The sequence below is a fragment of the Micromys minutus genome (assembly GCF_963924665.1).
Source record: "Micromys minutus genome assembly, chromosome: 29".
NCBI lineage: Eukaryota > Metazoa > Chordata > Mammalia > Rodentia > Muridae > Micromys > Micromys minutus.
This window is the reverse complement of record NC_137964.1, coordinates 31452846-31524665: the sequence shown is the minus strand read 5'-3', so window position 1 is coordinate 31524665 and position 71820 is coordinate 31452846. Positions and strand designations below refer to the sequence as shown.

The 71820-nt window shown below is 47.6% G+C and overlaps 2 protein-coding genes across 2 annotated transcripts in view; both read right to left on the bottom strand.

The window, feature by feature from the left end:
- Positions 1–33879: 33879 nt before the first annotated feature.
- HSPB8 (heat shock protein family B (small) member 8) lies at positions 33880–46928 on the bottom strand. The gene is made up of 3 exons (XM_080940421.1): positions 46165–46928; positions 39648–39711; positions 33880–34855 (listed from the first exon to the last, which is right to left on the bottom strand). The coding sequence occupies exons 1-3, from the start codon at positions 46529–46531 to the stop codon at positions 34696–34698; spliced, it is 591 nt and encodes a 196-aa protein (XP_080796547.1). The 5' UTR covers positions 46532–46928; the 3' UTR covers positions 33880–34695.
- A 21384-nt stretch (positions 46929–68312) lies between these two features.
- Positions 68313–71820, bottom strand: part of SRRM4 (serine/arginine repetitive matrix 4) — a gene marked incomplete at both ends in the record, with an annotated part of 150324 nt that continues 146816 nt past the window's right edge. Inside the window, 3 exons of the mRNA XM_080941386.1 lie at positions 68313–68601; positions 70252–70386; positions 70861–70971. Coding sequence (XP_080797512.1) covers positions 68313–68601; positions 70252–70386; positions 70861–70971 — 535 coding nt within the window. The remainder of the gene's footprint in view (positions 68602–70251; positions 70387–70860; positions 70972–71820) is intronic.

The following is a 71820-nucleotide window of genomic DNA, read 5'->3' as shown; positions in this document are numbered from 1 at the left end:
CTAGGGATGGCTCCATCTACATGGAGCTGGGCCCTCCCACACCGAGCTGGGCCCTTCCACACCAAGCTGGGCCCACAGAGCTGGGTCCTCCCACACCGAGATGGGCCCTCCCACACAGAGCTGGGCCCTCCCACACCGAGCTGGGCCCTTCCACACTAAGCTGGGCCCTCCCACACCAAGCTGGGCCCTCCCACACCAAGCTGGGCCCTCCCACACCGAGCTGGGCCCTCCCACACAGAGCTGGGCCCGCCCACATCCATGATCAATCAAGAAAATGTTCTAGTGGCTTGACTACATACTAGTTCTGACAGGACAGTTCTCTAGTTGAGGTTCTTTCTTCTCAAATGACCCTAGCTTGTATCAAGTTGATACAAAACTGTGTGTGTGGGGTGTGGTGTGTGTGGGGGGGGGTGTGGTGTTTGTGTGTGTGTGTGTGTGTGTGTGTGTGTGTGTGTGTGTATGTCTGCATTGAGTACATGTGCATATGACCTTGGAGGTCAGAGGAAAGACGTCCTGTCTTGGATCCTGACATGTGGGCATTTTTGAGCTGCCCGACCCACACGCTAGGAACTGAATGTGGTTGTCATCTAACAGCAAGTGCTATTAGTCACCCAGCCATCTCTCCAGCCCCGTTCAGTGTGCACAACCACCTCCTCCCATCTTGGGACTCACATGCACAAAGTCAGCCCAGTGGTAGATTTAAGACATTTGCAAAATTAAAATCCAGAAATCTTCCCCCCAAACGCATAACAACAACAGCACAAAAGCACCAGGGGTATAACATGAACAATGCTTCAGGCAAACAATGCTGAAATGGGTGCTGGAGTCAGTGTGTGAAATGGCAGGGGGCTCCAGTGAGGCTTGGGTGAGTAACGCCATTTGGATTCAGTTTGGTGCTGGACACGCAGTGCATCCAAGCTATGGTTTTTTGGAAGATATCTAGATGCTGTGGCAATACGGTTGGTGAGTTATGGAAGAGGGAGAGAAGAGGGACATGGGAGCTTTCTCAGTGGGCACTGACAGTGCCTGGGAATTCAATGAGTAAGGGACTCTAGTGCTGGGTGTAATGGGGAGGGGTCAGCCAGGAGCCTATTGTGCGAGACAAGAAAAGAAAAAGAGACAGGGCATGAAGGGGAGGGGAAGAGAGAAGAAAAATGGACAGAAACGAGAGAGGGACAGATATACAACAATAGAGATAGAAAGACACAGAAAGTCAGAATTAAAGGCTTCAAGAGGAGAATAGAGTAGTCCCTGCTTGTCTAAGAATGCATTTCTTGATCCCCATGGGTATATGAAGCTGCAGACAGTGCCGGACTCTGTATATGGTGTCCTTTCTCTTACTGAGTTCTATGATTAGTTTGATTCATAAATCAGCCATGCTAAAATAGAAACAATAATTTAAAAAAATTATGGAATGACTAGAATAGAATGCAATTGGGGTCTGAGAGATGGCTCAGTGGTTAAGAGCACTGGCTGCTTTTCTAGAGGACCTGGGTTCAGTTCCCAGGACCCACATGGCAACTCACAACCACCTGCAACTCCAATTCTGGAGAACCCGACACCCTCATATGGATTTACATGCAAGCAAAACACATAAAAAGTACACATAAAAATAAATCTGTTTTAAAAAAGAGAGAGTAGAATGTAGTAAAATGTATCGAAAGCTCATGAATTCTTTATTCATGGAGTTTTTATTTTATTGCACTACAGTGGACAATGGGCCACAAGAAACAAAGAGAAGAAACACTGGATTAGAAGGGGGTAGCTGGATGTTTAGAATGTACATTGGAAGAAGAATAGTGTGAGGTGGGCTGGAGAAATGAACAGAAACTGATAAAACATGATCAGGTGATGCAGAGACCCACGTGATGACATCACCAAGTGTACATGGCCTATGATCATGTACTAACTCATCTAGTGTCCACTGTCTATGCACACACCTCTATCTGGAGAGCCTGCCCCCAAATAAAACCACATGGATGATTCACCCATTTCATTCCATTCCCCATTCCCCGGAAGAGTTAATCCCAGACAGATACAAAGCAAAGCTTGGGGGACTCTCTCCCAGACCCCATGTCATGGTAGCATGAACATTAGCAAACCATGGACATTCTCTAGGCTAGTGTCCCTATAAGAAGACATCGTGTCTCTAGAAAAAAAAATATGACCTGTCTTGATTGATAGTCAGGCCTGGCTGTGCCTTGCTACAGCTTGGCTTCTGGGTTGCCTTCTTCCTAACTCGGTTTACACAGCCATCCCAAATGTCATTAGTGAGCACAACAGACCATAAAAGTGGACAGGAAATGAGTCAGTGTGACATCAAGGGAGAAACACAAAGAACCAGTAAGTGGAAAAGGCTCCCAGCCAGAGAAAGGGAAACCGAGCTGCTGTTGCAGGCTGGGCTTAGGAGTCAGCAGAGACCAAACTGCCCAGCATCTTCCAGCACAACTGACTGTGCGTGCCTGAGCTCAGTAAAGAAAAAACCCTGTGGACAAAGGCATAGGAGTGGCCATAAATGGGAGAAAACTCTGAACTCCTGGGGTAAACAATAAAGCTTGCCGAAAGTCCAGATCAATATATTCTCTGCTATGCTACCTCCCTGCTTCTGCACAGGAAGAATATTTCTAGGGAAGGGAGATGTGTCAACAAAAGACATTGGCTGCAAGACAAGTGTAGGCAGTGTCTTAGTCAGTGTTCTGTTGCTAGGAAGAGACAGCATGACCACAGCCACTCATTTTTTTAAAAAGCAGTTTAATTAGGTACTGGCTTACAGTTTCAGAGGTTTAGTGCATTATCATTATGGCGGGGAAGCATAGGCAGATGTAGTGCTGGAGAGGTAGCTAAGAGTTTACATCTAGAGTTGCAGGCAGCAGGGTGGGGAGAGAGAGAAGAGAGAGAGAGAGAGAGAGAGAGAGAGAGAGAGAGAGAGAGAGAGAGAGAGAGAGAGAGAGAGAGAGAAGACTGGACCTGGTTTTGATTTTTGAAACCTCAAAGCCCATCCCTAGTGACACACTTCCTCCAACAAGGCCACACCCCCCTAATCCTTCTCAAGTAGTGCCATGCCCTAATGCTAAGCATAAATATATGCGCCAATGGGAGCCATTCTTGTTGTGTGAAGTGTTGTGGAGGATTTCAGAGATTCTGTAATCCAGTGTGGGAAGACCCTGATCTAGTCTGGGCACATCTTTCTTGAGAATATGTTACTAGGCCTTTGGATTTGCACTGAACAACTTCAGGGATCTTGCCTGAGATGGAGATTGGAAAACAAAAACAAAACAAAAACAAACACTTGGATACAATTTTGCAGATGTCCCCAGGCACTGGGAAGTTGTAGAAGTATCTCTAGGAGGAGAAAGGGAACATATCAAAGAAAGTATATCAGGCAGGAACCTAATGAGAAAGACAGCCTGGAAAGTTCCTGCCATGTTTGGTTAAAGAGCTTCAAGGATGGTAATGGCGACTGTTAGATTTATGTTATCACTAGTTTCCATGTGTGCTGCAATGCACACTAGACTCAGCCTTTCTGAAGCATCTGCATATTAGTTGAGATAAAGTTTAAACTGCTGTAACAAAGAACCCCTAACTACAGTGCATTAAGAGATAATTCATTTATTATGCTTGGCTTCCCTCCATGCCTTTCTTGGGGTTCAATGTCTTTCTTGTTCTTGTTGTCCTCACTCAAGTCACTCCTGCTGCAGGAGAGCGCATCCTTGTGCCTTTGTACGCATTTTTTTTTCCAAGCCAGTAAAGCATCACTAGCCAGATCACTTTTGCTCCCATTCCATTGGCTTGACCTTAGTCATAAGAGTTCATCTTGCTCAAGTCAGGCTGGGAAATGTAGTTTCCAGCTGGGCAGCCATAAATTCACCTACCAAGAAAGAGAGAATAAGATTTTGCTAGAAAACCAAGCTGCCTATCTGCTACATATATGCAGGGGGCCCAGGTCCAGCCCATACATGTTCTTTGGTTGTTGGTTCAGTCTCTGGGTCCGGGTTTGTTGCCTCTGCTGGTCTTTTTGTAGAATTGCTATCCTCTCTGGGTCCCTCTATCCTTCCCCCAACTCTTCCACAAGATTTCCTTAGCTCTCTCTCTATTGTCTGGATATGGGTCTCTGCATCTGTTTCCATGGTCTGCTGGGTGGCGCCTCTCAGAGGACAGCTATGCTAGGCTCCTGTCTGAAGGCATAACAGAGTATCATTAATAGTGTCAGAGGTTGGCTCTCTCCTGTGGCTTGGGTCTCAAGTAGGACCAGTCACTGGTTGACCATCCCCTCAGTCTCTGCTCCATTTTTGTCTCTGTACTTCTTGTAGGCGGGACAAATTTGGAGTCAAAGGTTTTGTGAGTGGTTTGGTGTCCTTATCCTTCTACTGGGAGTCCTGCCTGGCTACAGAAAGTGGCCAGCCACTTTAGGGTCCATATTCCTCACTGTTGGGAGTCTCAGCTAGAGTCACTCCATAAACTCCCTGGAGCTTCCCCCATCCTAGGTCTCTAGCCTGTCCTAGAGATGCTGCTCCAATGCCAACACCTGTCCCTAAACCTGATCCCCCTCTTGGTCCCCTTCCTATTCCCTCTCCCACCCAGTTCCCTCCCTCCTTCCACCTCTGATGGACTATTTCCCCTGCTGAGTGAGATTCAAGCATCCTCCCTTGGGCCCTCTTGTTATGAGATTGTATGGGTCTGTGGATTGTAATGTGATTATTCTGTACTTTATAGTTGATGTCCACTTATAAGTGTGTCCATACAATTCATGTCTTTCTGGGTCTGGGTTATTGCACTCAGGATGATATTTTCTAGTTCCATCCATTTGCCTGCAAATTTCATGGTGTCCTTGATTTTAAGAGGTGAGTAGGATCCCATTGTGTAAGTAAACCACATTCTCTTTATCTATTCTTGGGTTTAGGGACTATTTCTGTTTGTTTAAGATCATAGAATAAACCCAACAAACAAAAGCATTCTTGGTAACCATGTGTGTCCCAGCCAGTCCCCGGTTTCTTACAAGACTTGTCACAATATTGATCTAGTGACTACATGTGTCATGCTGATTTCTGTCTCGGCCGGAGAGCTACAGTTTGACATGCTGACTGCACACACATGCCTGCAGTGATGGTCCCCATCAATCTGACAGGAACTAGACACCCAGCAGACAGCTCTGGGCCTGTCTGTGAGGAAGTTTCTAGACTGTGCTGATTGAGATGAAAAATACACCCTAAGACTGGGCAGCAACAGTGCACCGGCCTCAGGTGGAGCAAAAGAGAGGGTAGACGGCATTCAGCTCTCTGCTTCCTGACTTCTGAGCCCGTGTGGGCAGCTGCCTGCAGATCCTGCTACCACACCCTTGCTAACATAACAGGCTGTGTCCCCCGGATGCAAATAAATAAAAAATTTTAATCAGGTCATTTTGCCACAGCATTGAGTAAAGTAACACATTTGTATTTTTCTAGGGCTCTGCAGAGGAGAGAGATGGGGGGAGGGAGGGAGGGAGGGAGGGATGGATGGATGGAAGGGGGAGGGAGAGAGAGACAGAGAGACAGAGAGAGAGAAAGGGAGGGAGGGAGAGAGGGAGAGAGAGAGAGAGAGAGAGAGAGGGCGCAGCTGGCATGACGCTTCTTCTGAGCACTTCATGTGTTGAAAGGGCACAGGAGACTTCATGATCATGATCAGTGTCTAACTCTGGGTAAGGCATTTCCTTCTCTGAGCCTTGGTGACCTCAAAGGAACGCAGTCGTGGAGGTTTGGACTCAGCGGTCTCTAATGATCCTTGGATATTCAGAATGCTTTTAAAGGAAGGGGTTAAAACGTCCTAGGGACTATAGGCGTCTGCTCACTTTCGCAAGAGTCCTGGAGGTGAGCATTACCAAAGGAGACCCTGAGATGGAGAGCAGCTTCAGCCAGGTGACATCTACTAAGTACTGGGTGCATCGAAATGGCAGCCGTGGAGCCTATGGTCTCTAGCACTCGGCAGCTGAGTCATCTTACGTCTTGAGGAGAGATTGTTCAACCCAGGGTCTCAGATGCTTGGTCTGCGAATCCCAAAGTCTCCGTCTTACGTCCAGCTTGTCTGGCTCCCATCTGATTGCTGTCTGACAGCCTTGACCTCGGGCTGTCCAGGCACCAGCCTCCTCCACAGTGACACTAGCACAACCACTTTATTGACGAATCTGAACTGTCCCAAAGGCAGATTCCATCCTGTGCTGCTGAGGTCTGCAGACAGCACATTTGGGGTATCAGATACCATAGCCAAGGTGAACCCCACATTTCTTCTCTCTGACTAGCCAGGCACAGTGTGCAACTGGCAGGGCCTGTTTGGCACTCTCTCACTCACTCGGGAACCCCCGCACACACCAGAAGCCATGCAATTGCCTGTGAATCCAGCTGGGGCTTAGGCAGGAGTGCAGGGGTAAAGAATGTGTGTGTGTTTCCCTGGATGGTGAAAATCCATGCCTTCCTGTGGGGAGGTCTGACCCGTTGAAACCCTCAAACACAAAAATTCACTGGGAGATTCTCAAGTCAAGTACATAAATCTATTTGATGGAGACTGGATGTTCAGCGGTTGTTCAGAAGTATGTAACTGTTTATAAAGTATTAACTGTTATATTCTGTGTGTGTGTGTGTGTGTGTGTGTGTGTGTGCAGGGTCTCGCCATGTAACTTTTAGGCTGGTCTAAACTAAGATTCTCCTGCCTTAGCTTCCTCAGTGCCAGGATTGTAGAAGTGGGTCATCACATTTTGCTGCCTTGCGTATTGAAGAGACAATTTCCAAGTAGCTTCATGTTTATAGAAATACTGAGTGCAAAGCACAGAGGCTGATCTCATCCCTCCTACATGGTCCCCAGTTGTCGACATCACGTTAATGCCATACATCTCCACAACTGAATATTATTAAGCATTAGAAAGAGGTGAGTCAGTACAGACACATCATTACGAACTGTATTGCTTACAACTGGGCTCATTCTGTTTGCTGCACCGTCTAGGTGCTTTGACACATGTGTGATGATGTACCTTTACCATAATGGTCTTGCATGGCGGAGTTCCGTTGCCCTGAAGACCTGGACCATGAGCATGTGCACATGTACATGTGTACACGTGTGCGTGGAAGGCCAACATTGATGTCACTAGTCTTCCTTGATGGCTTTCCACCTTATTCACGAAGGCAAGGTTTCTCCGTTGAACCTGAAGCTTGCACATATGGATAATGTCTTAGGGTTTCTATTCCTGCACAATGCATCATGACCAAGAAACAAGTTGGAAAGGAAAGGGTTTATTCAGCTTACACTTCCCATTGCTGTTCATCACCAAAGAAAGTCAGGTTGTCACAAGAATACCCCACTATGCTGGTACCAATTTCTGTCTTGGTTAGGGTTTTACTGCTGTGAAAAGACACCATGACCAAGGCAACTCTTATAAGGACATTTAATTGGAGCTGGCTTACAGGTTCAGAGGTTCAGTCCATTATCATCAAGGTAGGAGCATGGCAGCATCCAGGCAGGCATGGTGAAGGAGGAGCTGAGAGTTCTACATCTTCATCTGAAGGCTGCTTGGAGAAGACTGGCTTCCAGGCAGCTAGGACACGGATATTAAAGCCCCACGCCCACAAGACCACACCTCCTCCAGCAAGGCCACACCTTCTAATAATGCCACTCCCTGGGCGGAGCATAAACAATACTATCTAGTCTAGCCAGTTTGTTCTGGACAGCCCCATTTCTGCCTCCTGAGGACCCTATTTACAGGGCAGGCCACCAATAGCTCATAGTAATAATCTGAGTTCTGTTTCTCAAGCTGGCGTGGCATGTGTTTTATCCAGGAAGCCATCTCCCCAGTCTCTACTTTCAGCACTAAATAACATTTTATTGTGTGGTCGTATGACAATCTATTTGTCTATTTCCTACTAAAGGACATCCCAGTTGCTTCTAATTTGGGGCAATTATGAATATAGATGCTTTAAGTACTCGTGAGCAGATCTCATGCCCTCCCCAACTTGTTTGGGTAAATACTATGGAATGACAAGGAGCGGTGGCCAGATCCTGTGGTAATCGTAAGTTTAGTTAATATTTTTATTCTTAAACTTAGATTTATTTATTTTATTTTACATATGAATATTTTGCCTGCACGTCTGCACACCACATGATCACTCAGTTTCTGGAGAGCTCAGAAGAGGGAGTTGGATCCCCTGGAACTGGACTTAGGGATGTCTATGAACTACCACATGTGTGCTGGTAATTGAACCCAGGGCTTCTGCAAAAGCAATAGAGGCTCTTAAGCAGTGGGCCATCTTTTCAGCAGAGAAGCCAATCAAAGTTGCTTCCAAGGGTGGGGTGCTACCTTGCATCCCCTTGGCAATAACGAGATGGCTCCCTTGCCTGCATCTTCACTAGCCTTTGATGCTGTTGGGGTGTTAGCCACCCTAGAGGTACAAGTGGTACGTCGGCCCTGTTTGATTTGCCACACTCTGATAACCTTCTGCCTCCATGAATATCGACCATCTGTGTGTCTTCCTCAACTAGGTGTCTCCGGAGTCCTTTTCACAATTTTAAAATCTGAATTGTGTTTTTTTCCTTGTTCTTCAGGAATCATGAGGTTTCTAGGATTTCTTTGTTAAGTTTTGTAGAGTTGGTGTTTCATTTGTGGTTTGTCTTTCAAAGAAATGGAAAAATTAAATTTGAACGAGTTCCAACTTATCAATTTTGAATCTAGGATGTCAATGTCAAATCCAAGATCATTTAAATATTTCTCCCTTGACCAAAACCCCTCCTGATAGTCTCTCCCTTCCAAGGCTGAACAATCATAAACTTCAACAATGGGTTTCAATGAGGAGAAACAACTTTTACGCTATAGCAGACATTAGCCCTTCTTAATGAGGTAATCGCCTTTGAAAGAGCCCACCTCCCAACACTGCCACAGCTGTGGTCAGTGTGGACTGTGGTGAAACCGACCATATTCAAATGGCTACAGGAGCCAGTCTTATGACAGCAGCTACAACATGGGAAAAGATATACAGTATCTAGAGACAGCTGTCAGCTTCAGTTGCCAGTAAGTCCGGTGATTGAGACAGTAGGGGATTTTACCACTGAATGCCCCCCTCTCTGTCTTTCTGTCTTTCCCTCCCTCCATCCCTCCCTCCCTAACACCTCAGCTCTATCCTAGATCTTAATATAAAGTAACGCCCTCAAAATTGCTCCTGGAATTCTCTACCGTGTTGGAGGAACTAATCCTGTCTCTATCTAATACATCCTTCAAGAACAGAGAACCATTCTCTGGATTTGTAGTTGTAGACCATATTGAGATTATATATATATATTTATCATATGTACTTGATGTTTATCAATGTCTATATCATTTATTCTTGACATCCATTTATCTTTACTTAACAACCATCTACTGTCTATCTGTCTATCTATCTATCTATCTATCTATCTATCTATCTATCTATCTATCTATCTATCATTCATCTATCCATCCATCTATCTATCCAATCCACCCATCATCTACATCAATTTCTATCTATCATCTATCACTTATCTATCGTCTATTTAAATTGAAATATTGCTAACTTCTATGTATCTTCAGACTCTAGACCACCCCCTATCATGGCATCCATATCTTCTATCTGAGTCAGGGGTGGAAAATGGTACCAAGGGGAAATTCAAAATGGCAAGTGTTCTTCCTGTCTTGTTCTTACGCTGGGGCATAATTTACAAGTATATATGTGGTCCTGCTTTTAATCTTAGTTTTTGGAAGATTCCATTAATCACATTTCATTAAGATGCATAGTTTTCTACGATAAGCTTTTCATAATTGAGACGTGTTTTATAATTCTCCATCAGCCATTCAACAGACACACTGGATTCTTAGTCTCTGTTTCTAAGCACACTCGGTCACGGGTTTCACACTGAGTTGTTCACGTGACTGGCACTTGACACATTGGTTTTAATTGCCACTTAGAATGTCCTCAAAAATTATGATTTGATTTCCCATTGAAATGGAAAGTCTCCGTGTATCTGAAGAGCCTCCCAAATGGAGGAAAGACAAAAACCTAATACCACTGAAACAAGCTATTTGGGGGGAAATGACTCTGATTACCCCTTTTTGTCTACAAAGCAACAGACAAATCTTTGCTGATGCCCTCCCAGAATGGGAACACCCACAAGGAGACAAAGCTATGTTACATTTTGTCACTGAGATACATATGAAAGCATATGTGTGTGTGTGTGTGTGTGTGTGATTGTGATTGTGTACACAACAGCGTGCTGCACATATAGAGATCAGATGTCAACTTTAGGCTCTTTAAATGCAGTAAACATCTCTCATTTGAAGACAGTCTCTGTCTTAGGGTTTCTGTTCCTGCACAAAACATCATGACCAAAAAACAAGTTGGGTAGGAAAGGGTTTATTCAGCTTACACTTCCACATTGCTGTTCATCACCAAAGGAAGTCAGGACTGGAACTCAAGCAGGTCAGGAAGCAGGAGCTGATGCAGAGGCCATGGAGGGATGTCACTTACTGGCTTGCTTCCCCTGGCTTGCTCAGCCTGCTTTCTTATAGAACCCAGGACCACCAGCCCAAGGATGGCTCCACCTACAATGGGCACTCCCCCTCCCCCCTTGATCACTAGTTGAGAAAATGTCTTACAGCTGGATCTCATGGAGGCATTTCCTCAACAGAGGCTCCTTTCTCTGTGATAACTCCAGCTGTGTCAAGTCGACACAAAATCAGCCAGTACAGTGGGTAAGTACTGTCCCAAGGGAGTCAGTCACCTCCTCAGTCTCTAAACAGTTTCTTGTTGTACTACACACCAAGCCTGAGGCAGTGGAGATGAGAGAAACTGCCAAATTCTTTAGGCCAGAAGGAAAGACTCTCAAAGGAAGGATGTTGAGCCTAAGGTACTGCACAGGGCTGCTAAGGGAGTGCGCTGCCACTTAATTAGAAGAGGATTTTACTTTTTCCCCTTCTTAATTTCTCCTCTAATAATGGTGTATCTTAAAATCAATTGTTTCACAAGTGATGAAATACCATTGAATTCAAGCTAATTAAACAGGCTCTACAATTCCAACTTAATGATCAGTTAACTCTCCTGGCAATAATGGTAATGAGTTGTACTTATTTGGATCTCTGTGTTGTACCTGTCTCCATAAAGATGTCTCCCGAAAGGAGAAAACAAAAGGGAAAGAAAAAACCTTGCTTCTGAGACCAAAGTGTGTGTGTGTACATATGACTGTATGAATATATATGAATAATCAGTAATGCTATCAAAACTGTGTGCATGCATTAGCTCAAGAATGTTAAGCCTCGGAAGGGAAGTATGTAAAGTGTAAACATTGAGCTCCCAGGACATTCATTTCTGTCCGCTTCATTTATAAAGAAGGCAAAGTGAGAAGCAGCCTAACCATACAGCAGCAGGGCTGCTCCTAAATCACCGAGGAAGTGTCCATTTGGCGGAATCCAATGGTAGGCAGACCTTTAAAGGGGAACTCTGAATCTGGGGAGTGGACAGATGCTTGTGGTACACTATGCACTAGAGGAAGGATGCAGTCTGGCTTACTGTCATTTTGGCAAGCCAATAATCAAAATGATGATGAGGACAATACCAGCAGGGCAGCCACATACAGAATCATAGTTTGCTTTGTTCTCTGAATGGTGTGTGTGTGTGTGTGTGTGTGTGTGTGTGTGTGTGTGTGTGTTAGTGTTTATTTTCCTCTAAATTTTCTCATTTTGCTGCACTAAAATGCTTTATGGAGTTAAAAACTAATACGATTAAGGACAGGAAAGTAAATTGATGTAGTCCCTGCCCCCAGAGAAATGAGAGAAAGCTTCCAGCTTAGGCTAGTCTGAGAGTCTGAGGTATTTCTTCCGATGGCCACAGGCTCCTGCTCCAGTAATGACTTTGCTGGAAGAAAAGCATCTAATCATTCTACTAATAAAAGCATTGTGGTGGCAAATAGTTTTAGTTCAATAATCCGGGAGACAGTAGTGGATGCTCTGGTCTGTTTTCATTTGTGTGGGGAATCGGGGAAAAGATCTACCAAGTCGGTAAATATTTGCTGCTTGGCTGAATATTTTTTGTCTTTTGTCTTTCTGTCTCTTTGCTTTCGAAGCGAACAGCTTCTCTGTCAGTAGGGTGCATGGAGTAGCATCCAGATGAGGAAGAGGACAAACTGGGAAAGAAGCTCCTGACTGAATGCTCCTGTTCCTCAAAGTCCGTCCACGCCTTGGGGCTGGGGAGGTGGCTCTGTGGCTACCAAGAAGTTGCTGGTGCTTCAGAGGAGCTGTGTGCAGTTCCCAGCACCCCTGCCCAGTGGCTTCTAACCTCATGGAACTCAAGCTCCAGGGAACCTGATGCTTCCCAGGAAACCACATACACATTTAAAAAAATCTGTTCCTTGAAGCCCTCAGCCCCAGTGTAGCTCCGTTTGAAGGTAATCACAGTTTGAATTGGGCCATGAGCTATGTCTTACTCAGACTCCAGCATTGGGCAGTGTTTCTTGAATGGATGCCGCTGCTTGGGGGCTCTGGAAATTTGGGGTGAGGGGGCCTGGCTGGTAGAAGTGGTTCACTGTGGCCTCTAGCGGGGATACCCAGCTCCAGTCTGTACATCCTTCTTCTGGTATTGCCAAAGGGGTGAGAATTCACTGGCACACACTTCCATTGCTAAGAACAGAGGCATCCATCTTAGCTGCTATAATGACCTTGTGCCTTAAGGAACTGTTCTGAAACCACAAAACGAAACAGCACTTTCTTCTCATGTTTCTTTCGGCGTTTGGTCACAGTGATGTGACCATAACTACCAGAGAGAGAGAGATGCTGTGGGAACAACAAAGCCTAAATGAGTCACAGAGGTGGGGGCCCCAGTTCCGTAGTTAGTGACCTCACAAAGGGACAAAGCAGAGAATCTCTCTCCCTCTCATCTCCCCACACTGTCTCAAGACAGCCTGTACGTGACCATCCTCAACTTCTGAAAACGGTCCAGAAAACCCAAATTGGCCAGTACCTGGATCATGAACTTCCAACTTGAGGCTGTGAGAAAACAGCTGTGAAGCCACTTGGTCAGGCTTCCTCTGTGGTGAGGGGCTCTCAGCTTCCTGCCCTCTGAACAATAGCAAGAAGGCTCTTACACGTGTTGTCTGGATGGAAAAGTAACCAGATGGATCAGTTCAAATCTCACATCTACCGCTGCTTGACTGTCTGACTGACCGTGGGCTGTCTCCTTCACCACACAGTCCTTACATTCTCACCTGCCCCGTGGAAATACTGGTTGCCTACTTACCTTAGCATGTTGGGTATAAGAGAGAACTGAGGTCACATTATCTCCCATGACCTAACTACTCAACTCCCACTGAAAAAGCCATCCATAGATGCACGGATGAAAAAAAAAAAAAAAAAAACACATGGTCTGTGTTCTTACGGACTGGGGAAATGTGGCCGTCTTACCGAGAGTGACATGCAGATAGTACGATCCCCAATAAAAATTACAACATCATTCTTTACAGAAGCAGAAAAATGATCTTAAGATTCATTTGGAAAAACACAGGACCTTGGATAGTTCAGTCTTAAGCAAGAATTAAACAACAACAAAAAACAAAGCATGCACACACACACACACACACACACACACACACACACAACTGGAGCTACCACTGTACCTAATTTGAAATTGTATTACATAATATAATTTACCACAGGGTAAAGAACAACATTGTACTGGTGCACAAGTAGAATCAGAGATCAGTTACTAAGACCGGAGGTCCAGATTATAAAATTACACAGCTTCAGCCTCGTGACTGGAGGTTTTTGTCGAATATTTTTCCAAAGACACATATTGGGGGAAGGGGGTCATTTTATACATATATATAGTGCTTACACATGCTCAATTTGGGCTTGTTTATCTCAATTTTACGACAGACATTTAAGAAACAGTTACCACTTCCAGGCTCTGTGTCTGATGCTAGGATTTATTGAAGGACCAGACAGAGCTACACACACACACACACACACACACACACACACACACACACGTATTATGATTGTCCTATGAAGCAGCAAGAGGAGACCACTGAGTGTGCGCTGATGAAGACAGCCATTAACAAAGCAAGCTCACTCCACTGGGCTTGGTAGAGTGAATTCTGGCACTAAGAGAGGAAGGTGAATGGAGACTCAGTGTAAGGCCATATAAACGCTCAGACCAGATGAGGAAAAGCCCTGTCTCCCTGTGATGAACGCTACAGACAGTAAGTTTTCATGCCTATCTTAGCAGGGAGAGCTAATGGGTTGCCCCACATGAACAGCCATTTTTGTTAAAGGTTAAAACTGTCAAGTATAAAGTTTAGGAAACACGGGGGAAGACATGTGTCATATTGATTAGTTTACTATGAGTATAGTCGCAAGCATTTTTCTGCAGATGACAAAACTTCATTCAATAAATGGGCAAATGAACAGATTATGTTCCAAAGATAAAGTACAAATGCAGTAAAGATCTGATAAACGTGGGGCTTCATTAATGGTCAGAGTCATGGAAACCAAAACTTCATAGAGAGTTCATCTTACCCCAGTCAGGAGGTTAGCCATTAAGAAAATAAGAATGGGCTGGAGATATGGTTCAGTGGTTAGAGCACCGGCTGCTCTTCCAGAGGTCCTGAGTTCAATTCCCAGCAACCACATGGTGGCTCACAACCATCAGTGATAGGATCTGATGGCTTCTGGGTGTGTCTAAAGAGAGTGACTGTTCTCACATACATTAAAAAAAATTGATGATGATGATGATGATGATGATGATAGTGATGATGGAGAAGGAGAAGAAAGAATTTGAGCCACGTTAGAATGTCGACAAAAAATCAGTTTGGCCCTTATCGATAATGTAGGGAAGTTTCTCAGTAAACAAAACAAAACAAAACAAAACAAAAGCCTATCTACCATAGGACCCACATATATTACTCCTGGGTGTTCACCCAAACTCCAAGTCAATGGAGAACACACATTTACCCATCAATGCACACTTATGAAACCAGTCAAGGTCTCCAGGAATGGTGTGTGTGTGTGTGTGTGTGTGTGTGTGTGTGTGTGTGTGTGTGTGTGTGTAGTTTCCCAGCACTCAGGAGGCTGAGACTGGAACAGGTGGAAATTTAGGTCGGCTAGGACACTGTCTCTATAGCAAGACCCTGTTTCAACAACAGTGGCAAAGACAAACTTAGATTTGCCCTGTAAAATGCTCTAACCTAGTCTGACCCAACAGTATTCAAGCTTGCTGATCTCCAGACAGCCTTCTGTCTTAAACGCTCCTGATGACAGCCAAGACTGCATCTCTGCTGGCGTAGCGGTAGTCATATGGACCACATCAGAGATTTCGATGACGAATTTTAAAATACGTAACTACTTTAAAACGGAAGGCCCATGCGATGCTACCAAAAGACATACTTTTTTTTATGAAAAAAAATCTTTCTGCAAATCAAAACATAAGAGAAGGGAAGCGTTGTGTGTACCTTCACAGGTCATTTGAACACCAGCAGTGGGAAGACGCCAGGATTGTCCCAATTGCTGCAACACCCATATCCCTGTGGGTCTCATGGGTCACATAATCTCTGCAGAGTACCTCTGCGTGCTGGAGGACAGGAGAGAGAAAACAGCACCGTAGTCATGTTGTCTAAGTTTAATCATGTAGCAGGCACCCTTTGGGATCTCTGCGGCTCTCTTTGAGAGCCATGGAAGGACCTAGAAGGGTACCTGTCATAAGGCAGAGAGACGGAGACATGCAGGGACTTTCCTGAAACTAGAGACAATTTCTCAGATGATAGAGGCACTGGCCGTGACTCAGATTGCCAGACGCCGAGTTCTTCCTGTGTCTCAGTGCTTTGTGGAATCTTTGACACAATTTTTATAGCAGGACTCGTATGGCAGAACTCGGGTTTTGTTTTTGTTTTTTGTTTTAACCAAGTCCCCCACCCCTGAAGAAGGAGAAATAAACAAGCAAAAAAAGCTCAGAGATGAGAAGCCAAAAGAGGAAGGGTCATCTTAAAATGAGGGCCGTCATATTTAGGAGCTTGAAAAGATGAGGATGCTCTAAAGCAGCTGAGGGTCTAGGGTCTGACTGGAGAGAGAGGACAAGTCTGACCTGAGAAATGAATCTGGGTGCAGTTCCTCTGGTCTCCACGGGGAGCACTGTGGTCAACATGAGAGGATTTGCCCAGTCCATCAAGATCATGTCAACACAGTTCCTTAAAGATTCAAATGCCACCAAGCAACCGATCAAGTTGACTAGATTTGCCTATTATTCAGAACCCGATTTTAAGGACAATTCTTGTTAAACGTTAATGACTAAAAATATACTCTTTTTTTTTTTTTTTTTTTTTGGATAAAGTCAGTGACAAGGATCGGCAAAATGCTCTTTTAATGTGCTCAGTGATAATACTCAGTAAATTTATACTTTTTGAATGCTCTTATTATGAAATTATTCAAGGTGTTTTTAATTATATTCAAGATCCTGTCTAAGATATTCTCCGGGAGCAAGCAGTTCTAAGAAGGCTAAGCAGCACCCATGATATTTAGCTTCCGACAAATGGGGCTTAAAATACTGCCAAAGAGAATGTGTTCACTGGGTGCATTTAAGATGAATTTATTAAGACCATTTTCATATTCAGTGAATATTAGAGCACCCATCTCCAAGTTCAGCAAGTTCAGCAAATTTCTGTATTGCTGCTCTGGCTTTTGGCCAGGTGTCCATCTGCGGTGAGATACTCTGGTTTCTGTGGGAGTCCAGGGGGTGTTAGATCTCACGTCAAAACTCTTCACTGACAGTTAAAGCCTCAGGGGATAGGAACGTATGGTTATGTCCCCAAACACTACGGTGTCCCTTTGGTTACAGAGATAACACTGGCTCTAATATGCTACTGGGGACTCTACGAAATTCTTTCCCATAAGCCATCCTACCGATTGGCTATGAACCTATCCCTTTGGGGCTGGAGAGATTGGCTTGGTAGTAAGATCACTTCCCAGGTCTGGTTCCCAGCATCCACACGGTGGCTGACCATGTGTGACCCTAGTACTGGGGCATCTGACACCCTCTTCTAGCGTTCATGGGCACCTGCACATACATAGTTCATACACACTCAAGCGCGTGCGCACGCACACTTACAATCTTTAAAAGACAGTATCCTTTTAATGAGGATAATGATGAGAAGACGGCTGAAGTGGCTTTCCCAAGGTCAATTCTTCAACCTAAGGAGGGGTGAGATTTGAACTTAGAAGAGGAATTTTCCTCAGCTGGGAAGTGCACTCCTGCAGGGAAAGATGTCTTCTAAGGCAGATTGGGGATTTGAACTCAAAAGCTGACATTCTTGGTTACTGATTTGTACTTCTTTCTAGTAGTCTTCCTAGACGATTGTTAAAAAGCTTAGTTGGTGAAGTGTTTGCCCGGCAAGCTTTCAAACCTGAGTTCCATTGCTAGAAACTGATGTTTAAAAACAGCGCTAGAGCCGGGTGCATAACCCCAACTGCTATGGAGGTGGAGACAAGTGGATACCTGTGGTTTGCTGGTCAGGCAGCACAGCTTGCTTGGTGACTTTCAGGTCACCAAAAGACCTCAAAACAAACAAATGGGAGGAAGGGGAGTAGGTGGCACTTGAAGAATGACAATTGCACCTGTCCTAGGGCCTCCATAGTTGTGTGCGTATGTGTGCACTACCCCACAAATAAATACGTTCTCACACATATACACATACAGATATGTCTTATAAAAAAACAAAAAACAAAACAAAAAATGAAAGGTGGGCTGCAGTCTTTCTGGTGAGCGCTGATGGACAAGGACTTGATACAAAGGCTTCTGGGAACTGACGGGCTGGATTTGATGTGAGGGATTCTGGGAGCTGGAGGGCGGGGACTCAGAGTGAGGGATTCTGGGAACTGAAGGGCCGGATTTGATGTGAGGGATTCTGGGAGCTGGATGGCAGCTTCCTGAACATCAGAGCAATTCTGGAAAGGAAGGGAAACAGTTGAGAATCAGAACAATCTCCTCTCCTTTCTCTGTGCCATTTGGAAACAAAGATCACAGATATCTGGTTGACCTCCCCATGTGTACATTTTTCCAGTGGTCACGTAGAGCTTACATCCTGTCTTCTAAGATGTTAAAAAACAAAATTGAAGGACTATAGTCGAGCCAGGGTAGATACAACCAAATCTTCATAAGCCAAAAGTATTTACTTTCTTCATCTTTTTGAAGAACAGACCCTTTGTTTTTCTTCTTGAAAACACGCACCACATATACATTGCTAATGAATTAGAAAACATACATAAAAACGTCCAATGAATCTACCCTCCCTTGCACAGAAGTTTCGTTGATAATACCTATGTCTGTCTAGGGCTTTCGCTTCTGTGCAGTTTTTAAATGGCATCATAGCATACATATGATTTGTAAGCCGATGCGATGTATTCCTTGTGATTGTAAAGACAATTCTCTAACACGATGTGTGTGTGTGTGTGTGTGTGTCAGTGAGAACCAGAGATCTGGTACACAGATGCCACCGCACCCGTTTACTGAGTGCTTGTTGACTATCTTTCCTGCTCCTTCCACAGTTTTGGTGGTGTGGTGTGGTATTTTGGTTGTTTTATGTTTGTTTGTTTGGGTTTGTTTGCTTTTGTTTGTTTGTTTGTTTTTTGAGGTGGATTTTCTCTGTGTAGCCCTGGCTGTCCTGGAGCTCACTTTGTAGACCAGGCTGGCCTTGAACTCACAGAGATCCACCTCCTATGCCTCTGCCTCCCGGGAGCTGGGATTCAGGACGTGCGCCTAACACACACACTTGGCATTTCCACAATTTTTGTGACTGCAAATGTCTTTTGTAGGTTATTTCCTAGTCCCAATGAGGTGAGTGAGTGACAGAAAGAGGGGGAGGGAGAAGTGCCTGTGGCTACCTGCCTGTAGGCCAGGAGCATCTAAGAGGACTACAAAGGGTTTGGAGTACCTTGGAAGATTCCACTAGGAATCATTTAGGGAGACCTTGGGGGTAAGATTCATGGGGCTCAGACCTTCAGCCTGGACGCCTCTGTCAAATGGTTGTTTGGGGCGTGAACGGCTCATGTCAAATGCTCATCTCTGGTCATTCTGCCTATCCACCCAACACCCCTGTAGACTCCAGGCGGGTCCTGCAATCCTTTCCCCCGTTCCACAGACCCTGTGTATTGTAGATTTAATTCCACCCAGATGATCTTTACTCTTTGGCACTGCGTAGCAGAACTTGGCAGGGCAGTGTGACAAGGCTCCTCCAAATAAAAGGACCATGGTTCCAAGTTCTCAGCGCCCTTTACCTCCCCAAGGGCTGGGATTTTTCCAGGCCCTTCTCTTCAGGCCCCCAGTCTGTCTCCAGTCACTTCCGTTCCAATGGCCTTTTGCCAGAGCTAGATGCAGAGATGAGAGTTTGGGAGGGAGCCACCAACTATTCCGGCTGCCAGTGTTGGTGAGAAGTGGGAAGCATCCTTAGGAGGTGACTTCTGGCTGGAGACTGGGCCACCTCTCTTAATGTTCATTATTTGACATTAACGTATTATATTAACACCGGGTAAAGAATGGATCACCTCAAACTCAGCATTTCCCCTCTATGGAATGGAGACTTTCCCACACTAATGTATGTGTAGCCAGTTAGTGAGTTTATGTGTATTTAAAGCACCCTGCAAAGCCCGGTACACAGTACCCACTCAGGACATGCTACTTGATAGGATTGTGGTTATTTCAAAAGCCACAGAGATTACCAGGCTCTTGCATCAAAGCAAGCTTTGGAAGTTGAAGACAGATACAGTTCTGGCAATGAGCCCTTTCTTCTGGTTCTCTCTCCTCCCTCTGAGCCAGCCCTGGGCAAAGAGCATGCTGGGGAATATTTTCATACCCTCTCACAGCCCGAGGACTTCCAAGCATGTCACCAGGCAGATAAATGAGCTCATCTTCCTCCCACTGAATTTGGCACAACTAGCGCTGGGCTTCCATGATGCGTTTGCCAATGGCTGAGTCTCCTGCTCTGGGATGGAAGGGCCCTGGCATTGTCCAGGTTTCCTTTCTCTATCCTTGCTGGGCATGTAGGATTCCCAACACCCACCTCCACCAGTGCTTGGTTCTTCTGTCTCCTCCTGCTCACGTGGATTGCTCACCTGGTGTAATGTTTGTCTTTCCTGCCTCCGTAAGCACCCTCTTGGCTCTGCTTTGTGTAGGAAGGTCACTGGGCAAAGCGCTGTGTGGGTGGCATTAGAGAAGGCACGACTTTAGTGTGATAACGTGGGAGACTTAAATGCCACCTCTGTCCAGGATGAACCTGGTGTCTTCCATTCCCCGTCAGCTATGAGGGGGCAATTCTCTTTCCTGCCTTCCTGGGAGAAAAACATCTGGAAAAGCACTTGGCACACAGTAAAGCAAGCTTGACACACATAGGAAGCTCTTAATAAAAAGGAAGCCTTTTCTCTTCATCTTTACTATGACTCCCCTGGGCTTAGAGCTGGTCTCTGGGGAAGAAGTTTTCTTGTAAGCTTCTAGAATCTCCCAGGTGAGAGAGTTTAGCAGAAAACACCTGGCATCTGGGCTGAGGCTCTGACTTCCTACATTTGTATGCTTTGGGATGTTTGGATAAGCCACTTCCTGCTCTGGAGCCTCAGTTTCTCAGTCTGTAAAGGGGGGGGGGGTAACATAACAGAAGAGGGAAAGAGGCCTTGCTATCTACTTCATCTCCCCTTCATTGCAGAGGTAGAGAGATGGTAGTGGGGAGGTTGGAGAGTCTAGGAGGTAAGAGAGCATGGATGGCAGAACTCATTTGTAGCGGTAAGAACTCATAGTAAGAACTCTAGCTTTTCAGAAGGTAAATGTGTGAATGAGGCATGGTACCTTTATACATCATGGAATATCCTGCAGCCATAAAGGAAATAAGGTGCAGATATGGCGCAATGTAAACAACCAATGAAAATGTGTTAAATGAAAAAAGCCAGGCATGATCACATGTCACACAGGTACACACATAGACATTCTCACACAGACACATACACAGATACACACAGACATAAAGACATACACATGCATACACATGTAGAGCAACATAAACAGACACAGATATACACACACAAACACAGACACACACACATGTTCACACAGGTGTACACACACATACAAGCATACACACATATACACACACACAGATGTATGCATACACATATACACAGATACATACACACACATACATACACATACTAACACATGCACACACATATACACACAAGAGACACACATGCACACAGACATACACACATACATACACATTTTACACAAACACATATGTACATTTACACATGCACATATACATATACACACATACACAGACACACATATACTCACAAACATACATTCACACACATACATCACATACATACTCATATATATGCATACACAGATATATACATACATATATACACATACATATACACATACTCACACACATACATGACATGCATATAATTCTACCTTTTTGAACTCCTTTGAGTAGGCTGGGCACAGTCAGGGACAGAGCATATCAATTATCAGAGACAGAGACAGGTTGGATGAGGACCTTGCAGACCTCTTGCTTAAAATCAAATTTGAGGAAACAACGTTAACATCAGCCTGTGACTTGAATGTGACCAATGTCCCTGAATCATTCACCAGCAAAGATGGTTAAAGGGTGAATTTTCTTTTATGACGATGCTATTTTAAAAACTTGGCCATCTTGGGCACAAAATGGCTCAGTGGGAAGATGAACTTGCAGCCGAGACCACTTGAACTCGATCTCCAGGACCCACATGGTAAAAGAAGAAAGCTGACTCCAGTAACTTTTTCTCTGACCTCCACATGTGTACTGGGGCGTACAAAGGCTCCTCCCTTGTAATAAAAAACGTTGACCATTGTGACATGCATAGGAATAGTCTTTGTTATAGTGCAGGCTTAGATCAAGGAGTAGAGAACGGGTAAAGTCTTGATGTATTTGTGAAGTAGTTTCCTGGTGGGCTCTGGGTAGTTTCAGTAATTCTCAGCCCAGATATGGACTCTTGTCCTGAATCCTCCCTACCTCACAGGACCACATACAATGAATGCTGTGTAGTCAGGGTGTCACCAGCTCCTTCCAGGACAACGTGTTGAATAGGGCTGGTTCCTAAGAGCCCAGCGAGCCAACCCCATAGCAGAGACATTTTAGGCTAGGAGCCCTTGAGGCTGTCAGCCATCTGTCCAAAGCTTGCACTACCAGTCCAGTCTGGGCAGCTCAGTTCTGTGCTGGCATCCCTGCCTCTGTTTGTTACATCATTGTTGCCTGGGAGATGAGTTCCAAGGTCAGGTCCTGATCAGGAACAGGGTGGAGCAGATGAGCTCATAGACAACCCTTGGATGTTTGCATGGAGACCTTAGTAACCAGCTGGAGAGAGATGGGCTTAACTTCACCCTCCAGCCTCTGGACACTATGGACAGAGTAGATCATAGGAGGAACCAGTATGGTGGCTCATATCATCCTGGTTCAAACCCCATCGATACTTTCTATTTTCTGTGTGATACTCTCTCGGCTCTGGTCTCCCACATTCGATCCTTTCTGGTTGCTTGTGAGAGTAAGGGAGCTGGGAATGCTGGGAGTTTGTCCCACCTCTCCCAGACCCAGTCTGTTGGTTCCGTGGGCACACAATGGTAGCTTCTGGGGTGCTTCTGTTACTATATGTTTTAACTGTGACTCCCATGGAGTCTTGAGGTCCCTAGAGCCATCTTGCACAACGGGTCAGGGTTCATGATGTTTCTGTTCCCATAAGGGATGTTGGCATACCCTTCTATTCCCAAAGGCACAGAAGAGCCAGAAAATGCGTTGAATTAAAACTCAGTTTCCTGGTCCTAGGCTGGTGCAGAACCAAACTCCCCCTGCGCTCTTCGGTGTGCTGCAGGGCTGATCACCTAAGGCTAAGGCTGCTGCCGGTTCTCTCTCTTAGGCCATCTGCTCTGAGGGGATCCAGATGCCTTGCCACGAGAATACTCTCTCACTGAGTGTCCTGGAGAGGTTCTCGTGGTAAAAACCCGGGGCCTCCAACGTGACCACAGCCTGAGCTGATGTTCTGGCTGTTACCACTTCTGAGACCCAGAACCAAAAGGCTCCAGGGAAGCCTCAGTCGAATCCTTGGGATTTGGACGGGATCATTTTGACCTTCTAAATATGAAGGGCTTTTAAAAACATTTATCCACTGATGACAGCTACACATTACTCTTGGAAAGAAAACCCCTTGGTCTAGCCTTGCACTCTCCAAACTGACTACAGAGCGCACAGAGCACTCCCCTCTTCCTGTCTTTCCGTGAGACCCACTGAGTTTGCATGAACGATTAGAAACCTAAGTTACTTTTTCTGTCTCTTCTACGTTCACACTCTCCTCCTGCCCCTGATAATCCAGTCTTTGCTGGCTTGGACCTGAGGTGAAAGTGTGTACCTGTACACACACACACTCTCTCTCTCTCTCTCTCACACACACAATCACACACACAATCACTCACACTCACATTAATACACTCATACACACACATTTACACACTGCCTCACACACACTCTTACACACATACTCATACTCTGTCTCACATACCCTCACATACATATACTCACATTCACACACACGCCCATAATCACTCACACATATACTTACTCATTCTCTCTCTTACACACACACACACACATTCACACACACTGACTCATACATACACACTCATACACACATACATATACTCTCTCACACATGCACTCACACACACTCATACACACTCACACACGAATACTCACATACTTATACACATACACATGCATTCTCTCTTACACACACATACACACACTCATACACATTCTCTCATACACACTCATTCTCTTTCACACACACACACACACACACACACACACACACACACATCTGTCTACAGCAGACCATCATGTCTGCTATGGATTTTATAGCTATTACCGTTGGATGCAGGACAAGCAAGTGTGCCCTGAAGCTTTGAAGGAGCGTGAGCAGGCTCACAGAGGAAGGGCCTGCCCCTTAACATTAAGTAACGTCAACATTTTCAGGACAGCTGGCTCTTACTCTGTCTCCCCTGCTGCCCTGTGGTCTGAGCTGGCCACTGAGTGGTGACTGGCCCAGTGCTATAATTCCTGGTCCCATTAATCTCCAAATTCTCCTCCTGTTCTGTTTTCCCCAGCAGTTCTTCACATAAGATGATGTTGTGATAATAAAATCAAAATGAAATTCTCGTTGAATAGATAAACTAAGGCTGAGAGTTTGGAGGCTTCTCTTTTGCCTTTTAATATATACCAAATCTATGAATTATTCTCTTCAGAAACTTATTTGAGAGGCGGTTCCTTCTTTTCTTTTTCCTTAAAGAAAAAAAAAAAAAACAAACTACAGATGAAAGACAAAAAGTATTCTTATGTGTGCATGTGCATGTGTGCGTGTGTGCGTGCGTGTGTGTGTGTGTGTGCGTACATGCACCCGAAGAGGTCAGAAGAGGGCACAGATGTCCTGGAACTGGAGTTACAGGCAGTGGTGAGGCACCAGTGTTGGGAACTGAGTTCAAGTTCTCTGTAAGAACAAGCTAGCCCTTTTATTTGACAAGCTGTCTCTCTAGCCCCTGTATTTATTAGCTGCCTGTGTTGTATAAAGCTATGGGTTTCCTGGTGACATGTCTATGCCCCTGGGTAGTGTCTTTGATGATCCACTCTCCCTCGTTACCTTTTTAACCCCCACTCCCTTTCCTCCTTTCTTCTACATTACTAAGGATCCCCCTCACATGTTCCCCTGCCCCCAGATCCCACATATAAGAGAAAATGGATGGTGGTGAGGATTTTGAGAAATTAACTCCCGTACACTGTGCTGGAAATGTACATTAGTAGAGCCACTACTAGTGATCAGTATAAAGGCTTCTAAAACAATGCAACCACAAAGAACTAAATAGAGCTACCATATGATCCAGCTGTACAGAGCACCCTTGAGAACACACTGAAGGACTTTAAACCATCTACTGCTGAGATCAACGTACACCTGTGTTCACACTGTCCTCACTGTTCACAATAGCTGGGTTATGCAACCAGCCTACGATGTCCACCAACAGATAAATGGATAAAGAAAATACACACACACACTCACACACTCATACACACACACACACACTCTCTTTCTCTCTCATGCACACTCTTACATACACATTTTACTCACACACTCACACACTCACTCACACACACTCATTCACATACTCACACACACTCATACACACACACATACTTTCACTCACACACATTCTCACTCTCACATTTTCACTCACACACATATGCACACACTCTTACATGCACACTTTCACTCACACATACACACTCACTCACACACACTCTCTCATTCACACACACTGTCACACATGCACTCACACACTCTTACACACTTGAACACACATATGCCCCACACGTTCTTACACTCTCACTCACACATGCACACACACACACACACACACACACACACACACATGAGACTTTCATTTATCTATGAAGAAATGAACAGAACTGGAGGTAGCCATGCTAAACAAAATAAACCAGACTCAGAAAAAGGGTATCAGATGTCAGAGACATTCAACCCTTCTTCCAACCTGTTCTGGCCCCATCTTGGGACACTCATTTGGGGCCACACTGCCCCACTTTGAAGCTGGCTCAGCTACTCTGCCATCTCCAGCCTGTAAAGCCTTGGGTGCATTTTGGTGACATTGTGGTGCCTCACTGCAGGGATGGCTGCCTACTAAGGGGAAAGATGGCTTCTGGGAGCATGGACAGTGCATTCAGCTATGGACATTCAATAAGGTCACAAATGCTCACCTTTCAGGTTTCGACTTGTCATGTCAACCTCTTAGAAGCTTCTGTTACACAACTCGTCCAGGACCCTGTTGCCTTTGGGCTTAGCTCTCTTTTGTAGCCTTCATAACTACACCCCAAGTCCCTACTGATTCTTTCAATCCTTACTACAAAATAGACTCCCTTGGGAAGCTTATTAAAAAGGTGTCCAAGCCTCTCTCCAACCTAATGATTTCAAACTCTCTTGAAGCATTTTTAAACGGTGGGCTTCCCTGAAGGTGGGGATTTGGTCCAGCTCTGTCACTGGGATCTCTTGTCTTAGGCCCACCCCAGGTCAGGTTCCGGAATCTGGGCATCTCACACTGTGTTTCTGGGCCTGAACCCAAGCATTCAAGTTGCCACTGCCCATGAGGCTATCGAGACTCCAGCCAAGCCGCATGACCTGGTGATTCATCTTGGGTTTTTAACCCTTTGTGGAAGAAGCTGCTTCCTGAGCTGTCAGCTCTTGCCATGGCCATCTCCTACCATGATGTGTTTTATTTTTTTTTTTTTTGGGGGGGGAGCCCTTGCCGCTTTCTGAGTCTGTGTCCCGTGCCTTCAAACTCACAGATTAAATTTTGATCCCTATGATCATAGCAGTAGAGGCGGAATCAATTGGAGGTGAATACGGCCATGCAAGTGAAGCTCTCAGGAGAGGAAATAAACCCTAGAGAACATCTCTTCCCTTACAACCAAGCGAGGATCTGCTGTCTACAAAGCTGAAGTGAGTCCTTGCCAGATAGCTAATCTGCCGCCCCTTTGACCTTGGACTTTGAGCTACAGGTACTATGAGAAACACATTTCTGTGATTTCTTCTGTGTGTTGTTCTGCTTCAAGGGTCCGGATGGCTGCTTACTAAGGATGGCATAAGCTAACCCTTCTTACTGCTTTGCAAGACCGTGAATCTGGTAGCGTCTCACGCTGTTTCTCCCTACGTTCTGTTTATCAGTGACACCATCTTTCTCTTTCTAGAAATGCTCACAATTCAGACCTCCAAGCGGTACCTTCAGATTTATTCTACTCTACCATCACAGGTCTATTCCTGGGCAGGGCTTAGGGACAGTGGTGATGGTATCAGTCAATGCTAAGCCCCTGATGAAGACTAGGAAGATTGCTCAGGGTTTTTTAATTCTTATCGTCTCTCAGAGACAAACACTGTTGGGATGCAGACATTTGGAGTGTCAACTCCAGGTTCAGCCCTGGAGACTGCTGATCCAGCAAGATATCATTTGGTCCCTGGAAGATCCTGGGTTTTTCCTTTCTTGAAGGAGACAGTCTGGTTCTAGTCACTCAAGCCATAGAGATGTCTTCCACCAATGTGGAATGTCTTTATTGTTGGCTTTCTGTGCTTTGGCACCTGTGCGCTGAGCACTTGGTGTATGTGTGTGTGTGTGTGTGTGTGTGTGTGTGTGTGTGTGTGTGTGATACATATATATTATAACCCTCATGTCAGCCCTACATATAGTAAACTTTAATTGCTGGCTTGATTGAGTCTAGACTAACTTAGAAAGCAAGTGTCAATGTGGAATTAAATTACCTACATTTAGCCATCTTTGAGTATATCTGTAGGGGGTTGTCCTAAGTTCAATGGTGTGAGAAGACCCAGCCCACTGTGAGCAGCACCATTCCCTATGCATAGGGTCCCCAACTGTATAAGATGGAGAAACTGAGCTGTGTATAAATAAGCAAGTACAACCCATTGTCTTCATTAATTTCTCCCTGCTCTTGACTGTGGTTGTGATATGACCAGATGCCTCAAGCCCCCCAGTGCTTTGGCTTCCTCAATCTGATGGACTGTAACCTGGGACTGTGAGCTAAAGCAAGCCCGAGGCTGTTTTTGTTGGGATGTCTGGTGACAGCAGCAGAAGTAAAGCTAGAACAGAGGAGGAGATTAACAGCCGCAGAGACTGAGTGTCAGGGTCATACCAGCAGCAGGCAGCAGAATCTGGATCAGAACCTGAGAAGCTTTTCCACCTTGCACCAGTCCTTCCTCAAATCCCACTATGAGCCTTTGTTTACTCATTTCATGACACCCCCTCCATAATACTCCAGAGGGGGGAATGGAAAAAAAGAGACCTCTATTCCTCTTGTCTGAATTTCAGTGCTGTGCCTGACACTTAATAGTAGGTGTGGTGATGATGGAGACGGCAGTGACGGCAGCGGCGGCAGTGTTGGTGGGTGTGTTATTCAAAGCCTGTAATACATAGAGACCAGAACACCAGCCCATTCAGAATGGTCATTGCACCAAAGGCCTCCTGCTTAGGAGACATCCTCCTCTCATTTGCTGGTTCTGGTCTGGGTGGGAAAGTGGAGGCTGTTTATGTATGTACATTTCATTAATTAGGCTTTGGGACAATCAGCATGGAAACGACAGCTGGTTATACTCACAGATTCCATGATGGAGGACATATTGATCCACTAGGACCACGCAAGATGGCACAAGGGTGGCATCTAACCCTAACTAAGGTGGATCAGGAGACAGAGGAAGTTGGGGGCAGATATTAAGTGTGGTTTCACAGGAAGGAAGAGGTGAGAGAGGGAATAAACTCAGGGTAGATTGGAGCAACAATCTTGGCAAGCTTGGAATGTCAGGAACGGTCCCTTGGTGTCTGGTACCTCACTCTGGGACAATAAGAACTAGCGGATAGTGGGACCAGAGCACAAAAAAGGAGGCCACAGAGGCTGGGCTCTGGACTGTCCACTATACACATAAAAGGACCTCTCACCATGCTTGGCTGTTTGTAAGGATTGGTAGCCCTGGATGGATCATCTCAAGGGTTAGCCATGGATGGACCATCTCAGGGTTAGCCAGGCTCCAAACAGACTGTACTGGCTGGTTTTGTGTGTCAAGTTGACACTAACTAGGGTCGTCACAGAGAAAGAAGGAAGAGTCATCATAAAGAAAGCTGAGAAAATGCTTCCATGAGATCCAACTGTAGGGCATATTCTCAATTAGTGATTGATGGGGGAGGGCCCCACCCATTGTGGGTGGAGCCAATCTTAGGCAGGTGGTCCTGGATTCAGTAGGAAAGCAAGCTGAGCCAGCCATGGGGAGCAAGCCAGTAAGCAGCACCCCTCCATGGCCTCTGCATCAGCTCCTGTCTCCAGGTTCCTGCCCTGTGTGAGTTCCTGTCTTGACTTCTTTTGGTGATGAATTGTGAAGTGGAAGTGTGAGCCGAATAAGCACTTTCCTCCCTGTGTTGCTTTTTGGTCATGGTGTTTCCTCACAGCATAGAAACCCCAACTAACACACAGACAAAGCACCAGCAAAGAAAAACATATCAAACTCAGACATAGACCTTAGAGAGCCAAGCAGTGAACTGAACCCAAAGGATACAGGGCTGAAATGCCAAATATTGTAGTATTGGGACATTGTATCCAAATAACCCAACTGAGTTTGGGGCTGAGCACAGAACTTAGTGCATGCATGCTAAGTGTTGGATAAAACTTAGTTTCCCTGCCCCGTGTGTGGTGTCTTTGGAGATGCTGCCTACCCAGCCGTTCTCTCCTTTTCCCCTTCTGGTGTCACCAGATAACTACACTTTGCACTTGGGAAGTTACTGACTGGGGTGGGGGTGGGGAGCAGGCAGGTTGGCTGCCCTGTAGACTGAGGAGAATTGGTCAACCCTCAGCAGCCAGAGAGCAAAGCCAGCACCAGGCCTTGGAGTTCTCATAGCTTCTAACAACTCCTGGGTCCAGGACACTGGGAGGGAAGAGGGGGACCTCCAAGCAGCTCCAGGTGTTGGCTCATTTAGGAGACAGTATTGATTTTCAAATTATGATGCAAAGCTCACAAGGCACCGGAGGGAGGGGGTGGAGGAGAAGCCAGTCACTGATTCCGGGAATTTATTTTGAGACACATTAATTTGTTTCTTCCCTTCAAGGTCAAATCGTCTCCATATATCAGCATCTGCAGTCTGCTGGCTGGGAGGCAGCTGCGAGGGTGGAGGTGCTCTATGGACCAGACATCCGGGAAGCTGGGTTAGGGAAGAGGGAAGGAATGGGCTCTAGACATCCCTTGTCTCAGCATCATTCAAATGAAGGGTCAGCATGATGCTCACATGAATTTTCAACTTGATGGGTCACCTAGCAGGCAACACCCCCCTCATGCATGCCCATAAGGGATTATCTAACAAGATTGATTGAGGGAAGATCCACCCTAAAAGTAGGTTGAATCATTCCAAGGCCCAGAGCCCCAGGCCCTGTATGGAATAATAGTAAGAAAGCTGAGCAAAAGTAGTCACCGATCTCTGCTTCCTGACTGTGGGTGTGATGTGTGTGACCTTCCTGCTTCATGCTCCTGTCACAAAGCTTTCTCGTCGTGATGAACTGAGGCGTCAAACTGTGAGCCAAATAAACCTTTTCTTCCTCGGAAAATTTTGTTGCTGTTACAAATTTTGTCACAGGATCAAGAAAAGTAGCTAGCATATCTAGGAGCCATACTCCCTCGTTACTGGGCATGACTCCTGTGTTTGTGGATCTCAGGTGAAATGGGACAATCTCTCTGAAGCTTGAGATTGTGACCTTTGCTCAGTTTGCAAGGGTGATTCCTCCTACTGCTCTTCCTCTCTTCTGCCTCCCTCTGTCCCTGCCTCCCTCTCTGCCTCCCTCTCTGTCCTCCCATCCCCCCCTGGGTTTCTCCCTCTAATCATCTTGCCTTTTATCTATTCCTTCTCTAGCCATTCATTTCTTTCCCACTATCCATCCACCCACCCATCCATCCATCCATCCATCCATCCATCTATACATCTGTCTGTCTGTCCATCTGTCTGCCCTTCTATCCATCCATCCACTCACCCACCCATTCATCCATATATACATCTATCTGTCTGTCCATCTGTCTGTCCTCCTGTCCATCATCCATCCGCTCATCTATCTCACCTTCCACTCATCCACCTCGTCCTCTATTCCCCATCTATCCTGCCCACCCATCTATCCAGTAAGTATTTATTGTCTCTGACATACCAAACATCATTTTGAATATTTTAGTCAACACAGAAAAACAAAAAAATGTATCATTTGGGGCTGGATTTTATCTTATATCTAAAGATGCTGAGGGAACTGATAGTTCATTGCACGTGGTTGTACCATCAATGCAGCACAATTGTCGGACCTGCTTTGTAAGGAGTAGCATAGTGATGGGCTTACTTGGCTAGGCCTGTTGTGAGGCCCTGAGTCTCTGCAGGACTCGAGCAAACAGTATAGATCCACAGCTTGATACTAAAGAAGATCTTAGGAGGTTACAAGCAAGGTGCAGGGAGGCAGAGCTGTTTGTCCATCTGTGTTCACTGCCAACCGAATGGCATGTGCCAAGGTCCTGAGGTGAGAAGGTACTCAGTGTGTGAGGAGAGAGAGGAAGTGATGTCATAGGGAGTGGTCACAAGAGAAGTGACATCAGGGGCGATGGTCATGGGACAGGAAGTGACATCAGGGGGCGTGGTCATGGGAGAGGAAGTGACATCAGAGGGTGTGGTCACGGTACAGGAAGTGACATCAGAGGGGACGCAGGAGAGAAAGCAGGTGTTGACAAAGACCAGGGCTCACAGGACTCTGAAGGCAGTAGAATTGAGATTGGATGTTATTTGTACAGTCTTTTGGTCTGTGTGTTTAATAAACACGAGCCTCTTCTACACAGTGTGTTAAGAATTAAATTCAGTGGAGAGGCATCAAGACGTGAGTCTGTGCATCATGAGACCTCGGGCTAGTGGGTGGGATGGCAGTTCAGAAATCTGGGAAATCCAAACTCTCCCGATATATTTGAATATGAGTTGTGTAGACTTTCTGTCAAGTGCCCTCCATGGAACGGTCTGTTTCAGGCAGTCCTTTCCCATGGCCCCTTCAAACTCCCTATCCAACCCCTGCACAAAGCTTACTCATGTGAAGCATCTGTTCGTGCATAAGTCATTCCCACCGGTGGGACTGACATGGGAGTTTTATATCACAATGCAAAGAATTTTATATGCAATATTGAATATTATATTTTTAGTTTCCAGGTGTGCCTGTGCCCATGTGTGCCTGTGTCCAGGTGTGCCTGTGCCTATGTGTGCCTGTGCCCAGGTGTGCCTGTGCCTATGTGTGCCTGTGCCCAGGTGTGCCCTGTGCCTAGCATTCCTCACTGGTCACCTTCCATTAACATCCAACTATTTACCATCTTTACTTACTATGGTTGTTCCCTGCAGTCCTCCTGGAAGATCACTGTGGCTTTCCATGCCCTTGGCCTCACCGGAATCAACTTTCCATTCCAGCCTGTTGACAGCTCATCATGAGCAGATAAAACCAGAACTGAATTGTTGGACCTGGAAATAACACCTTTGCTTTGCTTTTCCCCTTGTCTTAAAGAAAACTGCTGAAACACTTAATTACTAACTATTATTAATGCCTAATTATGTGTCTGGGCACACTAGATATTTAAAGAATATTTGCTGGGCAAATATCAAATGAGTAGAAATTCTCCGCTGATTGGGACTATTTCCTACTCTCGTCTTTGAAAGTGGACCGGCTAGGATCATTGATTGATGTCATCATCAGGTGAGCACCCAGCCTGGCTGAAGAGGTTGTACTGTGCTAGGATTGGTGTAAGGGACTGAGGCTCTGGATGGCATATGAGGACCCAGCTGAGATCCTAATGAATTAACTGGAGGATGAGGTAAGAGAGTCATCCTCCTGATGGCTTTAAGGGCCAGTCTGTCATGAAGAACGGAGAGCCTCTAGGTGGAACAGGAGAATGGATATTTGGGGTATGGAGAGGAAAGGTGTGTGTGTGCCTCTGTGTGTGTGTGTGTGTGTGAGAGAGAGAGAGAGAGAGAGAGAGAGACAGAGACAGAGACAGAGACAGAGAGAGATGGAGATAGACAATGCATAGATGATAAAAAAGGAGGGAGGGAGGGAGGGAGGAAGAGACAGAGGCATCTGGCAGGCTTGTGAGTCTTGTGACAAACTCTGGAGTTGGTCCTATAAACAATAGACTTTAGGAACAGGAACATCATGCCTTCCTCCTTGGCTCATACGTTTTCTCGTGCTTTGGGCACCTCACACACACCCCACACACCCCTGCTGTTTGTTCAGATCTTAGAATTGTGCTGATTTCTCAACCCTGACTTACCTGCCTCTCATCTGGTGGGAGCCAGATTTGCAGTCTTCCCTCCCCTTTCCCAGCTTGCGACTGGCATGAGAACCACACCTCAGCTTTCACTTTGTTGGGAGATTAGGAGGGGCTGAGTGAACATCCCAGGCTGCCTGGGGGTATCGCTTACCAGGTATGTGACGTGGATGGTGCATTTCATCTTTCTAGGCCTCTATTTCCCCATCTGTAGAGGTGGAGCTAAGACTTGGCCCTAGCTCATAGGAGCCTAGTGTGATTGACTATATAAAATCAGTTAGCTGGAGCATCTCCTGACAGGTAAGGATTCAGGGTCACTGTCCCAGCTTGATTTCTGTTGCTGCAATAAACCACTAACCAAACCTCATAGGGGGGAGGAGGAGATACTTGGCTCGTGCCCTTCCGCTGCGAGCCAAAGCAAATCTTTCCTTCCTTAACTTGCTTTTGTCAAAATAATTGTCCATAGCAACCAGAAAAGTAGATATGACATCATCCCGTTCTCCTGGGCTGCCAGGAATTGGACTCTGGACAGACGTGTGATCTGTTCTAGTCCAGGAACATCAAAGAAAACATTTACTGGGCTCCTGACAAATGCAATACCATGCAAAGAAACCTCTCACCGTTCACCCCGGCCTTCTCCTCCCTACTTTGTCACGGGGATGAGATTCTTGCATCCGCATTTCAACCACGAGGACAGACTATGACTGTGTAGCACAGAGGACACAGACCAAATACGGGAACCAGAGCTGCTTGTGCAGTTCCTTAGGTGTGTATCTAAGCTTCCTGTGGAGTCGGCTTGAAGCATTTCTACCGTTTGACCCACTATTCATTCAGGAATCATTACTTGAAGCTGTAACATCCTGATAGTGCATACCTTGGTGATAGAACATTTAGTTGCTCCCCAAATGAAGCACACTCCGTGCTAAGAACATCAGCTCCTTTATTATCACCCTTATTATTTATGTTATCTTCCCCCTAAACAACAGCTCAATTCACACAACAAAGACACACACACATCCCCCCACATACACAATACCACTAGCCTGCCTGCCAGGCTGTCTGGCCTTTGCTTGGTTCCTGGTGTTGCTGCTTGAAGACAGCTATGTGTAAAAATCTGACTTGGACACAGGGGACACAATAATGGGGGACCTTAGCCAGAGAATTAACTGAGGGGCTCCCAGATTCCTCGGAGATGATGATTTGAGAGCCACAGGGTCATGCTGCAAAGAAAGGCACTGTGTTGTGTGGCGATGGATAAATCCCATATGGGGATATAAGCCCTGCCTGTAACCTCTTCTAGACAGAGTTTAGAAACACTGAGGTGAGCCAGTGAGTCCCCTCAAGCAAGCCAAATGTAAGGAGGGCCCAGAGAAGGGATCTGGGTGATGGGAAAGGTCCCCAAGAAAACAACTCTTGCATTAGCTGCAGGGTAAAAATGTATCATGAAATCTTCAGTCCCTATTTGCTTATTTTGCAGCTACGGATCGTGCGGCATCTTCAGATAAGATGAAGAAAAAAAAACCCCAATACTTTGACCTAAGGCAACCAAGCAAGGCTGGCCCATTGCGCCACCCTGTGGAGAAATCTATTACTACATTATCCAGGGACAGTCATTCAGTTCTCTCTCCCATCCCCTGACATCTGAGTTGCCTTAAATCTGAGTGCTGCTAAAGTCGTGTACCCTCAAATCAGAGAGTCCCTGGGGCCAGGAGCAAGGAAGGACCAAGGCTGACGTCTTAGGAACAGGTGACTTCCTGGTTGTCTTGAGGAGGCTCGTTGTTGAAGCTGCTCTCTCCAAAGGGTGAATAAGGAGGGACCTGGGGAGCCTCAATGATGAGCAGACCCTCTGGGGAAAGTGAGGCAAATACGGTCACTGGATCCACTTCTGCAGGTAGCCTATGGAGCAAAACACATGATCTTACCCACTGGTTGTTAATATAGCTGAAACTACAGTATTCATTGGAAAGTAATCTTTTGCACGAAAGTGTGTATGGAACAAGTGTGTGTGTATGTGTGCATGTGTGTATGCATGTGCATATATGTGCGTGTCTGTGTATGTGTGTGTGCATGCATGTGTAAGTGTGTGTGTATGTATGGGTCTCTGTGTGTGTGTGTTTATGTGTCTGTGTGGTGTATGTGTGTGTCTGAGTCAGTGTATGTATATGTGTGTGTATGCATGTTCGTGTGCGAGCGAGTGTCCAGGCATCTCCCCTTTAGAACTTGAATTTGGGGATCTTCTTCTTTCATTTGCCATCTTATTGTTTGAGGCAGAGTCTCTCACTAAATCCAGAGTTTGACAATTTGGTGAGGCTAACTAGCCACTGAGCACTGAGCGTCAGGGATACCCCCTCTTTCCACCTTTGGTTACAGACGTGCGAGGTCACGCCTGGCTTTTATGAAGATGTTCAGATCTGAACTCGGGCCTCATGTTGAGATCTTTTAAAAGTCTCCTGCAGTGAACCACATGAATCCAAGCTTCTGTTTCACAGATCATGAGACACGGGGATGGGGTTAGGGAAGTCAGATAAGCTCGAGTCAGAGATCATCAAAGATGGAACCTGTGTTCTCGAACCTGATTCTACTTCTCAGAAGGATTTTGGAGGTGGGAGGAGAGAGTGTCTCACAGAATCCAGGCTGGCCTTATGACCTTAACTCCTAGACCTCCTGAGGACTGTAATTGTAGGCATCTGTCACACCACCTAGCTCTAAGAATTAAAAGATCTTTTCTTTGTCATTTGGTGGGAACGAGGCTACCCGGTATATGATTTCTTCTTCAACAAACACGGAACCGTGAGGGTGCGTTAGTGGTCTCCCTGGAATGCTGTTAGTAAGGATACAAAAGCCCATGACCGGTTGAGCCCTTTCAACATTTCAGGTGTCACCTCAGATTCAGTCGCTAAGAATCCCGCCAAAGAGGTTCTATTGCTGTCCCCACTTTGCAGACAAAGATACTGAGCCTCAGAGTAGTTACACTTGGCATTGGCAGATGGACTCTCCTACCTCCCCTGGTACCAGTCACGTGAAGGAAGGACAGAGTAGCCAGGAGCACCATAGATCTTCCCGCAGGCCTATCTGATATGCAGGGAGTGGTCTGCCCACCCCTGGTTGTGAGTAGGACTCTCCCTGGGGGTGGGGGATGGGGGTTGTGGAGGCGTGGGAGTCATTTCCCACCATCCGAAGCCAGAAGCCCCACAAGCCGTACCCACCCAAAGCCACCTCGCCAGACCGGAACCGTGAAGATCGACATCAACAAAGGTGCTCCGGGAGGACTTGGATCAGCGCCAAGCCAAGCTTTGGAAGCAAGAGGACAAAGCCTGGCTGTGGACCTCCCTCTTACCGCCCCTCCCACTGCGGAGGATGGGCCGATTCCAGTCTGTTTAACCCGTTGCGTGCTGGTCCGTGCGCACCTGCTGCAGTATAACTTTGGGCCCCGCAGGCAGGCAGAGCTGAGCGTACATCCCGAAGCTTCTCCAACCAGCAGAAGGGAACGGATGATCTGACCTCTTCCAAACCTACTTCCTTGTACGGGAAAGACTGTCAGAATAGTATCCTGGAGTCGATGAGGGTGCCTTGCCCTCACCGGCCCTGCATGCTGGCACCCTGACAGTTGTAGATATTTAAAGGTAAGGTACACTGATGTCAGAGCCCAAAAGATCTTCCTGATGACCCAAAAGGATGGTCTTGTACTGGGAGAAACGGAGACCTAGAGATCTCCCACCAGTAAGCAGAATTCCCGACACGTGGGGGAAAAAAGTTCTCCTGGAGGCTCCATTTGCATCTAAATGATGGTCCCCCACTGAGTGCTAAATACCCAAGACTACTCTAGGGCTCTTCACTTACTGCTTTCCCTTCCCCGGTAAAAGCTGACTTAAAACTTGGGCTGCAGAGCAACTGGCCCCATCTAGTTAGAAATGGCCCAGGGTAGAGTCTTGGAGTTTATTTCCCTCACAGGTGCATTCTTTAGGGATCTTGTTGGTGGCGAGACTTCAACGTTATTAAAAGTGAGCTGACCTATGGGTGGAGGGAGGGAGGGAGAGGGGATGGTGGGGTGAAGCCCTAAGTCGGTGATGATACAGAAATGGAAGTTTATGAGAACATAAGGTCAGTGAAAACTGTCATCTGAGATCCCTCGGTCCAGCAGGAAGGTAGAGGGACCTGCTGGAACAAGGGATTCCACAAATTCCACAGTACTTTTTTTTTTTTAAGAGACAGTTTTTTTTTTTTTTTTTTTTTAAATCAGATTGTGTGTGTGTGTTCATGTGGATATGGTCGATATGATCATGTGCATGTACACAAACGTGGAAATTGGGGGTTGACCTTGGGTATTGTTCCTCAGGAATTTCTCAGTTTGTTTAATTATATTATTATTATTACTACTACTACTACAATGTTACAATATTACTACTACTACAATGATTTTTATCATCATTACTGGCGGGATCTGTTCTGGAGATCTGGGACTCCTTAATTAGGCTAGGCTGTCTGGCCAGCAAACCCTAAAAAATCCTCCTGCCTCAGCCTCCCCAGCCTTGGGATCATGAGCACGTACCACCATGCTAGGATTTCTTCATGGGTTCTGAGGCTGGGACACAGGCCCTCCTGTGTGTGTGGTAAGTCATACACAGACTGAGCTATCTCCCCGGCTTCCAACTCCTTGGTTGGTTCCCTTTCATTTCCAAACCCTGGCAGCTGAGTCCTAGGCTCTCCCTGGAAGAGCCTGGTTATTACTTGAGCATCCACACAAAGGCAAAACCCTGCAGAGTAGTTTTCCCTGTGTTTTGTCTGTGTCCTGTTCCCAGCTCCAGTGAGCTGGATTTCTTCTTCCCTTCTCCTTCAGGGTTTTCTAAACGTCTGGCTCTGTTCCTACTTCAGCTTTCTCACTTGCCACTCCGTCACGGACAAGGTGATTTTAATAATCTCACTCAATGGGATTCTTTTAATGATGAATAGGAGTAAGCCTGTAGACCTCATAACTTGGCCACTGCAAGTCACCAGACATTAACCAAGGGCTGATTACGGATACCTGGGGAGCTGTAACACAAGGAGAACAACGTGTTCTGTGCTGAGCATCTTCCCGGATGATTTCCTACATCCTGTTTCCTGTTTTCTCCTCCAAACGGAGGGTAGAGAAGGGCCTGCCTCCGCTCTGCTAGGCACCTCTCAACTGTCTCTCCTACCCGACACAAACAAGCCTCTGGGGCTTACTTCCAAGCCCAAGGCAGCTGCTTAGGTGAGATCCCACTCCGCATAGCTGGGATCCTCTAAGGACCCTGGCTTGGCTATAGAAATATTCTGTCCTCTGAAGACAGTCAGGTTCCCTGATGCTAGCCCAGGCTTATCCCAGTCTCCAGCCGGACGGACTCCTTGAAGTCTCCCATCTGTCAAAGCCACTCTCGTGTAACTCTAACCGTGGGGGGCTTAATATTAATTCCCCCACCAAACAAACACTTTACTGTAATATTCCAAATCGCTAACATAGCCACACATGGGAGGGAATGCAAGCTCAGAGCAGCTACCTGAGTCGCTCTAAGTGACTCGTTCGTTTTTATCTTTATTTGGAGGCGCACTACACGAGGGATAGAAATCAAAATACTAACAGAGAGGGCACGCTGGGCACTGGTCATTCACAATGGATGGATCGTGCGTGTTGACAAAGGAATAGACCCTGGGGACCTCCCGTCGTTGGAAGGGAAGGGTGGTCCCAGCAACACAGAGTGAAGGTCAACCTTGATCATCAACGTGTTTGGTCCTCAGAGAAGGAAGCTGCAGAGTGGATTAATTGAGTGGGGGAAATGGGGGTGGGTGGGGAAAGTCTGATGTAAGCAGCACCATCCCATAGACTGAGGGCAGGGGACACAGTGCCTCCTGCCAGTCGATGTGTAAAGGGCTCACCCAGCTTGAGCAGCTACACCTTCTTCAGCAGCCTCGGGCATTTCTATCTATTCACTGAATTCCCAGAGAGCCGCTTCCTGCACGGGCCACAGAAACCGGGAGATCAGCAGGAAATGGGCGTGTTTTGCTTTGTCTGAGACGGGGTCTCACTATGTCGCCCTAGACAGACTATGTTAGCTGAGGTTGGCCTCAAACTTATGATGATATTCCTGTCCCAGCCTTCAAAGTTCTGGGATTATAGGTGTGAGCCACCAGGCTATGCATCACGGGTTCAGCTTGGCTGCCTGCTTCACTGCTCTCACAAGACCAAAGCTAACAAGAATCCCTCCCCTAACTGGTCCTTCCTCTAAAGCAGTGTCTCAGCCTCCAAACCTCCATGGCTGGCGAGAGTGATCCCAGAAAACCAGACAACAGTAAACCAGTATTTTGAGGCACTTAGGTATTAGCTATGGTGGAACATAGTCTATTGGAGGGGCTGTGGAGGTGGCTTGGTGTGCAAACATGAAGATCTTAGTTCAAATTCCCAGCACTCATGGAAAAAAAAAACAGGCGTGGTAATGTGTGCTGTGACCCCAGTGCTGTGAGAGTGGGAGGCAGGGAGACTGGTGTGGGTTTTCTGGCCCCTGGTCCATCTCTAGGGTCAGTGAGAGACTCTGTCTCGGGGCAGTGAGGTGGGAGGTGAAGGAGCAGAGCTCAGAAAGTCTGTGAGCACTTGAGTGTGCACTTGAGTGTGTGTGTGTTGTGTCCTGCTCACAGTCACAATGCCCGATGGCAGCCCACCCGCCAGGCTACTCACTGTATTTTCTTGGTGAAGTTCTTGGAGACAATCCCACCCTCGTGCTGCTTCTCTTCGTGCTTGCCTGGAAGACAAGAGCATCATCGAGCGTCAGAATCTGCATCCCCTTGGGCATCATTCAGGAAATGGGCTTGGATTCAAATCCTGCTCTGCTCCTGTCTTCATGTAGTTTAGGGGTGGCTCGGAGTCCAGGCTTTGAGCCTCGGGGCTTTGGCATATAGACTCGAGCCCGCCTCCCAGGCTGGCTGAAAGATGAGCTAAGCTGATAGGCAGAAAAGAGGACTTTGACCACACTTTGTAAACAACTCAGTGTGAAACTGGGACACCTGCTCCCTAACTTCCAGCCTCCCACTTAACCCCCACCCACCAGCCAGCAGCCCCAGCAGGTTCCAGGAGCTTACTAGCATCACAGATTGGTCAAGGAGGTGGAAGGAAAAACCAAAGCCACACCTGGGACTTCTTGGCCATCCAGCACCCTTCCCTGCTTCTGCCAGCCAGCTTCTTTCTCCTGTTGTTATTGATGTATGGACTGAGATCCCAGAGTGGGTTGGAGGTCACCCAGAAAGGTGCATGGCTGCTCTGGGCTTTGACCGGTTCTTACTGGATCAAGGCCGAATGCTGTGGCCCCCTACCCCTCTTGCTGTCAGATGTGCACTGAGCCTTCTGAACCACCTTACCCTAAAGGGCAGCCTTGCTTCATGTTTCAAGATGCTGGACACACCCAGACTCTCCTAAGGTAGCTCTCCTCCCAGAGGGAGCCACAGAACCAGGGAGGCAGATTCCACAGCCCCAGCTCCCAGGGGTTCCTTCTCCCAACTATGGAGAAGATGAAATTACAAGAAGGCTGGGACCACGCTGGCTTTTACACTGCAATTTACAGGCAAATTATGGTGCCCTTGGCTTGCCTCATTCTTCCTCCTCCTCCTCTTCCTCCTCCTCTTTCTCCTCCTCCAAAGTAAAATGCCTTCAAATTCTCTTTGAACAAGCAGGATTAGTGCCTGACTCAGCCATCCTTCCTTCCCACTCCCGTTTGAAGCCACATTCCAGAGCCCAGGTGCCACATTCACGCGTGCAGGAGCTTCATAAAACAAGCTATAAATACCCAGGGGGATTACAGCACCATGTGGAGGTCCAAAGTGTCTTCAACTCGTCATCTACAGGTGATTGCATTAGCGATACTTTGTATTTGTGCCGTTAATCATCCCTTTAGTAACAGTTTCTGATTACAAGGTAATGCATATGTATGTATGAAAGTGCTAAGAAATAAATCTTCAAAAAGCACAACCACCCCATAGTCCCATCATCGTCCCATCCCCCATAAATATCATGCTTGTGCCTCCAGACTTAGAGAATGCTTCTTAGAAATGTATGGCCATACATTATACCTTGTACCAAAGGGATCATTCTATGCACTGCCTGGAAATCAGTTCTCAACCCTACTTAGACATTCTGATTACTTTTCTATTTTCCCCCAAATACTCCTTAATTGCACGTGTGTGTGTGTGTGTGTGTGTGTGTGTGTGTGTGTATGTGTGCGTGTGTGTATGTGTGTGTGTGTGTGTGTGTAAAATTGTGTGCTTGGTGTGGGTCACGTGCCACGGAGATCAGAGGACAGCCTGCAGGAGTCAGTTCATTCCTACCTTGTGGATCTCTAGGTTCAAATGTAGATGGCCAGGCTGCCTTTTAAGCTGTGACATCTTGCAGGGGACCAGGGCTGGGGATGGGGGGGACCCAACCTTAGATTTTTTTAGAGAGGGTCTTATGCCGATCCTGGAGTTTCACTGATTATTCTGGCTGATCAGAAATTGTCCAGAATCCCCCTGTCTTTGCTTCCCCGGTGCTCAGGCTATTTTACCAGCCTTTCTGTGGCTTCTGAGGACTGGAACTCAGCACCTTGTACTTTTTAACGGCTGCATTATATTCCACTCCAGGACTCCATAATGTGTGACTCCACCTGCCTCTGACCTTGTGGAAACCTCCCGTCTGCACTAAAACAATCTTCACACCAAGCCCAGTGCTTTCTGGGATTTGAGGCAAGCTTTGGCCTTCGAAGGTCTGAGCTACATTGATGACTACATGAAAGTAGTCCACAGGAAAGAACTATTTATTGTTCCGCTACCACAGGGAGGAAAGATATGCTGAGTGGAACCCGATTTCAAAACGGCTGTGGCTGGAGGTCAGAACTCTCTATCCTGTGGGTGTGCTATCAGCCGAGAGGTCATTCTGTTCAACTCTGTGACAGTTACCTGCCCTGCGCTGCTGTGGGCCGATGGCCACAAGAACACAATCTGTTCTCTGGTCCCCTCCCTGAGGCCTGGGCCTCAGAGGAGCCTGTTCCACCAGGGGCAGGCCAGGGCCTCTGACTCAGCTCTTCTGCACCCTTTCCTCCTCCTGCCGGCCTCGGAACTGCCGGAGGCCGTGAAGATGGTGAAGAGCTAACAGCCGCCCGGCAGACTTCATCAAGGTACAGCCTTTGAACTAATTCTTCTCCACTCTGTCTAACGCTGCGGTTGGTGTGTCGGTTCATCAGGTGACACAAGGGAGTCCATGCTTTGGAACAAAGTCAGTGTGGGGTAAGATAATTCTGTTTCAGATCGGCAGGGCTCCTCCCAGGCATTTGGTAGGTCAGGCATATTGACTGCATTTCCAACTTGGGATACTTTAGATTTAAGATGGGGTCTTTGGGGCCCTGGTCCCATAGTAAGCCAAGGGACACCCGTGTAGGCTAGGCCAGTGTCAGGCTCCGTTCTTAGCAACTTACTTATGCTACTATCTACTTTAGGCAGGGACTTTATTGCCAGCACTGAGTAAAGAAACTGAAATTCAGAGCGGCTCGGTGGATCTGTGACCACGTCACCCTGAGCACGCGACATGCCTGAGGCCAAACACCCCAGCAGTCATGGAGTAAAGATCTGGAAGCCAAGGGTGGCAGAGTCCCTAGAGCCAGATGTCAACAGCACCACCACTCTCTGCTTAGACAATGCCTGGCAGGGTTGTACCCTTCTCTGGCCTGCCTTGTATTCTCTAAAATGTGAAAATGGCCTCCCTGGAGCTGTGGGAGATGAGGGGAGTCACAGGGCCCCCTCCTAGAAAGCCGTCCAGGTCAACCTTGGCACTCACGGCATTCACATTAATGTTTAGGGAACTGGGGATCCTCAGAAGTCTGTGGATCCTGCCCATGTTCTGAAAATGGGGTGCAGGCTGAGGGGAGGGAGGGAGGGGCTCTGAGCAGGAAAGACTCCAAGATGCCCTGGAAGGAAAGGTGTAATGAGGGCCCTTGGTGGAGGACTGAGAACTTAAAAGAGGTAGGTCATCCTCCTGCCTCATTTGCATATCATTTGCATCTCATCTCCATGTCATTTGCATTCATGCCTTGCTTACTGTGTGTCTGATGTTTATACCAGCAAGTATAACTTAATATGCCTTATTACATAACTTATTATATTATTGTTTATTAATACAATTATTTTATATATTAATATATATGTATTTTATATAATTGTTTTTATAATATAATTATTTATTATGTTATAAATACTATGTGAATAATATTAAATTATTTACATACAATATATAATTGTTTATTATATAACAAAGTGTAACTTTATTAGCTTGCTTTCTGGCTCACATTTTACACCATCCATGTCTTATCTTGGTGCTCAGACAGAAGGGAAGGCGGCTGTTCCTACAGAAAGATCGTCTCTGCCATCCAAGACAGCATGGCCGGAATGTTTCCCATGTGTCCTAGAGAGCCATGGCTCTGGGAGAGAAAGGCTGATGCTGGGGGAAGTGATTGGACCCATCGAAGAAAGGTGCTGTTTCCAGTCAAAGCAGAGGCCCTGGGGATAAGACAAAAAAAGCCTTCCCAGGCTTCCCCCAGCCAAAGCCTGGCCCAGTAGCCCGGGAAGGGATCATTCTTGGCTGGCGGCTGCAGGGGAAGGCACAGTGCAGGATGGAAACCAGGAACCCACATTTTCTAAAAGCTTCCCTGAAGCGAGGTATTCACATGTGGTCAGATAAGAAAGGGCCATGCCTCAGACCTGCAAACAGCACAGACTAGGAAGGCTCCAAGCCCTGCACCAGGAGGAGGCTTACTCATGATTTTGGCATCATCCAAAACTCCACATAGCCTTTCCTCCATTCCCCAGACAGCCAGAAGCAGATGACAAATCTGTTCTAACCCCTTTGTGAGACCAGTGTTGAAGCAGAAGCCAGAGGTTGGGGGGTGGGGTGTCTAAGCAGGTTCATAGTTAGAGCTAGAGTCAGCCAATGAACCTCCAGGCAGGCCTGGCTTTAAGTATTAGTACTTCCAGAGAAGAAGCAGGTGGTTGGTTGTGCTGGGTTAAGTTAGCCTTCCTAGGACTCAGTTTCACTATCTGTAAAATGGGCAGAGGTGGTGTGACGAACCTACCCGTACTCCTTAAAAAATAACATTGTGAGTCACCAGCTGGACGTTGAGCCAAGGTCTGGCCTGAACTGCTTGTGGAAGGACCGGTTCTTACTCATGGTGTAGCTGTTCTTGGCTCTGTTCCCTGACTTCCCTTTGCTTTCGCAGGGAAGTCCTCAAACCCCTTTCATGAGAGACAGCTTTGTCCCCACTCTCAGTGGGCTCGGAGCCTGTAAAGTGTGTGGCTGCGTGTGGACAGGGTTAATCTTTTGTGTTAGTTCCTGTCTCACAGACAGAGATATCGAGGCTCCCAGGCACACCCCCAACCTCAGGAACACTAAGGCTGAGATCTCCAGACTCCGCCCGTGAAGGAGTACCATCAAATGAGGATGAAGAAGAGACTACAGGGTGTGGGTGATTTGGAAGCCTCTGGATCAAACAGCTATAATTAAAACAAAACCAGGGCGGGGTAATGATGAGCTCAGTCAGCAGGATGCGCGATTAACGCCATTTTACAGACACTCCGGATACATCCTCTGCATTTACTCCATCTTCCCATTAGCCTTGTTTGACAGGAATGGGCACAATTCCCATCACACAGATGGGAACACTGAGGCTCTGAGTGATAAAAAAGACTTCCTAGTCTGCAATCATGGGAGGGCTGGGATTTGAACCCAGGTCTCGAAGAATGTTTATCATTTATTATTACTAGGACTTTCCCATAGGCCCATACCACAGTCACCACTGTGGCTGCTGTTAACAAGAACAAACTAACTCAGTACCCTGAACACCATCTGTGCATCTACCATATAGATAAAGATACTCGGGGGGGGGGGGCGGTTTCAGCTCCCACCATCCTTCCTGAGGACCCATGGTGAACCTCATTGCCCAGAAAAGGAACTATATAGCTGAAGAAATAATTAGCCGTCCTATTGGTTAGTGAGCGGCAGAGCCAGCCAGTACAGAGAGCCCACACCCACGTCAGCACCAGCACGCGCTCCTGAGTGCCTGCCCGCCCCGCCACTCCCACACCCACAGCGTTTGATGTTTACAATTCTACTCCAAGTGACTTTAAAACACCGCCTCGCACACTGCTGGGGCTTGTCCCTGCTCAGCTAATGCTTACAGCATGGCTGTTACTGATTTTCTGGCTGACAGGCCTCTGCCAAGAACAAGTTCTTTGTAATGGCCTGTTAATTGGGAGGGAGGCGGAAGAAAGCTTTGCTGAGGCCCAGCTTACTGGGGGCCAAGCTTCCTGTCTCCTCCTTGGTCTGTTCCCCCCTGAGTATGTATTCTTTCTCCCAGAGTGCAATGGGGTAAGGAAAGCCCTGGGCCTAACGCTGTGACCAGACCTAAGCTCTGCTCTGGCCCTTTTGCTGACTCATTGTATGTCCTGGGACTAGGCCTCCTCAGCTGCAAGAGGGGAGTAGGCAGTCATGGGATGAAGGGCCAGAGGAAGTTCATATATATATATAAATGCGTATATTCCTCTAGCCCAATTCCCAAGGCAGCCCGGGTTGGAACCCTTTGCTGCCTTGAGCAAACTATGCAGACCTCTATGTGCCTCCATTTTGTAAAGTACATAAAGGAAATTCGGACACACGAGCCCTGTCCTGTGTCTGTACTCACACAGGTGCTGCCTGGTGCTGGGGACATGGTTCATGGTTCAGCGTGGTACCTGGCAGACAGCTCTCCACCTAGGATAGGATCCATCCTGCTGATCCCAGGGCAACCCAGCACTAACCCTGGCTCCTGCGCTCGTGGCTTTGGAGTGTGCTAACCCCTTTCTCCGTGTCTCCAGAAGTCCTACGTGCATTCATCTGTTCTTTATATTAAATTGTCCACCTCGGAACACCTAGCCTGGATTCCGGCAGCTTCGGGGTGGGGCACAGTGTCCTCTGGACCCCAGGTACACTGTCACATTTATATTTATTCTGTCGCCCATTGAGAAACACTGGTCTGTAGAGATAATGTCGTGGGTTGCGTTCTTGAGCCCTGAGGTCACCTGAGTCATGTTGTCTGTCACAGGTCCCTTCTGAAGCTCTTTCTGGGCTGAACCTGAGAGCGCGCATGCGAGCACCCCCCCCACACACACACACACAGGCACGACCCTGCCGGCCCCTCACTCACCTGACACTTCCACGTATCCATCCTTGGTCTTTACCATCAGCTCCTCCGGCTTGAAGCTGTGCACGTTGACACACACTTTCCAGGGCTCCCCCGGGAAGGGTGGGGGGCTCCTACCCTCAGCGGGCACCCCGAACCTGGCTGTGGCTGTAGGCCCTCGGGGTACCATGCCAGACCTTAGGGTTCCAGGCCAGGCAGAGGAGAGCCGAGGCAAAGCCCACTCGGGCCAAGGGGCTGTCAAGTCGTCTGGGAAGGGGTCCATGCCAAAGCCGTCGTCCAGCAGGCGGGAAGAGAGCGGTGAGTCCCGGAAGGGGTCTCGGCGCAAGCGGCTTGGGTAGGAGCACGGGAAAGGCAATTGCCCGTCGGCCATGGTGTTTGTTGAGCTTAGAGGGGGAAACAGAGGCTCAGAGAGACAGAGCCACCTACCCAAAGGTCACACAGCAAGGTGATGTGGCTTGAGATGGCTTTCAGAATTTAGTTCTTCACGTCAGAAAATGCTGATCGCCCTTTCGCCACGAGCCCAAGCATCCGCTGCCCAGAACTGAGCTGGGCTCCTGGCTCACAGAGGTGACCCCCTAAACGGGCCCAGCAGAATCCCAGAGGGCCTCTCTCAGTCCCACCTCACCAGGCAATCAGCAAGCCACCGGCTGCCCTCCTCCCAGGCTGCCCCGGCTCCCAGCCAAAGCCTGCTGAGGTCTTGAGCGCAGCCAGGAGTTTAATAAAGCTCGGACGCGCGCGCCTAGAAACTTCTCCTGGCTTCTGGGCCGGGAGTCTTCTATTTATTTGCTGCTGGGGGCTGGGGGCGGGTTTTGCAAGCGCCTCCTGTCACAGGAGTATTCAAAGGTGATGAACCAGCCCCTGAGAATCCGCTGAGAGAACAACTGGGCTCCAGGAGCGGGTGGGGAGCTGGGAGGGGCCGTGGCGTCCGAGTGCAGCCAGCCTCTCACACACACTCTCCGCCTCCTGCTCTGCTCCTCTCCGCCCCGCCCTCCCTCTGCCTCCAGCCGCGTCCACTCTAAGCACCAGTGCCCCTCGGGGCACTAAAGCCAGCACTATTAATAACCTTCCGCCTGGCTGAGGGCTCAGGTCACACTCTGGAAATACCATCCTCAGAACATGTTCCGTCTTGCCTCCCACTCTAGGGACTCGCAGAAGAAGAGAGACAACCCCCACGAGAAGCAAAAGGAATCCCCACTTACAGTATGGCCCAAGTCTTGCAGCCTCAGACTTCTGAAAATGATGGTCTTTTTTTTTTTTTTTTTTTAAACGACAGTTATAAATTATGAAAAGCAGGACGTTGTCAGGGAGAGTCTATTGGGATAGGTAGGTCTTGGGGTGAGAAAACAGATCGGGCTCAACTCCCAGCACAGCCTGAGCCATTGGGGATTTACAGCCTGGAGGCAGAATGGGGGTCAATGGATGGGAAATGACTGAGGGAAATCCAAGGACCAGAGGGAATTCCGGGTAAACTGATCTAACTGAATCCCTTCCTCTATGGATAGACTGGGGGTGGCCAGACCTCACTTTGAAAGCCCGTGGAGGAGAAGCAAGTGATCCGGCATGGGAGGGGGGGATCATGCGTGGAATTACGGGGGGTTGTGGCTAAACTGACACGTTCTTGTTAAAACTGAGTGAAGGGAACGAACACAACCCTGGGCCTTCGAGGAGGAGTCGGCCTGAAGTTTGGCCAAGGGAAGAGTTTCTGTCAGCGGCAAATATTTCTCCAAGGCATGTCTGAGCTGCCTGTTTTCCACCTGTGGAACGGGGCAGGAGAGAAGCCTGCTCTGGGACGCGTCATCAGGAATGTATGAGGTCATGGCCTCTGGAGTGGAGTCTATGCTTTTCGGCTTTCGACTTTCAAGTTATCGGTTGCATAATGTTTGCTCTTAAGTGCTTCCTAAACATTAGCCGGTGTAATGTTTTTCCATTGACTGCCTTATGCATGCCGGAAAGCATTTCACCACAGAGCTAGGTGCACCTCCAGCCCTCCTCCTTCTGTAAAAGCATTTGTGGAGATGGGCTCACAAAACATTGCACAACCGGCTGAAGCTAGCCACTCGAACCCAGACCCAGGCTTAAAAGGCTGTCTATCCATCTAGGGCGAACCCCTGAACACAGAACGACCCCGCCTTGGAGCCTCCCTTTGTGAACCCCGTACACAGAACAGTCACACTGGAGCTTTCCTCTGTGTTTTGCACTTTACCTATCAATTAATCACATTTTTATTCACAGGTACACCACACAAAACCACCCAACCAACCAAATAAATAAATAATAAACTGTGATGGATGGAAACTAGGAAAAAAATGTTTCCTGTTCTTTGCTTACCTTTTAGTCTTCCTCATTACCTAATATGGCCCTGTCGTAATGTTCTTTCTAAATGTTACTATGTTGCCCCACTATGCTATGCCTCTTAGGGGGAATCCTAATCTGTAGTGTGTGTGTGTGTGTGTGTGTGTGTGTGTGTGTAAGTGGGGTTATGTAAGCAGGTAAAGAGACCCTTTTATTTCCTTATTCGTTTTCAAATAGCATCTTACCAATCTCCCTAGACTGACCTTGACCTCACTCTCAGCTTAGGCTGACCATGAACTTGTGAGTTACCCTCTTCAGCCTCCTATGCAGGCTGGACTACAGCCCAGCACCAGGCTGGGTTTACATCTTTATCCTGAATAATAACAAATATCTAGGTGCGATATCCTCCTGGTGGGATATTCTGAAAGCCCACATCCAGGAAGAAACATTGCTAGAAACCTCTGTTCCTCCATCCTGTCTGAAAAGGTAATGTAGGAGTCTTTTAACCTACAGATGCCTTGGGTTTGGGGTTCCAATACCCAACACGTGGGGAGCTTGGGACTTGTCATTTTCCCTTTGAGAGTCCTGGGGTCCCAGCTTTGTTTTCTTTATGAAGTGGGCATGCTGAGTCCCGGGTTGAGAGCCTTTTTGATAGAAAGCTGTCCTCGTCCTCATAGGAGGTACTTTTAGTCAAAATAGGATCACACACTCATGTGTGTCTTTCACTGTGGTGAGCCGCTGCAAGCACGGTGGGAAATGTTCACAACCATCTTTGTGAACTGTTGACCCATTATTTAGATGAGAAAATAGGTGGCCCATGCATACAGACGTCCTGGTGGAAAAGCTGATTGTCTGGAATCTTAGATCTATACTAAGTGTATGAGCTGAGACCCCTGGTATTTGCTCTAGTGAAGAAAGTCCCCCCCCCCCTGGCCTGACTTGATGTGTCCCCCAGTACCTGGGTGGCCTCAATGTGAGGCAGGATGATCTCATCGGGCCAGAAGACTTAGGCTGACGTCATGGCTGGGCATAGACTGCAGCAGGGAGAGGCTGAGTGAGCCTGTAGCTAATTATGAGGAGAGTCACCCTGTGTGATGAACTGGGAGAAATCTGGCCCTGCCTGGGACCAGGCAGAGGACTGGGACAAGGCTCTTCGATAGGTGGGATGGGATGGGGTGGTGCGGTCTCTGGCTGAGTGTGTGTGGCTTTGGGTAGACACTGTGGTGTGTGTTCACGTGCTGCTGAGCTCTGTTCATTTCTGGGTAAGGCTGTTTGGAGACTATGTTCTAAAAGGCTCTCTTCTTCCCTCTCAGGCCTCTTTGCACGTCGTCATTGAGAGTTTCTAGAAGGCCATTGTGCCTGGAACCAGGAAGGGAGAACGCTTGACTGCAGTCGACGGAGCATCTACTGTGGCTTCTCCCCACCCAGCACCTACAGGCGAACCTTGAGCTCCCTATACAGCAGACGGTGACCTTGAACTCCCCACCCTTCCTACCTCAGCCTCTTAAGTGCTGGGATTACAGGAGTCTGCAAATGGACCCCAAGGCTTGGTATGTGCTAGGCCACCATTTACCACCTGACTCAAACCCCAGGCTCTGTATTCTCCTTTTAAGGCTGAGGGCCACGCAGCTGGAAGACCCAGGCACCCTTGACTCTTTGAATTTCCTTCCCACTTATCGGATCCTCTCAAAAGCCTGTGAGAAAGGGGCTTTCAGTGTCTCCATTTTATAGCATGCTGTTCTGGGATCTTACTGCATCCTGGGTAAGGCCGGCTTTCTGCCTGAGGAAACTGAGAAGCAGCTGCTAACCCTGCTGACTGAGCTGTTGAGATGTGACATGACTTGTGGGAAAAGTGATCAGTAAACATCCTGGGCCATCAGCGACCAGCCAAAAACATGGGGTCAGACTTAAAGAGACTGTGGAGAGGGAGAAAGCCTGGGCTGGTTCTTCCAGAGAAGGAGAAACTCTGGGAGTGTGTGTGTGTGTGTGTAAATGTGAGTGTGCATATATGTGTGTGAGTGTGTATGAGTTTGTGAGTGTGTGTATAAATGTATGAGTGTGTACATATGTGTGTGGCGTTTAAGTGTGTATATATGTGTGTGAGTGTGTGTATGATTGTGTATATGTGTGTGCGTATGAGTGTGTATAAGTGTGTGAATGTGCATAAATGTGTGAGTGTATAAATGTGTGTGTGAGTGTGTATATGAGTGTTTGGTTTTGTGTGAGTATGCATATGAGTGTGTTTTATGTGTGTATGTGAGCATATATGCATACATGAGTATGTATATGTGTGTGTGAGACTCAGTATATATGTGTGTGAATGTGAGTGTATGAGTGTGAATATGTGTGACTGTATAATTGTGTATGTATGAGTGTGTTTTGTGTTTGTGTATATATATGTATGTGTGTGAGTGTGTATATGAGTGTTTTATGTGTGTATATGTGTATATATGAATATGTATATGTGTGTGGCTGTGTATCTGTGTGTGTGTATGAACATGTACATATGCATGGAGTATATACATGTGTGTGTGAGTGTGTGTATTAGGATGTTAGATCCCAGAATCCAAAGCAAATATTGTCTCTCACCTGCCTGCCATCTACTTAAAACCTTCACACGGGAAATACCACAATTAATCTTCCAAAGAGACAGTTCAGGGAGAAGGTGACATCATCCTGCATTCCAGAAATGGGGCCCTTGGGGCAGGAGCCGGGGCTGTCATCACACAGGTATTGGCAGGACAACTCCCGACCCAGGCTCTGCCGCTCCTGTCACTCCTAAGGCTCCTCTTCCCCCATCTTTCCATTCCTTAACCCCAGCATCATCAAAGACTGAGGGAGAGTCTCTCTTTCAAAGGCACAGGTTTCTGGTGAGAGTTTACAACCCTGCTCCAGCCCCAGGGCTCGGGACTCTCTCTGGGGAATCTGGCTGCCTTGGGGCTCTCCCACCTTCACTGAGACTCTAGGTCCAGGGTGACCGAGTCTCTATCTTCTCTCCCTTCACTTTCTCAGAAGCCTTAAAGACAACAGGAATACAGCCAACAGCACACAGCAACCTGTCCGGGTTCTTGAGGATGGCATGCTGGGGCACAGCAGAGTCTGTGTGTGCAGCTGATGCTCTCTGAGTTTGGTTTTCTCTACCCTGCATAGCATGTACAAGTCATAGCACTTGGGAATGTACTGAAATATTAATAATGGGTAGGTAGAAGGAAAGGAAGGTTTCCAAGCAACGCCCATTTTACAGATGAGGAAACCGAGACCAGTATCATCACCAATTTGTGGATTTTTAATCCAAGTCTATGTAAACATCAAGCCTAGATCTCTTTCTCTGGTCTGCAGAGTGAAGCCATGATGTGTACCCCTCCACTCACCTTGACCCTGCGCCTGGCCAGATCCCAGCCTTTCAATCCCAGCCATGCCTAACAACCACAGCTGACTTTTAGCTTGTCACCCCTTCCCTTCCTCCTTCTCCCGGAACCGGATTTTCTGGAACCTTCTTCCATAGGAACAAATGACAGTAGGTACACATTGAGATTGGAGAACTGAGCAGTGGCCTGGGATGAGCCAGAAATATGCCTGCTACGGGGAAGTATCCTTAGTGTGAGGTATTAGCTCTCAGCTGCAGGTGTAGAACCTGTGCCCGCTCACAGACATGAGTAAGTTCTGAAGGATCGGGTACCCTGATCTTGTCCGTGAGCCCCTCTTCCATACTATTCATAGTTATCCTCTGTCCTGTCCTTCTGTCCTGTCTGTCCTTCCTGCTGTGATAAAACACAGCACAAAACCAACCCTGGAGGGAAGATAATCTGGCTCACAGGAAGCCAAGGCAGGAACAACATGGAAGCAGGAGCCAATGCTGAGGCCATGGAGGGATGCTGCTTACTGGCTTGCTCTCCAAGGCTGATTCAACCTGCTTTCTTATAGAACCCAGGACCTGCCTAGGGGTGGCACTGCCCACAGTGGGCTGGCTAGATCCTCCTCATATAAATCACTAATCCAAGTGTGTCCCACGGACAGGTTCATAATGGGTCAGCCTGGTGGCTGCAACACCTCGGTTGAGTTTCTATCTTGCCAGATGACCCTAAGTTGTAACAGGTTGACGAAAATGAATCAACACAGTCTGCATCCAGGACATTGATACCAGGAATCAGCTAGCAGAGTTTTCAGGCATGGTGTGTGCATGTGCGTGTTGAAGGGAAATAAGCAACTGTGTGAGATTTTAATAGACCCTTGTTCAGATTCTGTCTGCTCCATCTGACTTAACTTCTCTGAAAAAAAAAATCTATCTAATCCCCTGTAAAAAGGAGATAATAATATGAACTGCATTTTATGATTTGCTAAAACAATAATTATTGCTATGGTCCAGAAAGGCCTGTGCGTTATAGCATCAGTTGCCAGGTCGTGGCACTGTTGGCAAATAATGGGGACTTTAAAAGGTGGAGCCTAGAGGAAAAAGTTACTCTAGCATGGCCTTGGCGGGGATATTGAGACCCTCCCCTCCTCTGGCACGTCTCCACTTCTCAGAAACTGAGGTGAGCAGCTTTGCCCGACCTCGAGTTTGCTGCTACATCACATGACCAAGGGCAAATAGTGGGCTGAAGCTTCGGCAACCTTTCCTCTTAACAGGTTAATTGTCTCATGCGTTTTGTCGTAGCAACGAGTATCTGACTAATACAGTACCTGGTATTGTCTCCATGGAGGATGGTGAAAGGGATGTAGTTGAGGAGTCTGTCAGAATGGACCTGATCCCAGAGCGACCATTCAGGAACTTGATTTGACTTTGTCCCGTGTTGGCTTAAGAGCCGGAAAATGTTTGGAAAAGGAGGAGAACCCAGTCCCGTTGCTGGCACACAGCGGAGCACGTATTTCGGGAGCACCATTCCCAGAAGACCAGCAGGGGAAGTTTGTAGTGGTTCAGGTAACAGGTTGAGCTATTGCCTAACAGCAGATAAAGGAACCAGATGTGGACACAGTCACTGGAAGAATCCTAGGGTCAAGAAGAAGCCCCTCAAACACAGGGCTTGGATATTTGACCTTGCTCTGGGAGGGTGGTGAGCCACTCAGGAAGACCCACCAGAGCAAGAAGGGGTGTGGCCTGCCCTGGTGAGGAGGGGTGGGGCCTGCCCTGGTGAAGAAGGGTGTGGCCTGCCCTGGTGAGGAGGGGTGTGGCCTGCCCTGGTGAGGAGGGGTGTGGCCTGCCCTGGTGAGGAGGGGTGTGGCCTGACCCGATTCTCATTCATTCCTTTCTCAGCTACATGCTTATGTGTGCAAATGACTAACCTAAAGAGTAGAGATGGAGACCAGAGAGAGAGAGAGAGAAAAGCCCTGGCTCTCACGAGGGCTTTTCTCTCTCTCTCCCATCTCCATCTCTACTGTTGTTCCTGTTGTTCCTGTCTCCAGAAACAACCAGCCAATTAAAATGGTTGCCAGAACCGAAGGCGAAGGCGACAGGCAAGCCTCTCGGCTAGCGACCTCATTTGACTCTCTGCTGCCTAGTTTCCCACCATCTTAGTTCTTTAGCCACAGAGGCTTCCTACCTCTCGGACAGAAGAGTCTAGAATGTTCTCACCTGAGACCTTTGCTGCGTCTGTTCCCACTGCCTGGCAAAGTGTTCCCTGGGTCTCCCGATTCATTCAGGTCTTTCCTTACATTTCATCTGACCAGAGGAACCCTCCTTAACAGTTGGCAGCAACAACCTCCCGTGTCTGCTGGCTACACTTCCTTTCCTGTACCTGTCACTACAAACTTGATTTTCACCTCTAACTCTCTGTCTGTCCCCCTCCTTCAGCATGGATATGGTAGGAGGGAAGAGAGAGGGGACTTAAGAAAACGTGTTGTGGATGTTACTTGGGCGTGTTTGTCAGGCATTCCCAGTCTCTCCTGCGGTAGCTGGTTTCTCATCGCTGTGGTCCATTACCTGGCAGAGTCATGGGAAGGGGCGGAGCTTGGCTTTGGTTCACGGCTCAGGGATGCTGTCCATTGAGGTGGTTGGAGCGGGGGCGGCTAGGACAATAGAAACACGTGGCAGCTGCATGCTATAAGACACACATCAGCAAGCTCAGGGAGTTCAGCAGGAAGTGGGTTCACCTGTAACACTTAAGTCCTGACCCCTTGGGAACTGACTTCCTCCAGCAAAGCCCCTAAAGACTCCATGACTTTCCCGAACACCCTCCAAGGCATGAGCGTGTGGGAACGCTTTGTGTCCAATTGCCTCCCAACTCACTGAAATGTCAATGCCTTTCAAAGCATTTGCTAGTCCAGGGGAGCCTCGGCTCTGCAGGCAGGATCCTGAGCTGTTCGCCGTGATTACCAACATTGTAGTCACGGCTCTCAAAAATGGAATATGGATGAGACAAAAACCTCTGCCCTTGGGGCTTATTCATGACAGCAGCCTAACCTAGCCGATTCTGACAGCCAGCCCTTTCAACTGTGTCCCTTGGCATGTGTGGATATAGCTCTATTCACAAGACCATCCTCACTAGGTATGGTCCTCGAATGGGCAAAGCTTCCAGAGTCCTCAATTGAGAAGGTTTTATCTGGTAGTCTGGCACCCATTTCTCTCAGTCTGGAACATTTACGACGCATGCTGTGTTTATTATTCCTTAAGCAGAAGGTGACTCTGAGCTCTTAGGGAAAGGGAGACCTGGGTGATCTACAACCATAGTGCCCCTTTTCCCAGAAGCCACCGGGGTAGAACAAGAGCCAGATAGACCAGTTGGTGACCATGACACTTTGGCAACAGCTTTGGAAATTTTTTTTTTGGGGGGGGGGACTGGAAGTGACAGCTCTTGGGTGTTTGTGGTTTGCGGAAGTTCTCCGAGTCTGTGCTTGGGGCAGGGCGCCGAAAGGCCGGAGTAATGCAGAGAGGAGAGGAATACCAGGAAGATGGCTCTGCTGCGGTGGCAGCCCTAGTCTCGCCCAGGATGAATGAGAACCAGCCTTACCTGTGAGCGGCAGCCCTGCAAAGAGTCACCATAAAAACTGGAGAAAAGCTGATTTCTTGCCGCTGCCGGAAGTCCAGGAATGTTTGTCCAGTGCTGGTCCGATGCCCTCAAAGCCCCGTGAGATCGAGACCTTTATGGCACTGGTCACGTGTGTACCAGCTTCATTCCCATTCAGTGTCTCCACCTCAAGAGCCAGGGAGCCACTTGAGTTCCAGAGGTCACACCCACATCCCAGCTTGAAAAAGGATGTACGGGACAATGAGAGACAAACATAGGATGAGGCTCTCTGTAAACCCCCCAACCCACAAAGACTCTGTCCTTCTCTGATTGGCTGCGTCATTGCTTTCTTTCTGAGTGACTATTAAACCCAGTTAAAAATGGAAGGGCTTTCTTATCATGGATGAAGGAGGAAGGGATGCTGGGGGCATTGGAGAAATCTTCCCTATCCTAGGAGAGGGAAAATATCATCCAACTGCCCTAAAATTTCCTGTATGTTAGTAAGGTCTTTCAGAAAATGGATGAGAGATGCGTGGCTACCTTCACACGGTTATTCTGTGGAGAACATCAAATGATCAAGAGACAGTCCAAGTAGTGGGTGTCATGGAATTCTCTTTGGTTGAGATACCTTAATGTAGAAATAAGGGTTGAGGGGAGAGAGACTGAGGAAAAACAAACTCTATGTGCCCTCCCCTCTCTTCCTCCTCTCATCCCTCCTCTGCTCTCTTCCCCACCCCCTCTCTCTCCTCTTCTCTGTGTGAGTACACCATTTCTATCCCACTGTCTTCATGTCTGTTTATTGCAGGTATGTGAGTGTATGTGTGAGTGTGTGCATGACCGTGTGTGTGTATGTGTGTGCACGCGCACGTGTGTGAGTATGCATGTGTGAGAGTGTGTATTGGTGTGTATGTGTGCATGTAAGTATGCTCATGCATGTGAGAGTGTCTGTGAGTGTGTGTGAGTTTGTGTATGTGTGAGAGAATGTGTATACACATATACACAGGTACACACACACACACACACACACACACACACACACACACAGCCCAGAGGACAACCTTGGGTGTGGTTCTTCAGTCTCTCTCCACCTTATCTTTTGAGACAGTATCTCTCACAGGGATCTGGGTCCCAGCAGCTACGATAGGTAGCTTGGCTAGAAAGTCACATGTCTTCATTCCCCCGGAACTGGAATTACAAGCACATAGCACCACGCCTGGCTTTTTGCAAAGACTCTGCGGGTTGAAGTCGGGCTCTCGGGCCTTCATGGCAAACACTGACTGACTGAGCCACCTCCCCAGCCCCCTTTTAACTCCCTTTCTGTTACATAATGCGACTCTACTTAATGTGGTTGGTATTACTCATTTCAGGTTATGATGTGAAAGAGCCTATTGCCAAAGAGGCTCAGTGTTTGTTGCAGTTTGAGAAAGCATCGGATAAGTTTCTATGGCAAGGCAAAGAAAAACAAGGCAAAAAGAAAAGCCAGGTGTGAGTCAACCAACCGCTGATGGGCCCTGGCTATCCCGCCTTGTGGAGTTGGCATCCCGAGGTTTGGTAAAGTAGAGCTGTCATTCATATTGATGGACAGGCACGGACAGCCCACAGTCTCTTCACAATAGCACTGAATGGCCCGGAGGGCAGGGGTGGAGCTTTGACGAAACAAGGCGTGTGGTGTGTGGGGGGTGGCAGAGGTCCCAGTTCTCTAGAGACTCTGGAATTTTCTGAGTGGAGCAGACCGGAGTCCTGCTACCGTTTTCTAAGGGGAGGGTGGGATTCTAAGTCAGACCCTCTGCTGTATACCTGGTACACATCAGCTCCTCTAAGCTCCGCCCGTTTTTCGAAGTTGCTGTTTCGTTATTCTCAGCGGACAGTAACACACTCAAAGCTCAGAGAGACCACGAAATCCAGGTACGACAAACCCATAGTCTTTGCTTCCAATCGCTTTTTAAAAGATCTGTGTCATGCAGTAGCCTGGGGTAGATGTCCCTGTGCCTTGAGTAAGGCCAGGTGGATGATAGGTGCTTACGTCTGCTCTACCATCTGTATTCCCTTCCCTTTTCCCAGGGTGGATCAGTGACATTGCTCCCGGACATGTCACTACCTTGCTGCAGCCTTACAACACACACACACACACACACACACACACACACTTTCAGAGGGAGCCCTGGGCAGATCCAATCACTTGACAGCCTGTCAGGCAGTGTCCCCGCAGGAATGGAATGAACAAGGCAGAGAAGGCTCCTACCCTCAGAGGTGGACACTAAACAAGAGAAGTAATTGCAGGTTAGCTGAAAGTACTGAGGTTAAAAAACAAAACAAAAATGCACCAAGGGAGAGAGGGGTGGGGACAAGAGGTGGGGGTGGGGAGCTGACTTCAGGGAGGTTCGATTACTGCCCTGCCCTCGTCCCAGGCACATGATTACTCCATGGTTCCTCTCCAAGCTTCATTTCTCTTCTTGGCTAATTCTCCTCCTTACCCAGCATCTGCCTAGAGGGCACATTCCTCAGCCTGTGACTCCTGCTTGACTCTCCAAGATGTAGTTAATCTCTGCCTTCCTCCTCCCCTACCAGCTCCCTGTGTCCCTTACTACCAGTGAGACCTACAGCAACCAGTGGTGTCCCAGTTTCTGTGACTATGACATTGACGCTAACATGGCGTCTATCATCCTGCAGATGCTGTGGAGAAGAAAAGATGTTGGTAACTTATGTTGACATAGGCGGAGCTCCCAGACACCTGCCTGACCCTTAATTGGCACTGTGGAGACGCTTAGTGTTGGCTTTGTGGTCACCAGATGTGCGGCCTCACCCTAGAACATCGATCGGCTCTGTGTAGTGTTATGGGTACCATCTTCTTCAGTGTGGGGTTGGGAGGGGTAGTGGGTGGCCACAGACTTACCCAAGCCAGGTCACCCCACCCTCAGGATTCCCAAGGCGGGATTTCATTAGACAAGAGACAGGATGAGTGATGAGAATAACTAGTTCTCTGTGTGTGTTTGTGTGTGTGTGTGGGTATGTGTGTGTGACTGTGTGTGTGTCTGTGACTGTGTGTGTAACTGTATGGGTGTCTGTGACTGTGTGTGACTGTGACTGTGTGTAACTGTGTCTGTGACTGTGTGTGACTGTGACTGTGTGTAACTGTGTGTGTGACTGAGTGTGTCTGTCACTGTGTGTAACTGTGTGTGTCTGTCACTGTGTGTAACTGTGTGTGTGACTGTGTGTAATTATGTGTGTGTGACTGTGTGTAACTGTGTGTGTGACTATGTGTGTGTCTGCATATGTGACTGTGTGTGTCTGTGTGTAACTGTGTGTGACTGTGTGTGACTGTGTGTAATTATGTGTGTGACTGTGTGTGTCTGTCACTGTGTGTAACTGTGTTTGTGACTGTGTGTGTTAAACCCTGGCTTCATACTGGAATAGCCTAGGGAGACTTTTAGAAGCAGGGTGTCTGACATTCTCCCTCACACACACATATTGTCTGGGGCAGGCTAACAGTTCAAAATGATTTTAATACTAGTTGCTGTTGAGACCTTCTGGTTTAACCCTCCCTACCTCTCCTAATAGAGAGAGCAACTGGGTCCTAAAGAAGGGCTTGACTTGCTTAAATGCTTAAGCTGCAAGTGTTACCAGCAGGAGTCTGGGTTCCATCTCCCGGGAAGTTCTGTTTCCCAACAATCCTCCCACACCCTGAACTGTTTCATTGATTGACGGAGCAGAGAGGCTGCACGTATCTCCAGCTCACCAGAAGCGGGAGTGTTAGAGGCAGACTGCCTCTGCTCCACACTTGGGCGGTTGCCAATCTTGTAAGGAAAGAAGGCATCTGAGATGCAGGGTTTTTTCCTCTGCAGCCAGGACAGCTGGGACTTGGGGAGATGGGGGAAGAAGGGGTGGAGGTTGGGGCATCTGTCCAGACCAATCACTAGATAAAGAAACAACGTGGCTTCCCGGTAACTGGGAGTCTGAGCAGAAGATGCAAAGGTGAAGGCCGATCCATGAGTCATGGAGAGTGACAGTCACAGGGACAGCCTCCTAAAAGACACAGTTTTTGAAAAGTCATCTAATTGGAGCCATTGGGGAGTGGGGTGGGCTAGCTCTGCATTCATAGGGTTCACACAATCAGGGATAAAAGACAAAAGGTGTTAAAGAAATGCTCCCAGAACTTTCAGATCTGGACCCAGATGCCCACTAGTTATGTGAGCTTGCCCCTGGAGCCTTAACTGTATCTTCTGTAAAACGGAGCACTCCAAAAGTAATGTGTCAGTGTGGGCAAAGGGCACATGACTGTTAAGTCATCACTGGGTCTTAGTCACTAGAAAACGTCAGAAGAGGACATTGGGTACAGCTTCATGGCCAACCTATTTAGGAAGAATGAAATCAGTGTGGGGTTGGGAGGGGTAGTGGGTGGCCACAGACTTACCTAAGCCAGGTCACCCCACCCTCAGGGTTCCCAAGGTGGGATTTCATTAGACAAGAGACAGGATGAGTGATGAGAATAACTAGTTCTCTGTGTGTGTTTGTGTGTGTGTGACTGTGTATGTGTCTGTGACTGTGTGTGTCACTGTATGTGTGTCTGTGACTGTGTGTGACTGTGACTGTGTGTAACTGTGTGTGTGACTGTGTGTGTGTCTGCATATGTGACTTTGTGTGTTTGTGTGTGACTGTGTGTAACTGTGTGTGTGACTGTGTGTGTGAGACTGTGTGTGTGACTCTATGTGTGTTTGATTCTATGTATGTATATGATTGTGTGTGTGACTATGTGTAATTGTGTGTGTGTTAACTGTGTGTGATTGTGTGTCTGTGTCTATAACTGTATGGGAGTATGTGTATGTGACTCTATGTGTGTGTGATTCTATGTGTATATGTGACTATGTGTGTCTATGACTGTGTGTGTGTTTTTAACTGTGTGTATATGTGTGTGATTCTGTGTGTGACTGGCTGTGTGTATAATTGTGTGTATGTGTGTGACTCTGTGTGTGTATGTGTAACTGTGTGTGAGTGTGTATATGTGTAACTCTATGTGTGTGTGATTCTATATGTGTATGTAGCTGGTTGTGTGTAACTGGGTGTGACTTTGTATGTATATGACTCTCTGTGTGTGACTGTATGTGAGTGTGTATGTAACTGGGTGTGTGTGACTCTGTGTGTCTGTGACTGTGTGTGTGTGACTCTGAGTGTGACTGTATGTGTGACTATATGTATGTGAGTGTGTGTGTAGTAGTGACTCACATGATATTTGATGCTATAAACATTTTAAATGTAAAACTTTTAACCTGAAATGCAGGTCCCCTTGAGAACTGGAGGTTGTGACAACGCTGGGCTGAGATTCTTGCCTGAAAATGTGTGTATTGTGCTCTACAATTGAATTTTGCCCAGGGAACATTCCCAGAAAAACCCCTGTGTTCCAAGATGGTCTGACCCCTGGACACTGCTGTCACACATTTAGTACTGAAAATGATAATCTTGCTTCCTAGCATTAATTGAATGCTATCTCCACTTTCATGCATTCAAAGAACTGACTGTCTCATTTTGTTCCCATAGCACCCCAGGGAGCTAGCTGCTGCTAACCCATTCTACAGATCAGCAGACCAGTCACCTACAGGGTGTGACCCTTGTCCAGTGCTACACAGAGAGCAGTAGAATTGTCTAGATGAGATCTTTGGTGAAAGAGGTTAGATATTTACAAACTCTGGAGCCCTAGGGAGCAGTCAGAAACTCGGTTCTGAGTCAGTTTGCTTGAATTCTGTCCTTGATTCTGGAGACGGTGGCTCTTGGGTTACAGTTAGGAAGGACATCTAATGTTGGGATTGCAGTGAGGGCTAAGAGAAGGTGCACACTGAGATGATTTGGAAGTGCATAGAAGCTACCATCTGGGTACCATGGGCATCCAAAACCAGGGTGCATGACTCATCTGATAAAGCACCTGTTTCATATATGTGTTCCCCAGAACCCATTTTAAAAGGCTGGGCCTGGTGCCCCACACATGTAACCTTAGCCTTGTGGGAGGTAGAGACAGGCTAATTCCGGAGGCACACTAGCCATCGGGCTGGTGAGATGCTCTGAAAAAACAGCAGTTGGACAGAACCTGAAGAATGACACCTGAAGCTATTCTTTGGCCTCTGCATGTGTGTGAGCACACACACACACACACACACACACACACACATGCATGCACACACTCAAACACATACACACACACATACCTCACTCACAAACTTACCCAAAAGTAACATCACCCAAGTGCTTACAGATCTGTTTGGGAATTGAATCCGTGCACTGAGCTGTGTGGATCTATGTGTGACACACAGCAGGTAGTCTTCCTTCTCTGAACAGCCCGTACACAGAAGACACTGGGCCACACATGTATGAGAACACCTTACCACAAACCTTAATTAGACCATAGGTGTGAATCCTACACAACCTGAAGACTCCTGGGAGGGTTATGGTGGGCTATGGTCCCTGTAACACTGGAACAGGTTCCCAGGATGCTGGAAGACACAGCAGCTTCCTCCTCTCTAGTGCAGACATTCTGGACAGATGCTGCATGATTAGGCTGAGCCAGGATAGTTGAGAATCTTCTGCTTTGGGATTTTCCAGATGGGAGTCCTAGCCCTTAATGTAGAGAAATGGCTTTGAGCTGTGTGGGGGCAGAACTAGCTAGGTCCTTGGCCAGAAGCTACTGGGGGAAATAGCTTAGCCTTGGAAAAAAGAGACACAATGCAGAGTCCTCAAAGCTTAGGACCCCCTAGAAAGGTTCCACCCACCGAGGGACAAGGGACAGGAGTCAAGCAGATGCCAGTTCTAGGAGCTGGGAATGACAGCCTCAGCCCCTCTCATCTGAAAGGTAGCAATTGGACCTTTGTCACCAGCTCATCAGAATAATTGTAGACTGACAATTATAGAATAGGGGCTGACAATGGACCATGATTAGATTCAGGACTGGGCAGAGCCACTTTGCTTCCCCCCAGCATGACTCCGGGGAAACTGTATTTGGAGAGTTTAAATTGAAGGCAGAAGCCTTGGAGTTAAGCTCTGGGATTTTTATCACCTTGGTGCATCCCACAGCCCAGATATTCCAACTTTACCCTGCAGGAAATTCCAAAGACCACATCTTTTGCCTCCTTGGTTGAAGCCCATTGGGTCTTGCTGTCTATTGTAACGCTAAGTGTGGGCCTCCAAGACCTGTGGCTCTGCCCCAACCCCAAGTTATTTCTGGTTGGTAAAGATGCCTACAGCCAATAGCTGGGCAGGAGAGATGTAGGTGGGGTTGAGGCTTCCCCAGGGTTGGGGTCAAAGGAGATCCACAGGGGAGAAGAGAATGGTGCAGGAGGAAGAAGGAGAAGTTCATTGGTTAGGAGTCAAGAAAATGTGGCCCTGAGGGCTGGCTGGCCAATTTAAGTTATGGGCAGCCCAGATGAAACATAATAAGTAATGACTCAGGGTTCTCGATAGGAAAGTGTATTCTGCTTATTGTAAATATAAAGGTTGTGTGTGTGTCTTTTATCCGGGAACTAAATGGTCTAATGTAGGGTAGAAACTTCAGGTCGGGACTAAAAATTACTACAACATGGTATAGCCCCAATATCCACCAGGATGGAGTTCACTGCACCAAAGCAGATCTCTCTCCATACCCGGAATATTAGCCAAGTCCATTGGGTTTCCAAGACAAGACTGAGGCCCAAGACCCACTCCTTCTATCCCCAAAGGCAAGAGAACCACAAAAGAATCCGGTTGCTTTCTCTTTGGCTCAGCTTGTTAATACACAGACATAATTTTCACATGGCCAGGGAAAAAGAATTCTCTCTCTGTGTTTCAGTTGTGACTTTTTAATAGAAGTTGGTTGAGTACAGGCATTTGAGTTCCTCAATTAATTTCCATCTAAATGAGGTTTTCTGGAGAGAACTGGTGTTTTTTAGCTTCATTTGGACTTAATTTGTATGACAGAAGCCTCTGTTTCTGTGGTTCCAATTCATCTGGTAAGTCTAGCATTCATTACCTGGGTGATAATTCCCCTACCACAGACAGCAGCACCCAGAGCTGAGGAATGCATGGGTTTCCATAGCAACCCAGCAGGAGGGCCAGTCCCCTCACTTCCCAATACCATTCAATAAATAGGAAGTAATAAATTATTAAGTAAGCCACGTTCTGAGGACAGGCTCACATCATGGTATTTACAGTGTAAAATGACAACCACCAAAAGAGAGGGGAGGGGAGAAAAACCAAAACAGAGATGAACAATGAAACAAGATAAAAACAAACAAACAAAACCAAATACACAAACATAAATAAAAGTTAAGGACAGAGGGATGTCATGTGTCATGGTGTCACTATCATTGGTTCATCGGCGCAGAACGGAGAAGGTGTAGCGTCCTTTAAAGTGTTGCCTAATGATGTTGTGTTTGGCCAGAGTGTCTCTGGTGGGCTGGCCAGTGGAGCGGGGTGTGTGTCACACATCACCAAATAAAATTTTCTACTCAGCAGAGGGAAAACCAAGGTGGGACACAGATACCCATGAGACTACTCAGAATATACGCAGAAGAGGATGAGGTGAAGAGGATCTAGAACAGGACTGAGGGTGTGGTACATTTGCTAAAATCACTGTCTAATTAGTACATGAGGTCGTGGGTTCCACCGTCAGCACCACGGGGTGGGGGTGGGGTGGACAAACAGCAACAAAAACCAAAGCCAAAGTTGGAAGTCGGCTTCAAGAAAGACAAAACTTAACTGCTTTCTTCAAGGTTTGGTAGCATCCCAAATCTGTACTTCTTTAAGCAAACCCGTCTGGGAAAGAGACCAGATGTGAGAAATGGATGGGGACCCTCTGAGATTGAGACCCAAATTCCTTTCCAACAACACAGTTCCGTTTTGTTCTGCTCCTGAAAAGCTGAGTCACTCCGAAAGAAGGTCCCCAGGACAGTCTGGAATGTGTTCCAACTTGGGTGGACATGAATGGTCTTTGCTGGCCACTGGGGGTAAGTTTGTGTTCTCCCAGGAATTCAGATGCTATTTTTAGTTTCCTCTCAAGAATAGGAATCTCCTTGCAGCATTTCAAGATTCTTCTCCTCCCTGAGTCTCCCGGACATCTATTGTATTTGTTAACTCTCTAAGGCCAATGCCTGAGATTATTTGTCAACGACTCCACCTCACTAGGTGGGAACAATGACCCATACCAAAGTAACAATTAGCCCGGTTTCACTCACATACAGCTCGTCCACAACAGAAGGCCAAGGAGCTTCAGCAACTTGCTTAATCTCAGTCTAAATGTCTACCACTTTGGATGTTGGTAGTTCAGGATAAGCCTTCACCCTGAACAGCCTATGGGACACAGAGTGCTAGCCTCTGAACAGACACAGCTACAACCCACTTGCAAGTGGTGTTATTCCCTAGAAGCAGAAAATAATGAGGGTACAGTGAGTGGATACACCTGAGTGTAATGGTTCTACTTAACCAAGTTTATCAGTGTCTCGGAAAGAGTTCTATCTTTGCTTGGAAAGAGAAGCTATAGAGAAGAAAGGGAATGGGGGATGAGAGATGAAGGAGGAGGGAGGGGAGGAGGGAGAAGAGGGGGAAGAGAAGGAGGAAGAGGGGGAGGAGAAGGGTGAGGAGAAAAGAGATTGAGGAGGAGGAGGAGGGAGGTGGAGAAGGAGGGGGAGGAAGAAGCAGAAGAGTAGTGTATCCTACCTAGCCTTAGAGGTCTCTAAACAACCATGTGAAAACTATTCCCAAGGGAAGAATATACCCTTGCTTGGATTAAAGCATGACCACCACACTGCTGGGAAGAGCCAGGGATGTGCCAGTGAATTCACAACTGGACGGAGCAATCTGGCACCCGAGAGGCCTCAGAGAATGACTTCTGAAAGGGCAAGAGCTCTCTGTAGCCAGCAGGCAGAAAGTCACTGCCAGTCGGTTAGGAAGGCAGGACTGAGAAAGGTCTCCAGGTCTTAGATCTCAGCATGAGCTTAGAAGTGACATTTTGGGAGGACATCTGGCTGTCCCCTCTGTATTTTATTTTCACAAAGAAGTACTTTGTGCTATCCCTAATGGAACGGCTGCTTATCATAGCAAAAGGAGGTTTGACGTGGATTGTGGGTTTCGCCCAGGGTGACCTGTGCCCTCCTCACAGAACAGTGTTTGCCTACAACGGACAAAGCAGGAAAACTTTCTGATCTCAAGAGCTAGGAGTGAAGGAGAAGTAGGTAGGTTGTAACTTACGTGAAACCAATCCGTTCTGCTCATAGGAAGGATTGGATCCCTGAGCCCAGTGTCTTCCCTGGGTTAGCCCATTCCTACCTTTCTCTCCTGATGTGTGAGCATCAGGCAAACATCATCAGAATGATACTTTGTCTCCGAGAGCCATGCTAGTATAACTATTCTTACCCACGTGGTTCCCCAACCACAAGGGAACAGTTCTATCATGCATGCCGCGGGAGACAGGCTGTCTGGCCAGAATACGGCACTTCTGACTCTAGACAATCATTCAAGGAGCCGTCACAGCTCTTTTAAATGTGTGTAGCTTTACATGCTAATGTCTGGCTCCAGCCCTGAACTGAGGATTGTGAGCTCTGTAGCTGACTTCATCTTTCTGTTATCTCCGTGACACGGGGCTGAGGCACAGGCCCAAACCTCACTGGCACCACGCTGAAAAATAAGCCTAGGGACTGGTACACATCCGGGGTCAGTCCCAGGATATTCAGGGCTTAGAGCATCCATGAAAAAGACCAAGATGCCTCCGGTCTCCCCCACTGCAGCCATAGCAACAGGATTTAAAAGAAAAAAAAATGATACACAAATAATTTAGAAGATCCCACCAAATACACACATGACTGCGTATTAAGGTACAGCAATCTCTCTGAATAAATACATAAATAAATAATTAAATACTGCTAATGGTGAGGGGAGAGAGAGGGAGAGAACTCATCACATAAATAATAAATAAATAAAAATAAATAAATCTAATAAATAAAAAGTTTGCTGGGAGCCCCAGGCAAAATGGTCTCCCTAGAGTGGGTTGAATGAAGACAGTCCGTATCTTCTGGGCAGGCTCTCTTGCCTTCATAAGCTGTCCTGCTGAGGAGGGTTTGGTGGCTCCTGGAAGCCTTTGTCTCTGTGAAAAAGATGAGGCTTGGTTGGCATCCTGGGTGGGGACAAGGGTTATTTACAGTTGCTGCACATGCCCTCTCGGGGCACCTACTCCTGTGCCAGGCACCTGCCATCGGCCTCCCGTGGTGTCAGCATAGGAAGCCATGAGTTTCTGTTGGTGGAGTTTTGGTCTGGGCCAGAAGCCATGATATGGGTACTGATACTTCTCTCCTGATGGATGAAGAACTTCCCTGGTGCTCACTGGATCTCCAGGCACCACAATAGGCTGGGAAAGATTGGCATGGGGGGGAAATCACTGCTTTTATGATGGGAATTCCCACCTCAGCCCCCTCAGATGTTTTCCTTGAGGCAAGAAGAGGTAAGTAATGCTCTGTCCTTGCAACTATCCAATGCTGGGAGAGAAGCTCTTTCTCCATGTGCCCTGTCTCTGCTCAACCGTTGTCATCACAAACTTAATACCCACAAGGCTCAGGAAAGCCAGGCAGCTGGTGAAGGGGATGCCCACGGGTTTATTTTAAGGACCATCTCTCTTGCCTTCCTGTTCCCAATATCTTCTGCAGACAAAGCAGCTGGTGGCATTTATGTATCAGAGGGCGGCTTACCCTTGCTGGCCAGCCCTGGGCAGGAGGGTACTATACCCTTCCTAAGTGTGGTACTTCCCTAAGTGTAATTGAGCTTCCCTAAGCCTACTGCAGACCCAGAAGCTAGCAAGAGCCGGAGATAGGGTCCAATTAAGTCCCTCTGTTACAGGCTTTCTGTATCTGAGTCTTTCCCCCACAACACTGCTTTACAATGCAGTGTCCTGTCTTGGCAACATTCCTGAGGGGCAAGAAGAGTGGTCTTCATGTAGGACAGCAGGTGCCAGGTTGCCATGGGTAGAATCCAGGGTGTGGCAGTCTGGGCAATGTGGAAGGGGGCTGGCAGGCGCCAACTGAAGGGCAAGGGCAGACTGGCTGGCGCTGGGGGGCTGGCGGCTGGCCACAGCACTGAGAATGCTCTGCAGATGGTCCCGTGGAATCAAATTCGTGCCAGCCTCTGGGGATGAGGCAAACTTGGGAAGCAGGGCTGTAGCCCAAGGTATGTGAGCTGTTCTAATGTCCCCTTAGTGGTGTCACAGGACCCTGTGTTAAGGGCCTCCACAAAGCTGGAACCTGCTGGGCTTCCTTCCCTGACGATGCTGACGTAATAGGAAGGCGGATGACCTGCCTCTTTGCAGCTATGCTTCTAACCAGAGAGCCCATTTCCAATCTTCCCCAAAACCTGCCACCAACAGCACTAACATCCACCTCCCCCCACCCCCTCGTGTCTGACCTCTCAGAGCAGGACCCAGGAGCTGGAAGTAAAAGCTCCGAGCTCTTATCTTGAATTTCAACCACCCTTGGTCTCCTCTTTTCCCAACACTGGTTCCAAACTGTGCAGCCATGAGACAGAAAAAAAGGGAGGAAGGAGGGTAGGAGGGACGGATTAACTCTGGCCTCTAGGAGATATCCTGTGAGCCCCTGGGTGACTGGAACAGAGCCGGCTCCATGTGTTGGCCAGGCCCAAACTTTTGAGTCATGGGACCACAGCTTTCCACAGGTGACGCTCTCCATCTGCCCCGGTGAGCCCCAGGACGGTGCTGGTAGAGAGAGAGGCTCCTAGCAGCTTGGCAAAGGAATAGAAGTCCCTGTCTCCCGTGCCACCTCCCCAGGAAGCATGGAGGACAGGAACCAGGAGCATTCCGTATCTGTCACCCGGGAGATCGTCTGAAGGTCAGGTGGCAAAGGAGACTGCAGAGTACAGAGGGGGTCTTCCCGGAGGGCAGCTGGCTCCACGGAGGGCCTTCGCTTAACGCCTCGTGCTGGCATAGCTTTCTGCTGAACTGTAGCTCAGGCTCCGGTTCCGACTGCGGCTCCGGGAGCCCAGGCTGAGGCTGCGGGAGCTGGAGCTGCGGCTGGTCCGCGTCCTGCTCCGGGTCTGGCTCCGGCTGCTGCGGCTCCGACTGGGGCTCCGGCTCCGGGAGTAACTGCGGCTGGCAGAGCGGCTGCTGCTGCTGCTGTACCAGGAGGAGGTGCTGCTGAGGCTGCTGGAGGAGGAGGGGCTGGGTCTGTAATAGGGGATGGGACGTTTGCGGGCACTGTAAGAGACCAGAGATAAGAAGCATGAGGGTTCATTCTGCTCTCCGGGATCCCCGCTGCTGTTCCAGGGAAACCAATATCCTTCTATCCCCCAATGTCTTAGTTAGAAAAAGGACACCAGAAACAAACAAGCAAACAAACAAAAACCCAAAAAACAAAAACCAACCAACCCTCAACAAAACAACATACTTTTATTTTTAGCTCCCTCTGTTAGTTCTGAGACCAAAGAAGAGTAAAGAAGAGGCCTTGCTTAATCCTGCTCTATTCCAAAAGAAAAGTGATAAAGTCACTTAAAAAGGAAAACTAAAACTAAAAAGAAAATGGGCTCAGAGTTCTCAGCTAGCAACAGTTTCTGCATTGCCACTTTAATTGAAGTTTTGTTTTTTACTAGTTTTTATTTTTACTAGAACCTACTATTCCTAGTGGGTCCTGTTTCTAGGTGGGAGAGGCTGGTTTTCCACTTTGTGTGCTATATCGTTTTTTTTTTTTTAAAGCAAGTGCACAAGGGTGTGGGGGTTGCTGTGAAAAAGAACGCACTGGTTTTTAAGAAAACGAAGCACAGCCGTGATCATGCCTACAGTTAGCGGGCAACATGGGTGACCAGCGACCACGATGCTCTTGGATGCCCAGAAGCTGGGAATAGAGCACTAGTGGGCTATTTGAGCAGGCAACTGCACCCATCACTCTGGGCCATTGTCCTCTCCAGGAAGGATACAATGTTGCTTCCAGGATCCCTGCTGGTCTCTGGGATGAGTGGAGACTTCTGGAAAGATAACCCTATTCGGGGAGGGGCAATACCCAGCCAATCTCTAGCTTTCGCAGCCTAAGAAATTCAGTTCTCTCTCTCTCTCTCTCTCTCTCTCTCTCTCTCTCTCTCTCTCTCTCTCTCTCTCTCTCTCTCTGCCAACAGCCCTTCTCCTCAGAGACCTTGGCTGTCACAGGTCACACTTCCACCTCTTCTGACCACTCAGTCAATGATGATAGAACACGGTGTGTCCCGTGTTTAAATTTACAGAGCCAGGTCACCTCTTCTCGTTCCCTTTCATCCCTTCCATGTGACACTCTTGGGAGTGATGCCTTGTTTTGTGGGTGACAAACAGCCTAAGGGAAGGAAAGGCTCTAGGTGCCCCCAGGAACTGGGTCTTAACTCAAAATCTTTTACTCACCACGGCTTTATTTGAGCCCTTGGAAATCTGAATAACATCGTTTGCATAATCTGAAGGTATGAACATGGACGGTTTAATTTTAACTGGGCATCTGAGTCTAGGACTATCTCCACCAAGGTCAAGCTGCACTACCAGGCCAATGCCCTGCCCTGAGGGAACACCTCCTAGGCTACACACTGTTCCTCAAATTGGCTCATTGTCCTCCCCCTCCAGTCTCTAGGCCAAGCTTGGTCCACGTGCTGTCCAGATTCCTGCCCCACTGCAGGCCTAGCAATTTGGAAGCTTGATAAGATTCCACACTAGGAAAGGCTTTGAACCAAATATCATCATTTTAGGTGTTGGAAGCGCTACTCTGGAGCCCCCAGGCCCCCAAATCCTTAAGTCCAGTTTCAGGGAGGCAAAAGAAGATTTAGTCAGCGCCATCGTCCATATGGACAGAGTGGAGAAGGTTGGAAGCAGGCAATGCCTGCTCTTGGGTCTCACCTTGTTATCCTCCGAGCCTCCAAGTGACTTGGGGAGTCTCTCCGACGCTTCCTCATAGGTGAATAGGAACGTCGCCTCCTGCGCGCACGTTCTCGGGGCTGTGGTTCCTTCTCACCATACTTTGGGTCCCGTTCCCTGGAGGGGTGCAGGGGTGGGGGGCGTTACTAGGTAACTAGGGCTGGGCTGGCTTTTCTACAAGTGCGTGCTGTGTGAGACTCTTAGCTATGTCCACTGAGGCTGGGCTTTGCCAGGGGCCCCAAAGGAGACAGAGAAGGGAAGATGGCCCACTCTGGGAAGAATCTGCTTCCATGAGCATCATAGGGGTGAGCCGGGCACGAGCCAGAGTGGCGGCCTCTGTGTACGCGTGCGTGCACGCGTGTGTTTGTCCCTTGGCAGAGGCACACATATTGATGGGCGAGGAGGAACATATCAGAAGGTCCTGGGATGGGCAAGAACTGGGGCTGTGAATACAGGGGCAAGAGGATACAAGTCAAGCAAGGAAACCGAGCACCCGGATGTGAAAGACCAGGAGAATAAAGGGCGTATCGAGGCCATTCCCGATTGGACAAAAAGGATGGCAAGAATCCCCTCCGGGGGATAGAGTGATACCTGCTGGGGCTGTAGCGGGAGTAGCTGGGACTTCTACGAGACCTGGAGCTTCTGCTAGGTGGGCTCCTCTTGCCAGACTTGGACGAATAGCTGGGAGAACGAGAGTAGGACCTGGGGAAGACAGAAGAGCCCCTAAAGAGCCTGTAGCCTACAGGTGTGTGTTGGGGTTGTGCTAAGGCTCTCTGCACCTGGTCCCCAGGTGGCGCTCTTCTTCTTTGTGCAAGTCTCATAAAGGCACCTGTCCCTTAACCAGAGAATGGAATCTCCTCCTTTTTGAGTAGTTGATAATAATACAAACCACACCCTGTTATTTGGTGAATGCTTATTGTCCTGGCCACTTTTTATCTGTGTGATCTTTGGTAGGTGATTTTGGTACTCTGGGTTTCCTTTTTCTCGTCTGCAAAATGGGGTAATAGTACCAGCCCTACAAAGTTGGTTGTAAAATCTAAGAGTAAATCAGCACACACACACACACACACACACACACACACACACACACACATCTAATTAGCTAGTACAGTGTAAACATTATGAGACTGTTATACATTTTATTATGTGTGTGTGCCAGGCATTGAACTGAAAATGCATGCATCTCACTTGATAATTATTATTAATTTTGTATTATGGATGGAGAAACAAAGACACAGGGAGGTGATGTAATGTGACCAGGGTCACACAGCCAGTGGACACATGAATCCAAGAGCTTAGTTCTTCCTCTCTTACCCATGGTCTTGCTTTTTTTCTATGGCTTTATGAATGGTTGGGGGGGGGAAATAAAGTGGAAGATTCTAGAAACAATCAAGTCACAAGTTTTACATTTTAGATCATTCTGAGGAGCAGGGTTAGCATGGCGGCCCTGTTTCACCCTGTCTAGAAAATAGCTTTGTGTAGAATATCCACACTGTATGGACTACTTGCCTGATACTAAGTAGCCTTCTTGTGATCACATCTACCACCACT

What these genes read in the sequence shown, in the direction of transcription:
- HSPB8 (XM_080940421.1), bottom strand. Translation starts at nt 46,531, where the DNA reads ATGGCCGACGGGCAATTGCCTTTCCCGTGCTCCTACCCAAGCCGCTTG. An exon ending in TGGATACGTGGAAGTGTCAG is followed by an intron (nt 39,712 to 46,164) that starts GTGAGTGAGGGG and finishes CTTGTCTTCCAG; the next exon opens with GCAAGCACGAAGAGAAGCAG. An exon ending in AACTTCACCAAGAAAATACA is followed by an intron (nt 34,856 to 39,647) that starts GTGAGTAGCCTG and finishes TTTGCTCCATAG; the next exon opens with GCTACCTGCAGAAGTGGATC.